General features: G+C 43.7%; 2 protein-coding genes across 2 annotated transcripts in view; both read right to left on the bottom strand.

Moving 5' to 3' along the window:
- The window catches only part of LOC310773537 (semaphorin-5B-like), an 80,504-nt gene extending 79,662 nt beyond the window's left edge, over positions 1-842 (bottom strand). The window contains exon 1 of the mRNA XM_083633435.1: positions 777-842. The gene's annotated coding sequence lies outside the window, so the exon portion shown is untranslated. The remainder of the gene's footprint in view (positions 1-776) is intronic.
- A 19,604-nt stretch (positions 843-20,446) lies between these two features.
- LOC310773538 (protein NLRC3-like) lies at positions 20,447-52,928 on the bottom strand. The gene is made up of 11 exons (XM_083633436.1): positions 52,869-52,928; positions 51,319-51,383; positions 46,748-46,808; positions 42,819-42,879; positions 39,316-39,444; positions 38,702-38,974; positions 36,154-37,951; positions 34,849-35,022; positions 33,190-33,363; positions 28,639-28,685; positions 20,447-23,672 (listed from the first exon to the last, which is right to left on the bottom strand). Exons 5-11 carry the CDS (start codon positions 39,434-39,436, stop codon positions 23,065-23,067), a joined length of 3,195 nt encoding a protein of 1,064 aa, XP_083489562.1. The 5' UTR covers positions 39,437-39,444; positions 42,819-42,879; positions 46,748-46,808; positions 51,319-51,383; positions 52,869-52,928; the 3' UTR covers positions 20,447-23,064.
- Positions 52,929-60,830: the final 7,902 nt, after the last annotated feature.

Genomic DNA, 60,830 nt, shown 5'->3' with positions numbered 1-60,830 from the left:
TCTCCTCATCTCCTCTCCTCTCCTCTCCTCCCCTCTCCTCCTCTCCCTCTCCTCTCCCTGAGTTCAGCTCTCATGCCTTACAGACAGAACAAAGGGAATATCCAGCAAACAATAGAAGGAACCAATAAACACAAATTATGTTGGTCTGCAGGGGAAAGCTGCATGCTGACAGACACATCTGTCCATATGACATCTAATCTGGTGTCAGAGAGAGTCTGTCCATCTGACATCTAGTCTGGTGTCAGAGAGAGAGATAGGAAGAGGGGGGCTAATGACCAGGCAGGCACACAAACATGACAGACAAGGGCAGACACACTGTAGAAATAGAGTGAAGTAGACACTTGAGGATGTCCTCTTGGGCTTTGGGGGAAAAAAGTGAGCGACATTTTCGCCAGCGTGACCTTTTATAGAGCCAACGACTAATGGATTAGTCGAGAAAATAACCGACCGATTAATCGATCGTGAAAATGATCGTTAGTTTTGCAGCCCTAAAAGTAAGGGAGAAAGACGGGACAGAAAAGAATAATAGCCAACCTGCACATGGGATACACACACGCACGCACGCACTCGCAAACGCACATGCACACGCACACGCACACGCACGCACACACACACACACACACACACACACACACACACACACACACACACACACACACACACACACACACACACACACACACACACACACACACACACACACACACACACACACACACACACACTGGTCAGCACTGACCCAACACATATCAATAAAGCAGATGAAGTCAACTTACTAGTTCACCATCACCAGCAGACAAACAGCGATTCCCCGAGACAGAGACGAGCGGCACCGATCCCCTGCACGTCACATGGTAACAGAGAGAGAGAGAGGAATGAGAGCAGGGATAGAAGGAGAGAGAGAGAGAGAGAGAGAGAGAGAGAGAGAGAGGGAGGGAGAGAGAGGGAGAGAGAGAGAGAGAGAGACACCGTGTTACACAGTGGCACACTGGCATGCCGACCAGTGTGTGTGTGTGTGAAGGGAGCGCAGGGGGAGGGGGGGTGGTGGGGTGTGCAGGGAAGGGGGGGGGGGGACATTCCTGTCTGAAGAACAAACGTAACTTTCTGAATGGAGAGGGGAGTGCCTGCTCTGTGTGTGTGTGTGTGTGTGTGTGTGTGTGTGTGTGTGTGTGTTTGAGAGAGATTGTAGCCTACTTCTTTTCTTTTTTTAAACACTGTATTTATTGGGTTTTTACAGGATCTCACCCCTTTGTCTCGCCCGCCCTACAGCTCGCCGAGCTGGCGCTGCAGCTCGCATATGCAGCTCGACCGTTGTGCGGGCTCATTTCCTCTTATGACATTACTGATGATGTCACAACTTTGCATCACTGATGACATCACAATTGCTCTTATGACATCACTGATGATGTCACTACGCCTTTGACATCATCAGTGATATCACAATGCACAATTGCTCAAGTGACATCACTGATTACATCGCTTCCAGTTGAGTGACATCACTTCCGGGACAGGATTGAAACAAATAAACAGTTTGCCCTACAGTAAGCCCCTATATGATTATTTTGACTGATATTGCAATTGGGATACGATTAGTGCTATTAGAGAGAATTAACATTTTTAGATCATTACACAGTAGCCTACCGCAGGGATGTCGTATTTGTGTAGGCCAACACAGAGTTAGCATCATAGTGCGTTCCCTCATCTGGAAGGCAATGAAAATAACTGGATAGTCTAATACTTTGTGTCAAATATGTTCGCCAAAGCTAGGTAGCAGCTAGCCTACCACGTCGTAAAATGTGCCTCAAATGGGCTTGACTTAGATCGGGTAGCACCAGCGACAGTGTGTATGTGCGATTCAAATCGGGTACTGACAGGCTTCATGCTAACTCCAGTAGAGGGCAGTAGAGGAACTATCTCTACCAGGTGCAATGGCTTCGAAAAAACAAGGGCAGTCTCGATCCTGTTAAATACGTTGTCAAATAAAGCAAAAATGCAGAGAACAAAAATGAACATGATCTGATCTGCTGTGATTAATGAGGAAGCCAACACTTTGAATGTCCTCCCTCCATGAGAGGAAGATGCAGCTCAGCTGAGCGCCTTGGGCCTCGGAGGGTCTCATACTAATTAGTTGGAGGACACTCAAGGCACCGATTATTACAGTACTCAACTTGTTTAGATGTGATAGAGAAAAAAAGAAAGCACAACACTGGTGTCTTTCCATTATACTGACAGTGCCCGTTCGCCCCACTGCTGCACAGAGCGCTGTCCACCCCGCACAGACACTGCTGCACAGAGCGCTGTCCACCCCCCACACTGCTGCACAGAGCACTGTCCACCTCGCACACTGCTGCACAGAGCGCTGTCCACCCCGCACACTGCTGCACAGAGCACTGTCCACCCCGCACACTGCTGCACAGAGCACTGTCCACCCCGCAAACTGCTGCACAGAGCGCTGTCCACCTCGCACATTGCTGCACAGAGCGCTGTCCCGCACACTGCTGCACAGAGCGCTGTCCACCCCGCACACTGCTGCACAGAGCACTGTCCACCCCACACACTGCTGCACAGAGCGCTGTCCACCTCACACACTGCTGCACAGAGCGCTGTCCACCCCACACACTGCTGCACAGAGTGCTGTCCACCCCGCACACTGCTGCACAGAGCGCTGTCCACTCCGCACACTGCTGCACAGAGCGCTGTCCATCTCACACACTGCTGCACAGAGCGCTGTCCACCCCGCACACTGCTGCACAGAGCGCTGTCCACCTCGCACACTGCTGCACAGAGCGCTGTCCACCTCACACACTGCTGCACAGAGCGCTGTCCACCTCGCACACTGCTGCACAGAGCGCTGTCCACTCCGCACACTGCTGCACAGAGCGCTGTCCATCTCACACACTGCTGCACAGAGCGCTGTCCACCCCGCACACTGCTGCACAGAGCGCTGTCCACCTCGCACACTGCTGCACAGAGTGCTGTCCACCCCGCACACTGCTGCACAGAGCGCTGTCCACCTCGCACACTGCTGCACAGAGCGCTGTCCACTTCCATAACTGTGTAACTTCCATGATTGGAAATTGGAAACCCTCATTACTGTTTTGCTTACACTTGTGTTTACCCTGCCATTTCCACACAAAATGGAAGGCGTGAAAAGGGCCTATTGGAGAATAGCATGCAACTCAACACTGTACTCCGTTGGGTCCCCAGCAATGCAGCAGCCAAGTTTGAAGTTGATTGGATGAACGGTTTTTGAGATCAATTACTTTTTCTGTTGTCGATGCGATGTTTTTTGTGTTATGACTATGTGTGTGTCCAATTTGCACTCTCTCGGGTTCGGAAAAGCACAGCCCCCAAGTTTGAAGTCGATTGGACAAACAGTTCTCAAGATATGCGAAGGAAAACGTACAGATGGTCCCGGAATTATTAGGTAGATTATATCATAGACTAGAAATATTGCTGTTGGGCAGGAGAACTCACGCTGCCGTACGTCCTGTTGGTGAACCTCCTCGCTGTCAGATGAGGAGGAAGCATGTGCTAGTCTACAACTCTCCGCAGATCGGAGGGGGTTGAGCAACAACCGGGACAGCAGGAGGAGGGAAAAAAGATTCAAAAAAGAAAGAGAAAATACACTCAAGCCTAAACTTGTTTTGTTGAACTATATTGCAAGAAGTAGGCTAGTTCATTTAATTCCATGTAGTGAAATTGATACATTGATACATAGTGTGTGTGTAAGTGTGTGTGTGTGTGTGTGTGTGCTTGCATGCGTGAGTGCGTGCATGTGTGCGTGTGCGTGCGTGCGTGCATGTGCTTGCATGCATGCCAGCCTGCGTGTATGTGTGCGACTGTGCGTACATGCGTTCGTGTGTGTGTGTGTGTGTGTGTGCGTGTGTGTGTGCGTGCGTGCGTGCGTGCATGTGCGTCTGTGTGTGTGCGTGTGCGTGCGTGCGTGCATGTGCGTGTGCGCGTGCGTGCATGTGCTTGCATGCGTGCGAGCCTGCGTGTATGTGTGCGTGCATGCGTTCGCGTGTGTATGTGTGTGTGTTCTGGTTGCTCAGTTATGCCCTCAGACCAAATGAACTTCTAAACTTCCGCCATTTTGGTCATTAATAGCATCTTGTGAAATCCATCATTCAGACGCAGCACACTGATTTAAAAATATGAATTCAAATATTTAGACACATATCCGAAAGCAAACCCTAAACTGACTATATTTGCTCTCTGGAAGGTTAAAAAACAGTCCGAGCCTACTGCCTTTTGAGGCAATGCTCATGTTGTATCATGGATGTTTTTGATATGAGAGGCATTTTTTTACTGCTGCAATGGCTTTCCACAGAATGTATATAAATAGGTGAACTGGAACTTTACGACACCATGTGCGTAATGATTCAGTAGTGTCTATCTTGCTTCTTGGCTACAGATCAGGATTGGATACAGGTTCAAATATTTGAACAGGTTGAGGTGCGCTTGATTTATCTTGCCAGATATTTAAACAAACTCCACTGTTTACAATCCTCAGCCATGCAGACAACCACCATTGGGAAGCAGTTTCATGACATGTTATTAAAGCAATAGTTCACCCAAAAATGAACATTCTCTCATTACACCCATATGTGCTAGTGGAAATGAACTAATGGTACACTGAAAGGGGCACTTAAATGTATGGCTCTTGAGTATTGTTGCTGAAGAATTCTCCCGACTCATCACCCCATCCTCAATAATCAATCAGCCGCTGTCAGTATGACGTCTGTTATGAGGTCGCTGCCGAGCCTATGACGTGGCAGTTCATATAGCCATGGTCAGTGCATCATCATCCAGAGATCTATTGAAATACTTATGACTTAAGTGTGGGAGTAATGGACACTATTATCAACAGAAATGTATATTGTGAAGATAGAGAAAAATAATTCACCTTATTTTGTTTGACATTAGCCTTTGGCAGAAAAGTTAAGAAACACAGTGAGTCAACTTTGACTTATAAAATACTATTTTGGTTATATCCAAATCTGTGTTATTTTTGCAGTCATGCGATTTTGTATGACATAACCTTGCAGATTGTAGATGTGATTATTTGTACAGAGCTGATTGAGCTTTTTTTCTTTTTGTTTATAGGTCATAACTAGATTTCTCTTGAGGGAAGCTTTGCTATAGTTCAACTTCTGCAGTGTGAAGTAGCTGGTAGCTTGTGACAGATGGATGATAACACACTCAATCAACTACTGTAACTAAAACTGGGCACTGTTTGGCTAACTTGATGACTGTGTAAAGGCATCCCCTATTGGCTCAACAGAGTTGCCATCATTAACGTGGGAATGACTCAGGAGACAAAGTCAATAGCAAACGCCATTAGCTCTGACAAACATTAGTTGACCTATCCAAACAAGTCCGGTCTGGCCTCCAGTCCAGACAGAACTTCCTGGTTTCATGGCCAGCAGATGAGACCCTTCACTGGACAGATTGACTGACACTGTGAGCGGCCAACGACAGGAAGCCTAAACACCAGGATTCCCAGTGGTCATGGCTTTAATGGAATTTTGAGATGTATTCAGACAGGAAAACCAGAGAATGTGATAAATCCGCTGGGGACGTCAGGGAATTTGACAAATGGGTCACTTTCCAGGAATATAGCAGGATGTGTTTTCCAACTTGTTTCACACATTCCTCACATTATTTCAGTGTATTTCCTCATTTCCAAAATGGTATCAGTCATGTAGGAAGACTGGCTGATAGGGTTGGACAATATATCAATATTATGATATCATGATATGAGACTACTATTGTCATATAATTCAGATATGGTGATATGGTGATATGGTTATCTTTACCTGGTTTTAAAGGCTGCATTACAGTAAAGTGATGTCATTGTATGAACTTAACAGACTGTTCTAGCTGTTCTATTATTTGCCTTTACCCATTTAGCCATTATATCCACATTCCTGATTATTATCGATAAAAAAAATCTTTGTGTAAATATTTTGTGAAAGCACCAAGTTACAACTGATCATTTCATAGAAAAGACAGATCTATATTGTGTATCGCCATGTTGCTCAACTGACTGCTCACCATTTTTTGCAAAATATCACTTAACAAACCAACAAGGCATTAGTTACAAAGTGATGAGAAAGTCATGGAATTTTACATCAGGGCCAGAGTGGGAACCTTGCCAAATGGAAGACTCCATTTTCATACAAAAATAAATGCGTCCGTTTCCAACGGTGTAACTGTCGCTGCCCACACACTTCCATGCGTCTTTCAAGTCGTTATGTGAACAAGCACTAAATGGGATTGGTCACAACGTGAACAAGCAGTAAATATGATTGGTCCCTGCAGTGTAGATGGAGGCAATTGCTGTGGAATCGGCTGCCAATCCAAAAGGAATTGGGAGAAGGCGAAGGGGTGACCTCCCGCTCAGCGCCATATAATGGCACTTAATGGAGCCATAAATCATATCCAGTGAAAACAGAGGGCGTGGCTTAGCCCTGTGTGCCCAGCGGAGCGTATAGAGACAAATAACAGCACCCTGCCTCCTCCCTAACCCTTACAGCCCGGGACATCCATCTTTCTCAGCCTCTCACCACAGCAGAGCACCAAAGCCCCAGAGAGGATGCAAGGCCCTGGCCTGTACCAGAGCCGTGTAAGAAGAGTCGTGACATCTCCATTCACTCCAATGGACCAGTTTTTTTTACTCTCAAGAGTTCCAGGAAGTAAAGTCCTGGATTAAGCAGCACTGTCGAGTTGCAGCAACATGGACAGTTTGTGTTGTCCTTTGAAAGTTTTTTTTTTGGGACTCAAATTGTACATTATCAGCTTTATTTTAGCATTCAAAAGTAGCGCGAGACCCATTCCTGGCTGTTCATTGGCTAATGAGTCTCACATTTTGGTCCTCCGCTGACGCCACTCTCTCTCTAGAGGACACTAGTAGGACACTACTAGGACCTGTACAAACTCCAGCATGCCCGCCACCCTCGGAGGGGGGAGTATGCTGATAAAACACACAGAAAAGAAAGAAAGAAAGAAAGAAAGAAAGAAAGAAAGAAAGAAAGAAAGAAAGAAAGAAAGAAAGAAAGAAAGAAAGAAAGAAAGAAAGAAAGAACAACTAAAATACAATTTTAAACAATAAAAAAAAAACTGAAACAAGCAAACTCACTCTGGAAGCTATCTGAAACGAACTAACTGAATTGAAATGAAAACTTATTTTTTAAATAAAAATAAAATAAAAACGAACGAAAACAAATGGTGAAAAATACAAAACTATAATAAATCTAGGCCCTTTGACATCCAACCCATCTTACAGCACCATGAGTATAACACATGTTTCCTGAAGGTGGTCCCACAGGGAACCCGCAGCCCTGCCGATGCCCTGCTCTACTCATGGAGCGATGCCTGATCACACAGAGAGCAGACCAGAGGCCGCTGCCAAACCCAAGGTCATCCTGTCAGCGCCTGGCCCCGCCATGAAAGCCTGTTTGCTACAAGACTTAGATTAATGGCCGAATGCGCAGCTTAATGACCGAACTTGATGGCTGCAATGGCTGCAGCAGCCTCCACCGCGGGGATCACCCTGGGCGGAGCGTCCGCAGCAGCCTCCGCCGCGGGGATCACCCTGGGCAGAGCGTGTCCGCAGTCAGCCTGCAGTTGAGGAGCGGTCGAGGGAGCGGCGTGGAGCTCCAGGGAGAGACAAATCATACTTTTGTCAATTTCACAAATCCGATCGCAGCGATTCTTTGTATGTACATTAAACACATATAAGCTGATGTTTTTGTATCTGTTGGTGAGCTATTTCCGACAATTTCTTACGACATTTATCGGTCTCGGGAACATACGGAAATGTCTGTCCCCGCTGCGCTGCCTAGCCTAGCCTGCCAGTGCCAGCACACAGTCCATACAGGTTGGGCGTGCAGAGAACGCAACATTTACACTTGATACACTCCACTACTAGAATAACAGGCAATGTAGGCCTACACCAGATACGTTACGGGTGTGTTGCGGATCCGGCAAAACTGACGGATCGACTCTCGATGGGCGATACATGCGGTACGGAAAAATTACGCACCTGTTCTATTTTTGTCGGATCCCGCATACGTCTGACAGATGACATGAGCGTGGGTCTGTTCGCAGCCGTACCGGAGCAGTACCGCATCTGTTCCGGAGGCGGTGTACATTAGCCGCAAGGATGCACGATGATATCGGCAACGTCATTGGTCATTGGTTTAAAATGAAATATCAGCATCGGCCCGAAACAAACATTTCTGATGCACTCACTTTCACATGAGCCTTGTGGACAGAGACTACATTATTTATTTGGGTAACACTTTATAATAACGTTCAGTCGTAAGTCATTTATAAGCCTTTAGAAGTGTAACTCATCTGTTATAAATAATGTGTAAATCATTTACAAATAATTTACAAGGCTTTCTGCATCCCCTAATCTAAAGTGTATAACATTTATTAATAATCTACAAATGTATATTCATGTTTTGTAAATGGTTAGTTCATCATTAACTAAAGGCTTATAAATGACTTACGACTGAATATTATTATAAAGTGTTACCTTTATTTGTTTTGCAACTTGTGAAACAGGTCAAATTTGCCCTGGATGTGGTGGTTGGATGTTGTCAGGATTGTCACAGGGAGAGCATCATCCAAGCCAATTTAAGGAGCATGAATCTTAATTCCACTACAGGAGAGACTTTGATGTTCTCAGAAATGAGCTGGGGGGGAAAAATGCACGCCTAATATCAGCATCCACAATCGGCCAAGAGAGTTGGAAAATATCGGCATATCGGATATCGGCAACACATTCAATATCGTGCGTCCCCTTTGTGAACAGAGTGTACGACCAAATCCAGGCAAGAGGTGTAGTTACTGAAAAAGAACATGTCACCATCAGCGACATCTTGCTTTTCAGATCTTTTTCGTAGATAACGAGTCACGGCCCTCGTCCATAATCCACAACCGGTTGACCAAGGCTCTGGACTGGTTTAAGTACGGCGCCCCCCGCCCCACACAGTCCTCAATAGAGGCCTTGTCGTCCACATAGCACTCGACTGTGAGGCAGAGGACTGGGCGCTACACAGAAATATTGACTTTTAATACTTTAAACCTTCAGCCTGCTCCGCTTCTGAACAAGCCTGCCTGTGTAGAAAAAAAAAGGAAAAAAAGGCACAGAATGTTTACCTTTCGACTGGAGCAATAAAGTCATGCTTCAGGGGTCTCTCTCTCTCTCTCTCTCTCTCTCTCTCTCCGTGTCACACACACACACACACACACACACACACACACACACACACACAGGTAAAGGGGTGTGCTTGTATACAGAGGGGCGGTGCGGTAGATTTAATTCACAAGAGATGAACACGATTAGAGAATGGAGACGAGTTTTGATCATAGTTTCACTGTTATGTCTGTATACCTCCAACAGCATGCCTGGGCGCCAGAATAAAATGTTGGCATTGTCCGGGGCCCCCCAGCGGTCCTTGAGGGGTTTCCAGGGGGTCCCCAGCCAAAAGGAGGGGTAATTTATTTTTGCTATAATTAATAATAATAAAATTAATCTTGAATGTTGTTTCAAATTTACATAAGATTGTACGTCAATGCTGCCATTTTATTCCGCCGATTGGGTTGACAACTCAGGTATGACAACACCTGGATTTCAAATCATACAAAATCATATCGAACAGTAAAAAATATATTCTCAGATTTGAGTCCTTGATAGTGAAAGTCTACTTTCACAGGTGCTGTTGAGCAAGGCACCTATTTGGTCACCTTGCTCCTATAGAAGACTGTGGTTCTACTGGGCAGCTCCCACTGAGAATGTGTGGAGCTGTGTGGTGAATCAGAGGTTTGCTGGGCGGGGAGGGGGGGGGGGGGGGGTTTGGGGGGCGGCGCACACATGGGGCTCAGTTGACTTTCCCTAGATAAATAAATGGTAAACACACACACACACACACACACATGCTGGACAATGCTGGACTGTGTAAGCCACTCATCTGTCACACACACACACACACACACACACACACACACACACACACACACACACACACACACACACACACACACACACACACACACACACTCTCTCTCTCCATCTCTCCCTCTCTCTTTTCCACTTGGGTCTGAGCTCATGTGAAGCTGTGGAGGGCTGAGGGGGTGCTGGCCGGGTGGAGGGTGTGGTGGGGTGGGTGCTGGAGGAGGTGCTGGGTGGAGGGTGGGGTGGGTGCTGGAGGGGGTGCTGGGTGGAGGGTGTGGTGGGGTGGGGTGGGTGCTGGAGGGGGTGCTGGGTGGATGGTGGGGTGGGGTGGGTGCTGGAGGGGGTGCTGGGTGGAGGGTGTGGTGGGGTGGGGTGGGTGCTGGAGGGGGTGCTGGGTGGAGGGTGGGGTGGGTGCTGGAGGGGGTGCTGGGTGGAGGGGTGGGGTGGCTGCTGGAGGGGGTGCTGGGTGGAGGGTGTGGTGGGGTGGGGTGGGTGCTGGAGGGGGTGCTGGGTGGAGGGGTGGGGTGGGTGCTGGAGGGGGTGCTGGGTGGATGGTGGGGTGGGGTGGGTGCTGGAGGGGGTGCTGGGTGGAGGGTGTGGTGGGGTGGGGTGGGTGCTGGAGGGGGTGCTGGGTGGAGGGTGGGGTGGGTGCTGGAGGGGGTGCTGGGTGGAGGGGTGGGGTGGCTGCTGGAGGGGGTGCTGGGTGGAGGGTGTGGTGGGGTGGGGTGGGTGCTGGAGGGGGTGCTGGGTGGAGGGGTGGGGTGGGTGCTGGAGGGGGTGCTGGGTGGAGGGTGTGGTGGGGTGGGGTGGGTGCTGGAGGGGGTGCTGGGTGGAGGGTGTGGTGGGGTGGGGTGGGTGCTGGAGGGGGTGCTGGGTGGAGGGGTGGGGTGGGTGCTGGAGGGGGTGCTGGGTGGAGGGGTGGGGTGGGTGCTGGAGGGGGTGCTGGGTGGATGGTGGGGTGGGGTGGGTGCTGGAGGGGGTGCTGGGTGGAGGGTGTGGTGGGGTGGGGTGGGTGCTGGAGGGGGTGCTGGGTGGAGGGTGGGGTGGGTGCTGGAGGGGGTGCTGGGTGGAGGGGTGGGGTGGCTGCTGGAGGGGGTGCTGGGTGGAGGGTGTGGTGGGGTGGGGTGGGGTGGGGTGGGTGCTGGAGGGGGTGCTGGGTGGATGGTGGGGTGGGGTGGGTGCTGGAGGGGGTGCTGGGTGGAGGGTGGGGTGGGGTGGGTGCTGGAGGGGGTGCTGGGTGGAGGGAGGGGTGGGGTGGGGTGGAGAGCGGTGTATGAATGACCCCAGTCGCCAGAATAAGATCGGCCTTGGAGGTTGCAATCATACGTACAACATACGTAGAATCTCAATGTAAATTTGAAAGTAAACTTTGGTTCTTTTGAAAACCTTGTTGCCTTTCCAACGTAAAACAAATCAAATTAATTTGACAATTTAGGGAAGTAAAATGGTTTGAGTTAGGCTTAAATAACAACAATCTTAAACATTATTTACGGCTGAGATATTGAATTTGGAAACCCTGGGGATCGAACACAGTGTTGACGCCCTCCATCCACCCTGACCACAACACCCTTACTGGCCACCGCATTACAACTCAGCTCACCTGTGTGCTGCTCCAGAGTTCACTGGCTGATTCAACCTGCGCTCACCTGTGCTGCTCTTTCTATGGTGCTGAACCTGTGTTGAGGCATTTTGGCCCCTAATTAGCCTCTTTTTTTTGCCCATTGAGTCGGCCCATAATTACCTAATTTAAAAAAAAATCTGGCTCCATGCAGTGCACCACTGCATGGAGCCAGATTTTTTCTTGACACTTATTGAATATATATATATATATATATATATATATATATATATATATATATATATATATATATATATATATATATATTACACTTTCTCCCTAAAATGTCCTTAATTTCGCATTACATTTATTATCAATTAAAGATAACAAAGTAGCCAAAGGTTAATAATGTCTTGGACTATTTTCAATAATGAAGACTACTTAGCAGCTAACGCCCAGTTCAGGTCATATCACAGTGCACGCCCCCTTTCTTTGAGGTTGTATAACCCATTCATTGTTAGGCTCGCCCCCTTTCATTGATGCTGTCTCACAATCCATTCACAGTTTCCCACGCTGCTTCCACTCATGTGGCAATAACCAATCAGCCCAAGCTATTCCTTTCCTGCTGATCCAATCACCTAACCAGCGTAGTATATCAGAGTCCATGTTTTACTCTGTTTGCTATGTGCTGCGTATGTGCCATGTGTCATTCTCAGTTGCTGATCATCATCGCTGAAGCAGTTGTTTTCGCCCCACCTCCTCCCCTGACCACCACCACCGTCATGACTCCTGAAGAGTTCCCTATGGGGGATTTCCTATCCTATTCTTCACTGACGACGCCCTCTCATCATCTCAGCAGAGCGTCGTCATATCATGGAGTCATACGCCAAAATTAATTTGTTGTATCATTAAAGCTCGTTAGTCTCTCATTATTGAAATTGATTAACTCCTGGGTTGACTCCAGGGTGGGAATTTCCTTATTTTAGGGGCAAGGCCATCTGGCCTATTGACATCGTGAAGAGTTGTGTTAAAATGAGCCAATGACACATCCTTTGCATAGAGCAGGCTACATTAAACTGAGACCACTGATGCTTTTTTTAAAGCAACTGACAGTAGCAGGCTGGTAGCAGGGCACTGCCAAGGTGGCCTTAGGGATCTCAGGGCATCACGGCCAGAGGGAGGGGCAACACAGGCCTCTGTGTAATTCCCACCCTGGTTGACTGTTATTAAAGGAAAGGCTCCCTGACTTTTACTAAAAGTAATTTTACTAAAAAAATAAAAAATGATTCTTGGATCCCGTTAGCCAATCATTTTGACCTTCAATGGGTGAAATAGTGGATACTAGAAACAGAAAGAGTCACAGAACCGTGAAATGCTAGCCTGTAGGGGCCGGGCATGGCGGGCAGCTCTCTCAGTGCATGACTCAGTGACAGCTCTGGTGACTATGCAGCTTCTTTCTGATGGTGGCTTTCGCCGACTCAGCACAGTGGCCCAAACACTTCATCCTGGTGACAGTCAACACTGCTCCAGGACTGCCCGCCTCACTTGTTCCAGCTAATTGAAAATCCTTTTAATTAGCGGGAGCACAGGATTTGGCCTTCTTAGGTTTTAATATGCAAATCATGAACAATCGATAGGAATCTATTTACATACAGTATAGAAAAGATCATGCTGTGACTTCCGGTGCAGGTCACGTCACAGCAATCGGTTTCTCCCCCACCTGTCAGCGGCCCGGGTTAACGTTAGGCTACACATAGGCTACCCGGACATCGTAAACTATCTCGTTTTTGGAAAGAGTGCATGGCGTGAAGAAACAAGCTGTTTCAGAGGATCACACAGATTGAAAAGAGGACACAGAAAGAGGAAGGAATCACATCTAACGTTACTGCATGCTGTTTAACGAATATGCTACTGATGGCTCTGTCAACTGTCCAACAGGTTTGATATCGTAAGGGCAGGAAAATGTTAACGTACGTTAACGTTACCACAGCTGAAGAAACAGAAACAGAGAAAGGTTGTTTAAAGTCTTTATTATGCTGTTAAAGTTGCTTCAGAATGGAATGCCATCCCTATCAACATCCAACAGCAATTTGAGAGCAATTTGAGAGCATGATTTATGGATTTCGTGTTGAGATTTTCCGAAGTCTTTCTCTCAAACCCCGCCCGTGCACTTAAATGTGCTCAAACTTGGTGCTTGCACACTCAAATATAATAGCTGCTTGGACAGATTTCCTGCCCTCACAGTCAAACTGCATCTGTGCGCTTGTGAAACTTCTGCTCTTGGATTTCTTCTCTGCGCTCAGATTTTTTTGTATAACATTTTGACAGGGTTAATATGGAATGCCATCCCTATCAATATCCAAGAGCAAAGTCTATATATATGAGAGCCATTTGAGAGCACACAAAAATCAGAGCGCAGAGAAGAATTCCAAGAGCGACATTTGACAGCTTTTTGCACGCAAAAATCAGTCACATTTTGCTCTTGAGGTCGCACAGCGGCTGAGCTGCGTCTGCCTCGAGGGCAAACCAACGAGTGAACGAGGCATGGTAGAAATTCGCGCTGCCAGTTCAGTGACCGAGCCAGCGAGGGACGCTAGAGAGCAGTGCACGAAGCGTGCTCAATTTCTAGTTTGAGTTCTTCGCCAGGCTGTCAGAGTTGAAGAGATTGTGCTACAGTAATTCAGTTTTTTGAATGATTGCCGTTGGAAGGGAAGGTTAATTGGGGTGGATTTTGTTGATTTTGTTCTAATTCTAGCCATGGCATATTGCGTTTTTGGGTCTATTTGAATAAATAATAGATTTTACAAGAAGTAGTGAGAAGTAGACTACTAAGCTGTTTCAAGGGGTCTGCATTGAAACAAATAGCACCACAGTTCTCCTGTTTACTTTCCATGCAAAAGAGATAGGCAGAGACTAGAATGGTGAGTTGGACCCAGAGGAGGAGGAGGAGGAGGAGGAGGAGGAGGCTTGGCGTGTTGACAGGAGCTTGGTATTGAGCCAGAATTCCTCAGCTCACCCAACCTGATAAGATATCACTGCCCCTCTCATCGCAGCTTTTCACATCTGTGGAATTCAAACCTGGGTAACAGCAGGTCGTCCTTATAATGAAAACAACAACATTGGTCCATTTTCAAAGGGTTTAAAATGGCCGATGTTTTCGAGTGCGGCGGTCTTTAACACAATGGCAGTCTGTTATTGAAATAGACTGACAAGTATGGGTGAAAGAGCGGGAGTGCTGGACCGGTAACCTTGTCTTTCAAGCGAGAGATCAACCCCAATGTTTTAAGTTTTTAAATGTAACCCAAACCAGAACCTTAACCAAGTTGTTTTAGTTGCCTAAACTTAACCAACTTGTTTCAAATTACCCGACGTGACGTGTTTCAAATTAACTGTGTCCCACATGAGGCATATCACCTCCACACTGCATTTCACTCATATGTCATTTTGGGAGGCAGTGGAAATCCACTTATTCTGTCATTTCCTATGAGGATGTGTTGGTCAAACAACAGCTTCACCTGCCTGCAGTACCAAATGGGTTAGCTTCACCTGCCTGCAGTACCAAATGGGTTAGATTCACCTGCCTGCAGGACCAAATGGGTTAGCTTCATCTGCCTGCAGGACCAAATGGGTTAGCTTCATCTGCCTGCAGTACCAAATGGGTTAGCTTCACCTGCCTGCAGTACCAAATGGGTTAGCTTCACCTGCCTGCAGGACCAAATGGGTTATCTTCACCTGCCTGCAGGACCAAATGGGTTATCTTCACCTGCCTGCAGGACCAAATGGGTTAGCTTCACCTGCCTGCAGTACCAAATGGGTTAGCTTCACCTGCCTGCAGGACCAAATGGGTTATCTTCACCTGCCTGCAGGACCAAATGGGTTATCTTCACCTGCCTGCAGGACCAAATGGGTTAGCTTCACCTGCCTGCAGTACCAAATGGGTTAGCTTCACCTTCCTGCAGTACCAAATGGGTTAGCTTCATCTGCCTGCAGTACCAAATGGGTTAGCTTCACCTGCCTGCAGGACCAAATGGGTTAGCTTCATCTGCCTGCAGTACCAAATGGGTTAGCTTCACCTGCCTGCAGTACCAAATGGGTTAGCTTCACCTGCCTGCAGGACCAAATGGGTTATCTTCACCTGCCTGCAGGACCAAATGGGTTATCTTCACCTGCCTGCAGGACCAAATGGGTTAGCTTCACCTGCCTGCAGGACCAAATGGGTTAGCTTCACCTGCCTGCAGGACCAAATGGGTTAGCTTTACCTGCCTGCAGTACCAAATGGGTTAGCTTCACCTGCCTGCAGGACCAAATGGGTTAGCTTCACCTGGCTGCAGGACCAAATGGGTTAGCTTCATCTGCCTGCAGTACCAAATGGGTTAGCTTCACCTGCATGCATTAGCTTCACCTGCATGCAGTACCAAATGGGTTAGCTTCACCTACCTGCAGTACCAAATGGGTTAGCTTCACCTGCCTGCAGTACCAAATGGGTTAGCTTCACCTGCCTGCAGGACCAAATGGGTTAGCTTCACCTGGCTGCAGGACCAAATGGGTTAGCTTCACCTGCCTGCAGGACCAAATGGGCAGGGCTTTTGAAAGTTAAGTTAAGTGATACCTACTGAAATGTGCTGATTTGGTGAATCAAATTAAAAAGGCTGCAAGTATTCAAGATTCAAGCTTTAGATGAAGCAATGGTTGTGGAAGGTCCAGGCACATTATAGTTCTGTTATTGCATGTATAGACAGACTGCCTAAAATGACTGCTACAGCATTCTTCTAGTAAGCCTACCATTGGAGGAAGAGGGTTGTTTGGTGGTAAGACAGGGAACGGCAACAGAGATTGTGTGTGTGGGCGTGTGCGTGCGCGTGCGTGCGTGCGTGCGTGTGTGTGTGTGTGTGTGTGTGTGTGCGTACGTGCGTGCGTGCGTGTCTTCACCTGCCTGCAGTACCAAATGGGTTAGCTTCACCTGCCTGCAGTACCAAATGGGTTAGCTTCACCTGCCTGCAGGACCAAATGGGTTAGCTTCACCTGCCTGCAAATGGGTTAGCTTCATCTGCCTGCAGTACCAAATGGGTTAGCTTCACCTGCCTGCAGGACCAAATGGGTTATCTTCACCTGCCTGCAGGACCAAATGGGTTATCTTCACCTGCCTGCAGGACCAAATGGGTTAGCTTCACCTGCCTGCAGGACCAAATGGGTTAGCTTTACCTGCCTGCAGTACCAAATGGGTTATCTTCACCTGCCTGCAGGACCAAATGGGTTAGCTTCACCTGGCTGCAGGACCAAATGGGTTAGCTTCACCTGCCTGCAGGACCAAATGGGTTATCTTCACCTGCCTGCAGGACCAAATGGGTTATCTTCACCTGCCTGCAGGACCAAATGGGTTAGCTTCACCTGCCTGCAGGACCAAATGGGTTAGCTTTACCTGCCTGCAGTACCAAATGGGTTAGCTTCACCTGCCTGCAGGACCAAATGGGTTAGCTTCACCTGCCTGCAGGACCAAATGGGTTAGCTTCATCTGCCTGCAGTACCAAATGGGTTAGCTTCACCTGGCTGCAGGACCAAATGGGTTAGCTTCATCTGCCTGCAGTACCAAATGGGTTAGCTTCACCTGCATGCATTAGCTTCACCTGCATGCAGTACCAAATGGGTTAGCTTCACCTACCTGCAGTACCAAATGGGTTAGCTTCACCTGCCTGCAGTACCAAATGGGTTAGCTTCACCTGCCTGCAGGACCAAATGGGTTAGCTTCACTTGCCTGCAGGACCAAATGGGTTAGCTTCACCTGCCTGCAGGACCAAATGGGTTAGCTTCACCTGCCTGCAGGACCAAATGGGCAGGGCTTTTGAAAGTTAAGTTAAGTGATACCTACTGAAATGTGCTGATTTGGTGAATCAAATTAAAAAGGCTGCAAGTATTCAAGATTCAAGCTTTAGATGAAGCAATGGTTGTGGAAGGTCCAGGCACATTATAGTTCTGTTATTGCATGTATAGACAGACTGCCTAAAATGACTGCTACAGCATTCTTCTAGTAAGCCTACCATTGGAGGAAGAGGGTTGTTTGGTGGTAAGACAGGGAACGGCAACAGAGATTGTGTGTGTGGGTGTGTGCGTGCGCGTGCGTGCGTGCGTGCGTGCGTGTGTGTGCGTACGTGCGTGCGTGCGTGTCTTTGTAACTGTAGGTTTAGTCTGGAAGTTAAAATCCAGACAAAAAAAATAACTGTAAAGGAAAAAAAGCAGATGAATGAATGAATGAATGAATGAATGAAATGTTGTTTAGCCACTGGACCAGGAGGAACTGGATGTGAGACTTTGCCACCAGCACATGAACGAGATATCAAACAGACATTGGCTGAGATAACAATCCTGTTGAATTCATTGAAAACAGTTTCCTTGATCAGAGCTTGGCTGCCATCTCCTGGTGGATTGTTCACACTGCACTAATAGGTTGTTGTTGTTGTTGTTGTGAGTTGTGTTCAGAAAGCAGATGCAGAGTATAGGCTACAATAGATGTAATATTACTTCTTCAATTAGAAACACAATATATTTTTGAGAGGGGAAATGTTTGCTTCTAAATAAGGAGTCTTGGAAGGTGGGGTAGCCTGTATAGTAACTGGGATCCATTTTACAATAAGGTGTTTAACCGAAGTCTTGCTGCTATTTTCTCCAAATGGTAACTTAGCTAATCAAGTTTAAATAGAACCCTTTCTCGACATTGATTTGAAGTCAGATGCTATGGCTATAGCGAGGAGACGGTATAATCATCTCTATCAAAAGCAATATTCCTAATAAAATCATCTTATTTGTATCATCTCAGTCAGAGGTTCACAAACATTTTCAATGCAAAGTCAGTCAAATAGACACATTAGACCACACAAACCCAAGGAATCTCATACCAGATGATATTGTTGTTGCATATAGTTATATATACTGTAGGTGGAGTGATAACCAGGGTTCGAGTTATGTGCGGGGCAATGGGGGCTGAGCTCCCAAGGAGGAGTCTGAGACCATGAAAGCATCCACCTGTGGGGGTCACCAACAACCATTATTTTAATACCAAAGAATGCATTTTTCAATGTAATTCATATTATTTATGTTAACGACATAAACAGCATAAAAGAAAAATGTTTTGCTCTTACGGATGTCAGTAGTTTAGTCGGGGATGTTGAAATGATATTCCGCTGTGAAACAACCAATTCAATCCAGTATTTCGACAGCCAGATGCTGAATTTACAACAGAGTGTGTTTGATATTTACTATCACGGTGCACTGCTTGCACGGGGCGAGCATACAACATTGCAGTCACAGTCACACGGATACGGCGGCGCAGTGAATTATAAATCCAGTGCACCTGAGAAGCAAAACATGTTATGAAATACTCAAACTCCCAAGGTTCCTGTTGGCACTGGGCCGCCTCTCCTCTCCTATTCATTAAACTGCCTGCGCTTCCAGATGCTTCACTTCACCTCGCTTATGCATCCGGTGTGTTTGCACCGTTAGCTGCCAGCGACGTAAACATGAGAAAGTTGTTAGACTCTATGATGACAACGTGTATAACGTTAATATTCACATAGACAGGTGATATGCAACATATTTTGGTTCAGAAAGTTTTCATGTATTTCTACATATCTGTGGTGGGCTGGATTTAAAAGATATTGAATAAATCTAGCTAAAGCTTCAACAACAAAAAATATTGGTAGCTATATTTAGAAACCTATATCGATGGAACAGCAAAAATTGCGCCATCCAAGTTTGCACCATGCCCGGGGTGCTTTCAATCTGAAAATAGTCTACACCAGTGATACTCAACTTGCGGCCCGGGGGCCAGATGTGGGCCGCGACAGGGTGCAGAGTGGCCCCCTGACCATTTTCTAATAATTTCACGTTAGTTTTCATTGTGAACTAGAATCTAATTCACAATCAAAACTAACGTGAAATAAAGTTTGACTGAGCTCCAGCTAAATTGTCAAATACCGCCGTCTGCTCGCTAGGCACTTGATGTATGTACTTACCCTAACTAACTTAACCTAACTAACTATCCGGTGTGCACAACATTGTCAGACTAAACTCCGGCTGACACGCCAAAAACCTACATTCCGCTACAGAAAATGTTATATTGTTTGTTTATTAACTGGCCCCGAAAGTGGCGCCCGGGCAAAGCAAGTTGAGTATCCCTGGTCTACACCGTATACAGTTCCCAGGTTGAATGTCATGTTTCCTACAAACGATGTGAACGGGCTTTGAGGTACGTTGTCTCTCATTTGGTGAATGTGACAGAGGTGTTACCCAATCAGTAATCTCTCGAGACAGACTTTAGACTTGGATTAAACATTTGTCGGCAAGCTACATGAAAAGCTGAATAACAGAGCTTGTAGGGGGCAGGCTCGCATGCTGTGCTTTACCCAATCAGAATGGAGTCATCGGGTGTGTAGTAAAACTTGTCATTTTCAGCGTGTAGCTACGAGCCTACGTTGTTGTTTCACAGAGGCGGAGGCATTTGAGATCGACAGATTCTACATGCAGGGAGCGGAAAGGAAATCCATAAATGGTCAGAGCCGGTCAGTCGGAGCCAATGGCAGAGCTTGCAGGGAGCGGAAAGGGATTTTCTTTCGCTGCCAACGGAGCGGAAATCTCTGGCGGAGCCCCTTGAGTTCTGGTTATTCAGCCATTCAAACGAGCCTGCCCCCAGAGGTTAGTGAAAACAAATTTTTACTTTTTTATTACGTTTTTTTTTGTATTTTATTTTTTAAACATAAAAACGTTTTTTTGTAAACGTTGGGTTCCCAGATTGCCCAATCAGCAGTGATGTGTATATAAACCCCATCGTATTAGAAAGGCAATGGATCCAACAGATAGTTTTAACGCTTGCGTAACACAACAGGGTGTTGAACGCACCGCAATTTCCATTTTAATAAACGTGTTGTCGGGGCTGAACACGCCCCATGATCATATCAAAGTTGTTGATACTTCCCATTTGACAGACTGTTGACAAATATGTAAATCAATATGGCTAACATCATTTGAGGCTAACACAATTTAAATCTACAAATACATTTTTTGGACAGAAATCTACAAACAGGGGACATCTTTACACATGTTCCAGTATTTAAATTCGGGCTGAAATGAAAAATGACCCCCCATTTTAGATCACATCCCTGGATATTCAGTGCACCTATTTAATAATGTATGCAAACAAATCACAACAATCAAATCAAATTTATTTATATTTTCAAAAAAATTCACATCAAAAGTTAATTTTTCAGGATTTCATTCGTAACTGTAATCTACAGTATGCTGACATCATTCAGTAATATCAAATTTCTACCCCATTTCAACCAATCATATCACCACATGACAGCTGTCAATCAATCAAGATTTCTTCTTGTTTTCATCTGAATCAGCTCAACTAAAGAAAAGCAGAACAGAGGAACATGAGAGCAGTCAGTATGTTGGACAGTTAAAGGCTTTAGCACCATTTTAATCCTTTTTGGGCTGGAAAATTAAGCCTATGCCACACATGAGAGCCAATTAAACAATTTAATCAATGATGTCATACATCACATTTTCTTTGATTTTGAGATTAAACGACTCACAACTTATAAAACAACAGAGAAGTTATTTTAGGGCAATTATTACATGATGTCATTTAGCAGATGCTTCTGTCCAAAGCAACGTACAATTATGTACATTTTGTCAACAATAAGTATTGTTCATCATTTAGAGAAAACTTTAATTCTGAGAATCAATTATAGAAAACTAGATAAAATGCAAAATAAAACAAAGTTGTAAAAGAAAGATATTTTAACTTCAACAAGCAGTGGCGGAGGGTACACCAGGGCAGAGGGTGCGCCCGCCCCGGGCCCACTCATAGTGGGCCCCCATCAATTTTTTTTTTTTTTCAGGCCAGGCCACCGGGCATCGGCCCGACGTGCCCGATTATGCAGTCCGCGCCTGTCTGTGTGTGTGAGAGAGAGGGAGATAGGGGCAGACAGGGTGCTGTCTGTGACAGCCTGTCGCTGTCCATCTGCGGTGGTGCTGAACCGAGGGCTGTACCACGGTGCTGAAACATCTGAAGAGGCCTGGCTGGCAACCTGTGTTTTTCTTTTTCTTCTTCAGAACAAGCTTGTCTGTAAAGTGGCTTTCTCTGACATAATATTACTTGGCTCAATGAGTGACAAATTGTTTTTGGATTTAGGAACTATCAGCTATTTTACAGTTGTGACTTAAAATGACTTTATTTAATAGTCAGTGGTGTGAGTGTGAGAGGAATTCAATGAATAAACAATAACATTGGTGTGTTTAAAATGAGATATTCCACTAAATATGGCTAAAACAGATAAGAAACATGCAAAAAAGGCACATTTTTAGCTTTGCCCCCTCTGGGCTGATAGGGTCGCTCCGCCCCTGTCAACAAGACTTAGACTAACAAGTCTGGTTTAATATCTCATTAATTTTCTCAATGAAATGTTGTCTATTGCCCAGGAATATTAAGATAGGACCATATGACCTCAACTTTAATGCTGTACTCTAGCCAACTGTATCTGTTGTACCATTTAGCTGAAAAACACCTACTTTTTCCAAAGAGTGTTCTAGTCGGGAAAGAAGGCAAGTTTGGTTGGCATGCAGGTTTGTCTACTGCAGAGAGATCTGTAGCGTTAGTGTCCTCTGGCTCTGCTGCTGCACAAACCACCGGTGTGTTTTTGGCTGCGTTCCCCGCTGTTAATGTCATTGTTTCGGCTGCATCATCTTAATAATCGTCTGTCTCTCCACTGTCCACCACCAATACAGGTGCAGGAACGGGTGCACTACAAGCCGCACTTGTTGAGGGGGAGGGCGACGAGTCATCTTCTTCCTTGTCAATGCGACGTTTCTTGCCTTTGTCAAAAAAGCATAAAAGCGAGTTCTGCTTCATGTCTTCTTGATTTGGCGCTGCATTTGTTTACTTTACTAGACAGCTTAGCTAGTTTCCCACGATGGTCTGGGGCACAGAGTCATAGGTCAGCGGACAGTCGGACACTTACGCATGACAGGCTGTGCATGACAGCTGATTTGTTTTGCAGACAAAAAAATAAAAAACGTTATTTTTCCACCCTTTTTTTTGGTTGTGCCAGCTGCCTGTGTGGGTGTCACTAGCACACCCAGGCACACCTGTAGCTACACTGTTGCTACACTCTATTTACACTGACTGTTGGATCATGTTTGTTGTATAAAATGAGTAAATACACATGAAAATACAAACATTACTTTCTCATAATGGGGTGTGTTTGTGTGTGTGATGGGCTGTTCCATTTAAACTGGGAAACAGTTTTAACACATAGTGAGTCAACGGCCCTGATTTGTATTTTATCAGTTATAAAAGTTACGGCTTTTATTTTGAAGGTAAAAACGTTTAGCTTCCTCTATTCTGTCTATTTATAAAGGGCCTTGATTTAGCTTTGTAGGATTCAACTTTTAATGAATTTCCCACGCGATAGAGTGACACAGAAGTCACGAATGGTAATAAACTGCTGCAGCTGTGTTTAGTCACCAGTGTGAGTGTTTCTCACTCCTTGATCTGACACAGAGACACTGAGGAACCAAACTCAATCCCCAACTTAAAGGTAAAGTCAAAATCCAACTCGCTCATAAACCCAAACCCAGGCCTAGCCACGTTCCCAAGCTCAAAACCAGGATAGAGTGGTTCAGTGAATGTGGAGTGGAAGGTGTGGAGGTGGGTCAGTGTGTCAGAGGAAACTGTGTAGAAGGACAGAGAGCCAGCAGGCCAGTCTAGATACACTGCTACTCTGTTAGAGCGGGAGGAGGGGAGAGGTATGTCTGTCCCTTTGTTATTGTGCCAGGCAATGTAACCATCATCATCGCAGTGCAGACACCAGGACTTTTCATTCATTCCAAGCTGACAGTTAGCACCCCGTCCTCTCCTGCCGATTCCTCTGTAAGTCACTGCTATATCAGCCTTTCCTTTCCACTCGACCTCCCAGTAACAGCGACCAGTCAGACCATCTCTACACAGCAGCTGATCCCAGTAGTCAAATCTCTCTGGGTGACGAGGATATGGCTGCTCCTCTCTCCTCCATGTCACCTTTCTGTTGTCTTCAGACAGGAGGAGGCGTGTGTATGCTGTGTTTGGGTCCAGTGTGAGTCCACAGGCATCTGATGGAGAGAACAAGGCACAATTAGCTCAAGTTTGACTGACCTGTCAACTATCTATTGTCACAGCTCACAGCTCTATATATCTATCTATCTATCTATCTATCTATCTATCTATCTATCTACTGTATCTATCTATCTATCTATCTATCTATCTATCTATCTATCTATCTATCTATCTATCTATCATCTGTCTATCTATCTATCTATCTATAAATTTGGCAATGTGGGGACCTATCTTGGTACAGCCCCTATTTGCGCTTGCACACCTGTTTGCGCATGCCTTAAGGCAGGGAAGATAGCCATCCGCCTTGCGCTAGTGTCCAGGTGTTATGCCGAGTTTTGCACCCCCACCTGGCAGCAGCTAAACGCATCCCCACCTCACAGGAGCATAAGTAGTATATTGCGCAGGCGCAAGTTAGAGCCGTGCCAAATCATCTGCGCCCCCAAAATGCCGTGGCAAGGCTGTGCGTAATGATACTGTATATCCAAAAGGAATTTTACACTGCACTGCGCTGCGCAGCACAGAGATTATGGTGCGCTCACGCGCAGCGGGGTATTTAGCGCGTAAGAGGTGCTTTTAAAAGCTCTTATCGCAAAGTAATTGCACGCTGCTGACGGTAGGAGAATGCCATCTATCCCCACACGCCTAGTTTGGCATGTGGCACGCCTATGTCCAGTACAATTATAACAGGCATGCGCTTGTGCACGCCCCCAATTTGCATTGCGCGCTCGTTAAACGGGCACAAGCGATAAATTACCGCTTTTGCGAAGATAGGGCCCGTGGACTCTATGCCTATGCTATGCCGTTTTACGTGTTTCAGTTTTTTTAATTAGGTGATTGCCCTAATTACCGATGTCATCAGTGATGTCATAAATCACCGATGATGTCATAAGTGATGTCATCAGTGATGTCACTTGAGCAATTGAAGCTGATGATGCCATCAGTGATGTCATACATAGGCACTGTGACATCATTGTGACATCACTGATGATGTCATCAGTGACACACACACGAGAGAGACTGAGGGGCACTTTACACGAGGACGGTTTCCTATGGAAACGGGGAATTATTTTATCGTTAGTGCCTCCCTTTTAGACGGCGACGGCGAATTCGCGCTTAGGAAACGACACATTTTAAAACCACCCTCCAGAGTGGAATTGTTTGATACGCTTCCCGCTGAGCGGGGCTGATCGCTCCATGTAATCACTTTGGAACGGCACATTTCAGAAACTCTGACGTGCCTGCACACGCGACACACGCGATTACGCCATAGCCGTGAGCGAGTTGACAACCAAATAAAACGTCAGTATGAATGAAGTTTGGCAACATTCAGAATTAAGCTACACTGCGGCCAACTTCAGTTACATGTTCATAACGTTACTGCTGCGAGGAGCCGATGGCTGTACCCGGTCGGCATTTAACATTATAGTTACAAAGCACGTCGACAGTGTTTTCTCACTGCCAGTAGCAGTAGGGTGACAGATCACAGTCAGCGCTCCCGGTCCTCGCTGCTCGTTAAAGATTTCCAATAGGCGTTATTCTGATAAACTGGTCACATATATGTTACATTCTCACCCGACAAATATTAAAACTTTAACAGTTTGGTTTTTTTTTTAGCTTGAACAAAGCTTTTTGGCAAGTCTAAATGACTGCAGAACGTGTACTCTACTTCCGCGTTTAAAGCGAAATAACGTCATGCAGTAAGCGTCCTTGTATGGGCAAAGAATAAGGTGATCACACTGCCACCTAGCGACCTGGCATGTACATTACGGCGTTCATGTAAACAGGGAGAAGGTGTGAAGGAAAAGGTGTGAAGGAAACGCTATTGTGTCGTTTCTTTCAGAAACTGTCCTCGTGTAAAGGGCCCCTGAGGGAGAGGGAGAGAGATGAGTGGGAGGGGGAGAAAGACTGAGGGAGAGGGAGAGAGAGGAGAGGGAGAGAGACTGAGGGATAGGGAGAGGGAGAGAGAGGGGGGAGAGATTAAGGGAGACAGAGAGTGTGAGAGAGACTGAGGGAGAGAGAGAGGGAGACATTGCACGCGCGGCAATAGGGCAGGCGAGGCCATGCAGCATTCGAGCTGCGGGCGAGGCCGGGCAGCGGGCGAGCTGCCTAGGCGAGCTGCAGGGCAGAATCGAGCGTGCGCGCGTGTGTGTGTAGGTGTGTGCTCTGCATAGCACCACCTACTGGCAAGTGGCAACACAAAAAGTGGTCTATCTCGAGAACCATTTGTTGGATCAACTTCAAACTTGGGGAGTGTGGGGGAACCTGATGAAATTCAGTGCCACATTTCATGCTATTCGGGACAGCGCCACCTACTGGCAAACAAAAAGCTGTTTATCTTGAGAACCGTCTGTCTGATCGAGTTCAAACTTGGGGAGTGCGCTTAGGGGGACCCGATGGAGAGTGTTGCTGAATTTCATGCAATTTGACATAGTGCCACCTACTGGCAAAAAAAGAAGGTTTATCTCAAGAACCATTCGTCGGATCAACTTCAAACTCGGGAAGTGCGCTTAGGGGGACCTGACCGAGTTCAGTGCCAAATTTCGGGATAGTGCCACCTACTGGTAAATACAAAAAGCACTTTTTCACAAGAACCGTTTGTCCGCTTTCAATTTGGCATAAGTCTGCCTTATTTCAATTGGTTTTTAGCCCTAGTTGCACTTCTGTTGCACTTTTTTGTTCATTTGAGGTTTATAACAGTGCATGAAGGCATTGTGTATTAAATGAATGCGCTATTTTTTGTGCAATAAATTTGAGTGGTTGTACCCTGCTAACCCGCTAACCCTTAACCGTCTGCTGGTCCATGTACATGGACCTTGATATTAATTCTTATTTTTGATAGTCTTAATTAATTATTTTTTTTATTTTTTATTGATTCTTATCCATTGGTAACTTCATCTCTCATACCTCATATCAACATTTCATGCTTACTGAATTTTAACCCCTCAAATGCCAGTTTACTGTATTTACTGTACAATAAAATTTTCAGTAGAAAACACAAAATATTATTTTTTTCCCTTCCCATGAATGCCACCTGGTGGCGCTGTGGTGGGATTATCATAGCTATGGATTGGTCACATTTTTCACGGAAGAATTACTTTATTCCAGCTTCCATCTTTTGAGAATTGCAAATTTGCATTTTTTTAACTTTCATGGATCTTGATATTAGTACTTGTTTTTTATATTTATAAGTAAGTATTTTCTTATTTTTTATCGATCCATATCCGTTCCTGATTCCATTCCTCCCACCTCATATGCGTAGTTGAACATCCGGCTCAAAACACACGCTTGAACGACACCATTTAGGCCATGAGCGAGGGAGCACAGAACTGGCCTCCATGGATGACGCTCTGACCGCCTCCGCCGTCCAAGGCGCTCCTTCGTGGGCATCGGATGTTACTGTGGCCCGCTGCGCCTCGCCGCTTTTGCGTGTCTCAACGCGGAAGTCATTGAAACCTCTTAGAACGGCATGGATCGCGACAAGATTACACATCTAGAGTCACTTTTTGACGCCGATTCCAGAAATGCTCGTCACGAGTCTCTACAACGAACGGGCGCGGAGATACGATGTAGTTTCAACTAAGGTAAGTTTTACAAAAAAAAACATGAAACTGCCCATTTTCGACTTCCAGCTAGTTTTCACAAGAAACACAAATGAGCTTCATCCTATGGAATCAAATAAGGGCCAAGCTTCAAATCATTAGTTTGCACCGGAAAATCCGCGTTCCCAGGTCATATGACCATGTTTCCATGATTGATAACTGCAGGGTATATTTCATGTAAATCTCCATGTAATTGGTTGCTGTGCTGTGCTGTGTGATGTGCTGGGGAAATAGGGGGGGGGGGGGCAAACACAATAGAAACTACAAATTTGATGTCTTGAGTCGAACTGAGAGGTGTAAGATCAGAAAAATAATTATTTTTGGGGAAAGTGGCTGGGAGTCGATTTTTTTTTTTTTTTTTTTTGCAAAATTAACATTGAAGTCAATGGGAAAACTATGCAATGGATTTTGAAGCCTTGTAACTCAACCAAATGTTCAATCAACCCCAAGGTTAGATATTAAGGTCAAATTTCAAGGTATTTGGTACAGGATGCCCGCTGAAAAAAATGAAATACATTAATTTTGTAAGAATTTCCTGGAGGTCTCAAAAAGGCGGTTTTAATGAAATCAATGACCGTGTAGCCGGTCCTTAGCAGACAATTAAGTATTATTTGAGTTTCTGGGTGCCAGGACGATGTTTTTCTAGTTCTGGCAACGTGAATTACCATAATAAACCATAAAAAAAACCTGTGCTTAATCTCACACCTTTCGCTCCAGGATTTTCCAAAAAAAATGTACGCGATTATTGCTTCGAACCGGCTAGCCGGACCAGCAGGGTATAAGGGTTATAAACAAATCTGAAATTTGGGTCGCGACTTCATGACAAGGAAAATAGTGGGTCCTGAGGCTACACCAGTTGAGAACCACTGTTCTAGTCAACTCTAGTCGAGTCTTCTAGTTTTTGATGTTTGTGTCTGTGATGTTCCGAGATGTCTCAGTGCTCAAATAAAGACTATTGTTTAGGCTAAAATGATGGGGACATGCACGTCACTTACACTTTGATGAGCCCATGTGATCTCTTTATTTGTCAGACAGACTCACTACTGGGCTTGAATAAAAGCTAAGAAGCTCCCTTTAACATCTATCTCAATCTATCTATCATCATCAGTATATAAATGGGAGCTAGGGCTCTGTCTGTCTGTCTGTTTGTTTCTCTGTCTGTCCCACATCAGTGATGTCATACAGTAAATGACATCATCAGTGAATTACTCACACACACAATGCTATAGTTCGTATAGTTTTGAGAGAACTCGGCCACTGATTTCATGACATTGCAAGGTGAAATACGTTCAAAAGAGACACTACTCTGACCTTGAAAGGCTGACCTTAAGGTTTTAATGAATCAAATTAAATACACACTTACACTTCCTCAGACCTGGTTTCAACATCTGCACTCCACCATTGTCCACCCTGTGGGAAGGGGGTTAAACATTTACATAAAGTCAGATCAACATAATCTATTTGATAAACATCCAATAATCCCATGAGCTTCATGTGCACACATGTGCCTCAGGCAAACGAGGAAGTAACTTTGGTTAGAGAGGGAACGCTCTTTGTTAGTTCTCGCTATGGATTTACTTAAAAAATTACCGTTTCCCATAATTAGTGGCCGGGCCAGCGAAGCGGCAGGGCCACTTATTGTATTTGCCTGTATTATTCTTCTTCTCCCAGGAAGTCAGACTTCCCATGCATGAATATAAACCACACTTTGCACAAAGGTCCAGTCCCATGCCAAACTAAGTTGACGTGAATTTGGCGCCAATAGTCCTGATGGTGGCGCTACAGCGACCGTCTAAAGTTTCAAACTTTGAAAATTCATAACAAATCAGGCATATGGGCTACGGCTTTGGCACTTTCACCGAAATGTGCGCCCAAATGAGGAGAAACTTTTGTACGCTGCAACCTATGGCCAATTATGAAGTCTAAAGACCGCAAAACTGCAAAAACTGTAAAACTAATTAAACCCTACTCCTCCCACATTTTTTCTTCAAATGACACCAAACTCCAGCATCTGCATTGGTAGACTGTCCTCCACAAAAGGATCAAACAGATTTTTGATAGATCAAAAATTGACCCCACAGTGCATCAAAATGTTTTACTGTAAATGGTACTTTAAACAGCTACTGCAAATTCTTGCTAAATAAAGCTAGAATCTCCACGAAAAAAATTGACAAGATTTTGTTGTCAGAGTAGTTGAAGTGTGCAAAATCTAAGAATTGTATGTCAAAAACTGCTTTTTTTGACAGTATTTTGAATGTATAGCCTAAAGAGCATCGTAACTGCCCTAATTATCTCATGATGTGATGTCACTTGAGCAATGACATCATCAGTGATGATGTCATCAATGATGTCATCAGTGATTATGTCATGACATGCCAAAATATAAATAAGCAATTTTTCAGTCTATCTCTCTCTGCCACCACTGTCCCTACTCTCTCCGCTTCTATGTTCAACTGCCATGTACTTAACCTGCTGCCTTCTGCCCCAGCCCTGTCATGAACGGCAGTGTTCTAATCTAAGCAGATTGGATTGCATGCAGCAGATGACAGAAAACTCATCCATAAGAGACTTGAGACTTGACTTGGACTTGTGACTAAAGACTTGAGACGCGACTTGGACTATAGCTAAAAGACTTGAGACTTGCCCGGCCACGACCCATTGCTGCGCAGCAGCTATAATTTTGGATTATTATTTCATCGCCTGAATGGGGGTAGGCAGCAGTCCCATAGACTGCCATTGTAGTGCTAAGCTATTAGCAGTGAGGGGTGAAAGGCACTTTCTAATGCACTCACAGTGAATATACAGGCCTCCACATTCTACTATTGGCAATATGGCAAATAGATGAATCTCCAAAAATGTTGGCATAACCCTTTAACCATTATGAAAGACTTGATATCAACAGGAAGGAGAAACAGGCCTAATCTAGCCTACTGTTAACCATTATGAAAGAGTTGGATATCCTGCACGGAGTAACGTTAGGCTATAAGAGCTCCAAACATTTTCTCGTCAGGATTTCATGTCTGTCATTTCCGTGTGACAGTCCATATGTCTGGCATAATTCATGTTTAATTAGGCTACCGGTATGATTACAGTATGAATAAATGTTTCACTGTGAGAAAATGTAGCCTACTTGAATAAGTGTGTGAGACGTATGTGAGAAGTGTCAAACGACTACGGTAAAGTGGGAAATATATTGACAGATTCGCACTTCCCGGATCAATAGCTCGCGAAGCATTTGTAATGCACTAGTCTCGCTTGCCAGCCTCCCCTCCCTTCCGTGAGAGGAGTCTGGCAACGCTGGTCTGCATTCTGGAATTGTGAGGCGAAAAAAGGTCTGTTTGGTTTAACCAAACACACTTGTTGTTTCAAAGGTTTCGCATCAACACCAGGCCATCCGGCCCCCAGAGCAGATTCCGGGCTTCTGGGTCCAGCTAGGTCCCTGGAAGCTGTTTCTGGATGCCACTTCGGTGATGACATCATCACTGCGTCGATGACCTCACAATGCTGCCTGTCACATCATGTGAGATTTGATGTTCTTGCCGATAATGTCAAGTATGACATCATCACCGATGCCATCACAATGGGAATGTCACCATCTCCAATGACATCACAATAGGACCTGTGACATCATCGGCAGTGTGCGAGCAAGGGCTAAGTAGCACACGCTCCAGGACCACCAGAGTGTTGTTCTGGCCTATGGCTTCAATATCCAGGATTAAGGACGGGGACAACCAGGACGAATGGAACAGCAATTCAAGGCGGGTTTCAGCCCAAGACATAGGAGGTGCTGGTCAACACCCAGTTGGCCAGCGGGTTATGGGAGCGAGGGGCCTCCTTCATACTCTTAGAAGTATGCCCGCGAGCTTCAAAATCTGAGCCAGGTTCATGCCTACAAGAGACCCACATGAGTAGGCTGAACTCAAGATCTGAGCCAGATTCATGCCTACAAGAGACCCACATGAGTAGGCTGAACTCAGGTGAATTCGAACGAGAGTCTGGGTCTTTCAAACCCGTAATGAACTCTACTTATACTCGTCTTGGGCGGCGCTTAGCGGCAGTGCCCTTGGAAAATAGTTTCCAACAATCCAAATCTTCATCAAAACTAGCCATTTTCAGCATGTAGCAATGAGCTAGCATGTAGGTGGTTTCTGCTGTTAGCTTGCTAGCTAGTTAGCGTTGTTGTTTTCACTCCGGCGCCCGGGGACATTTACAACGACACACAGGGAGGAGGGAGTGGAAGCTGCTCTGATTGACATGGTCGGAGCCAATGACCGAGCTTGTAAGCAGGGAGCATAAATCCGGCAGCGACTGAAACGGTCGCCTCCAATGGGAGAGCAGTTGTAGGGCAGGGGAGGGCTTATGCCAGCAGCCTGTTTCCATGCAGCCAGACTCCTCTCACGGAAGGGAGGGGAGGCTGGCAAGCGAGACTAGTAATGCACACAAATGACACCTCCTTCCCATCTTAGTAAGGTAGACCACGAGCTACAAACTCATTTTCACCTCAACAAGCCATCCTCCGAGCTGGACAAATGACATTCGTCTCTATGTGCTGCGGGCTGTGAAGTGAGTGCTTAGGGACTGTCTACAAAGTGCAACACAGACTACAAAAATATTCAATAAATTCACTGTCGTACAGTGTAGCTTCAACAAAATCATCTCACACACCTGCTGGGTTATATTACACCACTAAGTTTGGAAAAATATAATTTTGCATAATTTTTTATGAATCTTTATTTGGAAAATGATTCAATAACTTCACTCTCATACAATGTAGTCTCACCAAAAATCATGTTGCACATAAATGGCCTGCTAGTTATACTACAGCATGAAAAATATGATTTTGCAAAATTTGAAGAATTTCGATTGTGAGAAATAATCAATTGTCACTCTTAAGAGTCTAGTACCACCAGGGGCCTCCTGTATAAGTAATAAGTAATCTAAGTATTACAAGTAATAAGTTCACAAGTATTCTTTCACCTCAGCCTTAGTGAGACTTCTGTCTTTATCCAGGTCTATTTCCTTGAAGGCCTCCATGCTGCGTGGGCCCCTCGACATGGAGTACAGTTCCACCTCAAAGTGTGTGACATGATTTTAGTTATTGAATGATTTTCCTAATAAAAAATTATCAAAATTATGCAAAATCATATTTTTCCAAACTTAGTGATGTAGTATAACCAGCAGAAGGCCATTTATGTGTGACATGATTTTGGTGACACTACGTTATGAGAGTGCAGTTATTGAATGATTTTCCCAATAGAAAATTATCAGAATTATGCAAAACCATATTTTTTCCAAACTTAGTGGTGTAGTATAACCAGCAGGAGGCCATTGATATGTGACATGATTTTGGTGACACTACATTGTATGAGAGTGAAATATTGAAAAAGCTTCCCAATAAATAAATAAAACACTAAAATTATGCAAAATCATATTTTTCCAAACTTAGTGGTGTAGTATAACCAGTAGGATGCCATTGATGTCTGACATGACTTTGGTGAAACTACACTGTATGACAGTGAATTTATTGAATATTTTTATAACAGTGTTGCACTTTATATACGGTCCTCGCTTCCCAGCCTGCAGCACATTTGACTATTTGTCCAGCTCGGAGGATGGCTGGTTTAGGTGAAAATTAGGTTGTAGATCGTTGTCTACCTTACTAAAATGGGAAAGAGGCATCGCGTCTGCATTGCAAATGCTTCGTTTATGAGCTATTGATCTGGGAATTGTGAATCTGTCAATATATTTCCAACTTTACAGAACTCTTGTCATGCTCAATGTGAGAGTTGGCAGACCTGTCAAGTTGTATTCATCACTTTATGCGCATGTTGCACAGCTGTTCAATTATAGTGGTGCATGCTCTGGGCGCATGTAAACACCAGATCGTATTAATCGTGACGTTCCCTCTCCATACCTGAGAGAGTCCAGTCTCCAGTGTGGATCCTCCAGTACAGCAGAGAGAAGCTTCACTCCGGAGGCTCCTGGATGATTGTAGCTCAGGTCCAGCTCTCTCAGATGGGAGGGGTTGGAGCTCAGAGCTGAGGCCAAAGAAGCACAGCCTTCCTCTGAGAGCATACAGGCTGACAACCTACACACACACACACACACACACACACACACACACACACACACACACACACACACACACACACACACAGAGCAAGCTATAGACCAATTTTCACAGGGTTACAGTGGTTGCAGAAAACCTACATTGATAGGAACATAAGCTAATAGGTTGTTCCATCGGCGCACAGCAAATCCGCCATTTTGGCCTGAAAGAGACACCTCTGATTGGCTGTCATGGTTCTATGCTGTTGTCCCATTGGCCATTGAGGCTTTAAATTTCAGGCCAAAATGGCGGCAGGGCTGTTGTCAAACACATATCAACTCTTGCCTTCAATACTCTCTGCAAGTAGGAAACAAGCTGTAGAGATTCCCGGAATAAAGGGGGGGGGGGAATCTTGTGCGCGGCTCCGCCGTATTCACCTTATGTAGCCACGCCCATTTGACCCGCTTGTGTGGCCGTATCAAAACTTCCAGCTAAAAATAAAATAAAATAAAATGGCTGGCTTCTTCAATATCATCTAACTCTGAATTAACTAATAATTTAGCCAATTGTATGTAACATACCAAATAAAAGCAAACGGCAATGTCTAAGAATGCAACGCCATGTAACTGGCTCGTTAAGTCTCGCATTCCAGGGAATTACGTTAATGTCTGCGGGTCGACGTTAGTGGCTCGAGCGCAACTCGGAGGAGGGAAAACTATCTGAAGATTTCTTTGTTGGAGTCCAGGTATGTTTTACAAGAAAGTGCTCGTCATTGTCGACGATAACGTTATCTGACCTGGCTAACAGTGGATACTCGCTTGCTTGCTGTGTACCGGCTCAAAGTAGTAGGCTATGTTTTTTATTTTACCCCCTGCACTGTCCGCTCCAAAAACAACTCTCTTATTTTGCGTCGTGACCACCGGAAGTGTTAAAAGGACCCGGAAGAATTTGGCCCACTGTAAGGTCTGAACATAAGGTGAATAGACACTGAGCTTTCCCACTGGCCTCATTGGCCATTTATTTGGATCCTAAACCATCCCCACAGTGAGTACGGTTCACTTTCTGCAACCAGTTCGGCTCCGCCAACGAAAATATACGTAAAAAATTGTCTATAGCCTATGTTAGGTATTGTATGTACACAGCTGTAAAATAGTTGCAAATGCAGTCAAATTCTAGCAACAGCATCTGTCTAAATGCAAGTTGACCCAATGATCAGCTCTGTGGCTTCAGCTGGTTCAGTTTGAGATTCTTCCAATCAGTTTCTGACCAAATCTTATAAGTAATTTCTGGTATTTTATGTTTCACCAACTGATGATGCAAGGAGAGGAAATAGTGTAATATCATCAAGGAAAGTAATTCACAGGAGCTCCAAAACAGTGTGACATGTTGACATCAAAACTGGTTTAAAAATTATGTAAGCAGAGAAAATCCAACACAGATCAGGGCAGCACTGACCTTAGTTTGGGGAAAATGTGTAAATTCAATTGAAAAAAGTGGAAAAAGGAACAAATTTATGGATCTTACTTGAGAGTCTCCAGTCTGCAGTGTGGACTCTCCAGTCCAGCACATAGCAGCTTCACACCTGCATCTTGGACGTCATTGTTACTCAGGTCCAGCTCTCTCAGACTAGAGGACTGGCAGCTGAGAACTGAGGCCAGAGCTTCACAGCTTCTCTCTGTCAGATTACAGTCACTTAGCCTGAAGGAGAACAAGACCAGGCAATCCTAGTTAAGCCGGACCCAGACTGCTGTCCACTGTTGTGCAAGTTCACATCAAAGCTAGCCCAAAGTTCAGTTCAAACAGCTTTAAATGAAATAGTTCACAATTTTGCAATTTGAACTAAAGGGCAGGATAAATCTGGGTGGGGAAATTGAGAAGCAGTGCTTGCCCCTCCCTCAGTACCACCACTGAGGTGCCCTTGAGCAAGCAGATCAGACTGTGGTTGTACTGGTGAGCTTCCAGGTGTGAATGTGTGTGTGAGCAGAGTGCTCCTGAATGAGCACAAACCTTTTAAACCACAACACTTTTTTCCACCTCGACCCCCGTCCCCAGGGGCGGACTGGGTAAATAATTCAGGCCGGGCATTAGATACCTAGCAGGCCAGGCCGATACGGACCGACGCGCGTGCCGGCGTCCAAAGGGCGGCGACGAAAAATTTGGGCCGTTTGAAGCCCAATTTGGGCCGTTTGAAGCCAGATTTTGGCCGCTTGAAGCCCAATTTGGGTCGTTTGAAGCATGATTTGGGCCATTTGAAGCCCAATTTGGGCCGTTTGAAGCCAGATTTGGGCCGTTTGAAACCCAATTTGGCCCGTTTGAAGCCCAATTTGATGAGATGCACAATGAGACATACAATGAGATGCACCCACTTTAACCCTGAACAAAGTAATAAAACCACTAGTAAACCAGTAGGCGGCGCCTGGCCTGCTGTTCAGTGAGTGGCCTGACTACGGGCACCAAAAAATTTTTTTTTTTTTTTTTCTTTTTTTTTGCAGGCCAGGCCAGGCCAGGCCACCGGGCATTTGCCCGACGTGCCCGATTATGCAGTCCGCGCCTGCCCATCCCCCAAACACCACACATATGCCCCTAGTCACTAACCCCTCAAATCCTGACTCTCTGGCACGTTCCTAGCCCGATGGCCAACACCCACGCCTGCATGTTTCAACAATGGGGAGTCAGTGAGTGAGTGAGTAAGCCTCTGAGGCGCTTCTAGGCCAGCCCTCCTGGGTCCGGCAATTAGTGATATAGACAAACAAAAGCATTGCTTTTTTCCCATATTCTTTATGAACGAGGTGTAACATATTGAATCTATCCAGTTTTCTAAGCACTTACACAGATTTATTGGAGGCTTTGACCACTGGCAGCAGTCTCAGAAGAGCATCCTGTGACGCAGAATATTTCTTCAGGTCAAACACAACCAGGTCTTCTTCTGATGACAGTAAGATGAAGACCAGAGCCGACCAATGAGCAGGGGAGAGTTTGTATGTGGAGAGACTTCCTGATCTCAGGTACTGTTGGATCTCCTCCACTAGAGAATGGTCATTCAGCTCATTCAGACAATGGAACAGATTGATGCTTCTCTCTGGCGACAGATTCTTCTTTATCTTCTCCTTGATGTACTGGACTGTTTTCTGATTGCTCTGTGAGCTATGTCCCGTCTGTGTCAGCAGGCCTCGTAGGAGAGTCTGATTGGTCTGCAGTGAAAGACCCAGGAGGAAGCGCAGGAACAAGTCCAGGTGTCCATTTGTACTTTGTAAGGCCTTGTCCACAGCACTCTGGTAGAAGACATTTAGTTTAGATTTGACTCCTACCTTCAGAGACAATGGAGATTTTGATTGTGGTTCTGACAGCAGATTGACACCAGAGTTGATGAATGAGATGATGACATAAACAGCAGCCAGAAACTCCTGAAGGCTCAGATGGACAAAGCAGAACACCCTGTCCCCCCACCCACCACACTCCTCTTTAAAGATCTGTGTGAACACTCCTGAGTACATTGAGGCTGCTGTGATATCAAAGCCACACTCTGTCAGGTCGGTTTCATAGAAGATCAGGTTGCCTTTCTTCAGCTGCTCAAAAGCCAGTTTTCCCAGAGAGAGAATCATCTCCTTACTCTCTGTAGTCCAGTGTTGATCTGTCTCAGCCCTCCCATGAAACTTGACGTTCTGCAGTTTGGTCTGAACCACCAGGAAGTGGATGTACATCTCAGTCAGGGTCTTGGGCAGGTCTTCTCTCTTACAGGTTTTCAACAAAGACTCCAGAACATTAGCAGTGATCCAGCAGAAGAGTGGGATGTGGCACATGATGTGGAGGGTTTGTGAAGTCTTGATGTGGCAGATGATACTGTTGGCCTGCTTCTCATCTCTGAATCTTTTCTTGAAGTAGTCTTGCTTTTGTAGGTCAGTGAAGCCTCTCAGCTCCGTCACCACGTCAACGTACTCAGGAGGGATGTGATTGGCTGCTGCAGGTCGGGTGGTCATCCATATGCGAGCTTTGGGAAGCAGTTTCGCCCTGATGAGGTTTGTCAGCAGCACGTCCACTGAGGCTGGCTCTGTAACATCAGTCAGGATCTCGTTGCTCTGGAAGTCTAGGCGAAGTCGACACTCATCCAGACCGTCAAAGATGAACACAACCTTCAACTTGTCAAACCTGTGGATTCCTGCTTCTTTGGTTTCAGGAAAGAAGCGGTGAATAAGTTCCACCAAGCTGTACGTTTTATCTTTCTGCAGGTTAAGTTCTCGGAAAGTGAATGGAAATGTGAACTCTATATCCTGGTTGGCTTTGTCTTCAGCCCAGTCCAGAGTAAATTTCCTTGTTAAGAGTGTTTTGCCAATGCCAGCCACTCCCTGTGTCATCACTGTTCTGGTTGGTTTATCTCTTCCAGGTAAGAGTTTAAAGATGTCATGACATTTGATTGGTGTTTCTGGTTTCTGGCTTCTGAATGCTGCTTCAATCTGTCTGATCTCATGTTCATTATTGACGTCTCCACTCTCTCCCTCTATCATGTCAAGCTCTGTGTAGTTCTGATTCGCAAGTGTTGGGTTTCCTGCTTTAGCAATCCCCGGAAACAAATACTGAAACTTCTCCTTCAGATTAGATTTGAGTTGATGTTGACACTCTGCAGACGTTTCTAAATGAATAAACAGATTAAATATATTAGAGGCAAGTAAAGAATAATGCAAACATTTCCTGATGATTTAGACATTCCCAACACAATAGACAGCTATTCAACTCATTACTGCTGGTTGGACAAGCAGGTCCTGGCTGGTGTAAGGTATAAGTTAGCTGTTGTTGAGTCCCTTATTATTGCTCAACTAGGACTTTCATGCAACCAATCAGATTCCACACTGTGCTGATTCCCATAAAGCTCTGGTTACACTAAAAACATATATGTTACCAATTACCAAGCAGCTAGCTGCACTTCTCATTCGCTGCTGATTGTTATGTTCATGTAGGCTATGTAAACTACTTGGGGAGGGGGGTGTCTTTCAGACAATACACACATTGCTAATGACTGTATAAAAGCCCTGATAGCCCTGAGCACCGTCTTTACTGGCATTATGGATAAAGTGACGATGTAACATGTAAGGCAACCAAAGTGAGAATTCACCCACTGTCTATTAAAATCCATAGAAATTACATAAACACAAATACAACAATACAATGAACATATACTCTCACAAGGCTGCCTGCCTCTCTTCACATCTATTGATGATCTGGTTCAAATTCAGTTTTTAATGCAACTATTCAAGCCAATTCAAATTCAAATATAAATAATTCAATTTCACTTTCTAGTGACATCTATTTCTGCCTATATCTTCCACCCATTTAAGTGCCCCTTGCTATTCGATTTTCTTCTGTTAATCACTGTCCAACTTACCATTTTCTTGATTCTTCCATTTCTCAAGGTCCTCTGCAAGTAACTTCTCCTCTTTCTTAAGGATATCACGGAAGATATCTTTGCCTATATCTCCACTAGCATTCAGTGACTTATACAGTTCCCTCATCTGCTCCTGAGTGGTAAGTTTAGATCTGACGTTATTGTAGCCTTCTTGGGTGATAACGTTCTTCTCCAAGAGTCTATCCAAGATTGGTGCAACCATGGTCACTCTCTGGATCAGCTCATACCGATGTTCATCCACAAAGTGTTCCTCTGAGGAGAAAGGCAATGAAAAATGAGCTGATTTGAGTGAGCATCAAGCTAAAAACGGCTTAGGCTACTTGGCTTCTGAAGGATTATTGTCTGATGTACAAGGTGATCAAAGTGAGAATTCACCAACTGTCTATTCAAATCCATTGAAATTACATAAACACAATTAGAATACAATGAACACATACTCTCAATGCTGCCTGTCTCTCTTCACATCTATTGTCTGCATGTAGGTCAACAAAAGTAGATATACAATGACAGCCTGCACTAATTGTTGGCATGGTTTTACATAAGTTCTATCTTTTTTCAAATGTCCCCTTTTTTTAATCTTCTCATGACTTAACTGTGCACTAGATCCTTCCTGTTGATCTTCAATAAAAAGTTCTCGGACACCACCAACTTCTCGAACGCTTCCACTTTCAAATCCTCCGCCGTTTCCAAGAGCTTCTCTTTATCCGTTGCCATCGTTGCTCCTTGGTAAAATCACAGGAAATATTACCCCACCCCAGTCAACAACAGAAATCAGGGAAAAGAGGATGAATATATATATATATATATATATATATATATATATATATATATATATATATATATATATAGTAAGAAATTCTGTAATGTGAAAGCTGATCAGCGGGGGAGAGGGGGTAATCGTGCCTGGACGCGGAAAGAAATGGAACAAAATAAATCATTCTCAGTGAGAAAGCACCCGTAGTAATTATTCTGGCCTGGTGCGCTGTGAGAGGGGCCCTTTATGCATCCAGGCCCAGGAGCCCATCATCTCATAATCCGCCTATGTAAGTTTAGTGATTCTCTCCTTTGACAGATGAAGTATAGCTGCTAGCAGCAGCAATATCACAATGAGATACATCCATTTAGCTGTGGATTCAAGATACAAGCTATTTATCGTATATTTATTTTTGTCTTAAGCTAGGGAACTCCATTACAAGACAGTGCATATGGCAAATAAGGCAAACAGTAAATAAGTCAAATAAAGCAAACAGTGGGGGGGGGGGGGGGGGGGCTAATTAAAAGTCTATCAGCAGGGGAAATTCAATCTGGAACGGGAGGAATGGGAAATGATAACTGAAAGACAGTGGAAGACCACAAACTCTCTGTCATGGAGGGAGTTCCAATGGAAAAACCTAGTTAGATACTTTTTCAATCAAGGGGACGTCAAACCCCGTTGGAGGGGGTGTGGAGAAGAAAGAGCGGATCATTACCATATATTTTGGAGTTGCCCTGTGATAAATATGTTTTGGGGGGAAATAAGAAAGAGTATGAAGAAGGTGCTAAAGATTGAGATTCATCACAGTTTTGAGATTTTGTATTTGGGAAGGGTGCCCGAAATGATCAAAGGTATTGAAGATATGTAGATGTTTAAACTGATGCTAGTTGCCAGCAAAAAGGCTATAACGAAGAGATGGTTGAATAAAAGCCCACCGGCTCTGTCACACTGGCTGAATGTAATGCATAGCATATGTAATGGAAAAGTTAACATTTGCTCTGAGACTCAAGACTGATGCTTTCGAAATGTACTGGGAGGGATGGGGTGATTTTGTCAAACCGTTGAGAACAGATTTTTGTTGAAATAAGAGACTGAAGGGAGGTTGATGTATGCTACTGTACATGTGTCCATTTTGTACTTTGTTTCTGGTTTTTTGGTTTTTGTATATGTTTTTGTTTTGTGTGTGTAGCCTATGTCTTGTGTGTTGCAAAAAATTAAAAAAATTAAAAAGTCTATCAGCAGTGTAAAATGAAACTGATATTTATGAACTAATGTGATGATGGGGATCATTACATTTCGACCGTCTGCACCGTCTAAATTCATTTGGCGCAGACAACCAGTTCGGGGGCCAGTTCGTTGAGCAATGTGACACATTGCTCAAATTGCCAACAACCTTTCGGAAAAAGGCCCAAAGGGTACATTCTGTGGAAACTTTTAACATGCACTAGCCCAGAACCTAAATGTATTTGTTTCCAGTAGAATCACCAAATGATGCCAATGTGCATGCGTCTGGACTCTGGTCCCAGACAACTAGCTGATTCTCATCAAACTTTGTCTTTTAAAACAATAAGAGCTCCCTTTTTGGAGCAACTAAGATTCCGATATAATAAGGTTGCACCATGCGACCGTATATACCTGTGCCTTCAAAGTTCAGAAATAAGGTGAGTTTAATGCCCGACACAGAGAAAGAATTCTAAAAATTCCTAAAGAATTTTGACTGGAGGGAAAGAGGGCTCTTTCATTAGTGAACGATAGAAAGAGCCTGAGGGTAACCACCTACTGTAACTTGAGTTTTTCAGGCTTCTACTAAAAACTAAAAATCACAAATAAAACAAGTTTCTTTAAGGCACAAAGACAACAAGTGTTGGATATTATGACACTATGAACACCATCTGCAAATAGGTTTCTGATTTGAAAGACTAGCTCGTCTTGCAAAAGTCAACATTACAGCCATAAAATACAGATTGTGTATTACAATATTGTTTTCCTTTATTTAAGCCGGAAGATCCTTTTTCAAGTACAGATATAAAAATAGTAAAATTACCACCACTCATCCGGTATCAGACTTTGGTGAGGTGCTGGAGCTTAAAAGTATCAAGATGAATGAGAAAGGGAGCGTCCGCACACTGAAATCTGTGCAAATATCTCATTTATTGCAAGCTTTCGGTCATCAGGCGCGGACTGCATAATCGGGCACGTTGGGCAAATGCCCGGTGGCCTGGCCTGCAATTTTTTTTTTTTTTTTTTTTTTTTATGCCCGCAGTCAGGCCACTCACTGAACAGCAGGCCAGGCGCCGCCTACTGGTTTACTAGTGGTTTTATTACTTTATTAGTTAGTCTGAAGTAATAATTACACTTCAGGGTTAAAGTGGGTGCATCTCATTGTAAAATTGGACTCGGCCCAAATTGGGCTTCAAACGACCCAAATTGGACTTCAAACAGCCCAAATTTTGCTCCAAACGGCCCAAATTGGGCTTCAAACAGCCCAAATCTGGCTTCAAACGACCCAAATTGGGCTTGAAATGGCCCAAATTGGGCTTCAAACGGCCCAAATCTGGCTTCAAACGACCCAAATTGGGCTTCAGACGACCCAAATTGGGCTTCAAACGACCCAAATTTTGCTTCAAACGGCCCAAATTGGGCTTCAAACGGCCAAATTTTTCGACGCCGACCTTTGGTGCCGGCACGCGCGTCGGCCCGTATCGGCCTGGCCTGCTTGCTATCTAATGTCCGGCCTGAATTATGATCTCAGTCCGCCCCTGTCGGTCATAGACCTTCTTCAGGCATAAGACAGGTAACAAGTGAATACAGCCTATAAAGGTTCAGGCAATCAATTCATTGTCTGAACAATAGAGGTTGTAACCTCTGGGTCTAAATGAGGATTTTGACATGAGTGTTAATTGTGCTCTGAATAAATTACAATAGATTGTATGTTTTATGATGGTTACTGCCTGATGTTTACATATTGTAACATTCTCGATTGTTTTTTGTTCTGTTGTATATATTGTACATTATATTTGATGTACTTTACAGTGTTTCTTGTCTCAATGGACACTTGTGTCTTTGGGGTGTAGTCCTGAAAATCTATAGGACTACAATTCCCTTGATGTTTTTAGGACTACAATTCCCTTGATGTTTTAGCCCCTAGGAAGTGTTTTTTTTGACACAGGTGTTGTACATTGGCTAATCAAGTGATTGTAAATAAGATATTTGCACAGATTTGAGTGTGCGGATGCTCCTTTTCTCATTCATCAAGTACAGATATAAAAAGACGGAAGTTTGTTCACACGTTGCCAGACAACAAACAATAGGGAAAAACAAAGACAATGTAGTCAGCATTACCTTAGAAGATGTTCTCCTGGTGAATCCACAGCATCAAGTCACAGATACCTTCTGCCTTCATCTGTAGTGACAGAGAGAGAGACAGACGCTGCTTACTCTCTTTGTCAGTCCTGGGTCTCTCTGTGTTCCTTTGATGTGAGGGTTCAACCTCAGAACTTCAGGGTAAACAAGTCTAGTCTGGTCTGACACCAAAGCTGTCTAACCTGACGGCAGGAGGTGGAGCATGTGACAGGAATTCCATTCCTTCTATTTTATTACAAGATATTTTACTGTCTTGTCATGACATTGTTTTACTTTGCACTTTATTTGGTCTTTGTTGTATTTTAATGTATTGCTTCATCAGTTGCTTGTAACTTCCCCAGGTTTTAGGCCTAGTTGAGAACAGGAAGTGAACATTGCTTAAATAAGGATTTTGCCATCACCAAGTTGAGCCATCGCAGAACAGTTGCTGCAACAACTGCTCTTTTCAAAATGCACACTACCAAGTGCCCGCCGGCAGACCTGAAAGCGCTGCTACCCCCCGCTCATCTCCATGGTCGAACCACCCGGAGGCTCCCACCCAACCATGCCCTGTCACTGCCCAGGGCAAACACCAATGCCTGGACAGGAGCTTTCTCCACTCTGCCATAGCAACATGGAACAGCCTTTCCCCGGCGGTTGTTGGAGACATTACATCAAGCAGTGTTGATGCCTTCAAGAAGAGACTGAACAAACACCTCCTCAGCACCAGACCCTAAAACTCAAGGACTTCTATTCATCATACTTAATCAGTCTCACATATATGTATGAGTAGCTGCAGATCAATGCTAGGCTCTCTGAATGTTGTTCATGAAGCCTGTATCTGTAATAGCATAATAAAAAAAAAAAAAAAAAAAGTAAATAATACATTAAATAGCCTATAAATACAGTCTGTCACATTACTTCCGGTAACGTGTGTGTGCGTGGCCGTGGGGGAAAACGAGAGGATTTCTCTTCACGCTGACCCATTGACCACGCGTCTATGACCAGACACCGCCTGAATCTAATATACATCTATATATATTACAAGAGGTGGAAAGTACTCAAGTAAAAGTACTCAAGTACATGTACTTGAGTAGTTTTTTTGAGGATTTGTAGATGTGGGTTTTAATTTTAAAATTGAAAAAGGCAGAATCTTCAGCAAATTAAACTGTGAACACTTTGAAAGGCTGATTGATGATACTTCATGCTGTGTATAAGCAACCAGATCCAGATTTAGCCTATCAAATTGTCTGATCTCTATTCAACTCTGCTTTTTTATCAATATATTTATTGAATTCTTGGCATAAAGACATATACAGTAAGCATAGACAATTACAAATACAAACATCAACCCTCCCCCCACCACAGTCAACAACAGAAATCAGGGCAGAGGATGAATATATATATATATATATATATATATATATATATATATATATATATATATATATATATATATATATATATAGTTAGTAAGAAATTATAGTAAGAAATTCTGTAATGTGAAAGCTGATCCACGGGGGAGGGGGGAGAGGGGAGAGGGGGGAGGGGAGAGGGGAGAGGGGGGGGGGGCAATCGTGCCTGGACGCGGAAAGGAATGGAACGAAAGAAATCATTCAGTGAGAAAGCACCCTTAGGGGACATTCAGACCAAAAGCGTTTTTGGAGCTGCCAGCATCTTTCTGCAATTCATACCTATGAAAGGACGCGCTAGACGTGCTCCTCTTTTAATGAACGCACCTGGCGTTTAAACGCTGGTGGCATCTCGTCTTTTTGGCGGAGCGCTCTGGGCGTTTTAAAGCTGAAAAAGTTGAACATTAGAGGAAAAGCGCGCTGCTCGTCTTTTCCATTCCTCCTACATTTTCTCCTCCCAGAGGGATCCTAAACCTCGCTGCTGCCAGAATTAGCAATAATCTGGCTTTCATGTTGACAGTGAACAACATCAAACAGACAAAACCAGCTGGCTACCGTCCCGTCCGTGTGGTCGTTGTGCTGCTATCTGACTGAAAAAAACGCTTTAGGTGTGAATATCCCCTTAGTAATTATTCTGGCCTGGTGCGCTGTGAGAGGGGGCCTTTATGCATCCAGGCCCAGGGGCCCATCATCTCATAATCCGCCTATGTAAGTTTAGTGATTCTCTCCTTTGCCAGATGAAGTATAGCTGCTAGCAGCAGCAATATCACAATGAAATACATCCATTTAGCTGTGGATTCAAGATACAAGCTATTTATCGTATATTTATTTTTTATCTTAAGCTAGGGAACTCCATTACAAGACAGTGCAAGTACAGTAGGTACACAACAGTAATATTATGTATGTAAATATGGCAAATAAGGCAAACAGTAAATAAGTCAAATAAGGCAAACAGTGGGTGGTGCTATAGAATAGCAGTCAAATAGAATAAATAACTAAAAGTCTATCAGCAGTGTAAAATGAAACTGATATTTATGAACTAATGTGATGATGGGGATCATTGCAATTCGACCGTCTACACCGTCTAAATTCATTTGGCGCAGGCAACCAGATCGGGGGCCAGTTCGTTGAGCAATGTGACACATTGCTCAAATTGCCAACAACCTTTCGGAAAAAGGCCCAAAGGGTACAATCTGTGGAAACTTTTAACATGCACTAGCCCAGAACCTAAATGTATTTGTTTCCAGTAGAATCACCAAATGATGCCAATGTGCATGCGTCTGGACTCTGGTCCCTGACAACTAGCTGTTTCTCATCAAACTTTGTCTTTTAAAACAATAAGCGCTCCCTTTTTGGAGCAACTAAGATTCCGATATAATAAGGTTGCACCATGCGACCGTATACCTGTGCCTTCAAAGTTCAGAAATAAGGTGAGTTTAATGCCCGACACAGAGAAAGAATTCTAAAAATTCCTTTTTGGCTCGAGGGAAAGAGAGATCTTTCATTAGTGAAGTCTTGAGACGAACGATAGAAAGAGCCTGAGGGTAACCACCTACTAACTTGTGTTTTTCAGGCTTCTACTAAAAACTAAAAATCACAAATAAAACAAGTTTCTTTAAGGCACAAAGACAACAAGTGTTGGATATTATGACACTATAACACCATCTGCAAATAGTAGGTCCATGATTTGAAAGACTAGCAGTTCATCTTGCAAAAGTCAACATTACAGCCATAACATACAGATTGTGTATTACAATATTGTTTTCCTTTATTTAAGCCGGAAGATCATTTTTCAAGTACAGATATAAAAATAGTAAAATTACCACCACTCATCCGGTATCAGACTTTGCTGAGGTGCTGGAGCTTAAAAGTATCAAGATGAATGAGAAAAGGAGCGTCCGCACACTCAAATCTGTGCAAATATCTTGTTTATTGCAAGCTTTCGGTCATAGACCTTCTTCAGGCATAAGACAGGTAACAAGTGAATACAGCCTATAGAGGCTCAGGCAATCACTTGATTGTCTGAACAATAGAGGTTGTAACCTCTGGGTCTAAATGAGGATGTTGACATGAGTGTTGTGCTTTGAATAAATTACAATAGATTGTATGTTTTATGATGGTTACTGCCTGATGTTTACATATTGTAACATTCTCGATTGTTTTTTGTTCTGTTGTATATATTGTACATTATATTTGATGTACTTTACAGTGTTTCTTGTCTCAATGGACACTTGTGTCTGTGGGGTGTAGTCCTGAAAATCTATAGGACTACAATTCCCTTGATGTTTTTAGGACTGCAATTCCCTTGATGTTTTAGCCCCTAGGAAGTGTTTTTTTGACACAGGTGTTGTACATTGGCTAATCAAGTGATTGTAAATAAGATATTTGCACAGATTTGAGTGTGCGGACGCTCCTTTTCTCATTCATCAAGTACGGATATAAAAAGACAGAAGTTTGTTCACACGTTGCCAGACAACAAACAATCAGGAAAAACAAAGACAATGTAGTCAGCATTACCTTAGAAGATGCTCTCCTGGTGAATTTACAGCATCAAGTCACAGATACTTTCTGCCTTCATCTGTAGTGACAGAGAGAGAGACAAACGCTGCTTACTCTCTTTCTCAGTCCTGGGTCTCTGTTAGCCTATAGGTAAACCCAGCCCCCACGTGACCTGCTCTCTCAGTTCCCAGTCACTAGCGTACCTCACACCTTGTGACTGTAAGCAGGGTGAGCCTGAGAGCAGGTCACTGGGGGCTGGGTTTACCCAGGCTAGGTCTCTGTGTTCCTTTGATGTGAGGGTTTGACCTCATAACTTCAGGGTAAACAAGTCTAGTCTGGTCTGGTCTGACACCAAAGCTGTCTAACCTGAGGCCAGAAACCAGGAGGTGGAGCATGTGACAGGAATTCCATTCCTTCTATTTTATTACAAGATATTTTACTGTCTTGTTATGACATTGTTTTACTTTGCACTTTATTTTGTCTTTGTTGTGTGTGTGTTTTGCTTCATAATGTTGTTGCTTGTAACTTCCCCAGGTTTTAGGCCTAGTTGAGAACAGGAAGTGAAAATTGCTTAAATAAGTAAATACCGTAATACATTAAATAGCCTATAAATACAGGCTGTCACATTACTTCCGGTAACGTGTGTGTGCGTGGCCGTGGGGGAAAACGAGAGGATTTCCCTCATGCTGACTCATTGAATTGAATTGAATTTTTTATTTGTCTCGAACAGAAATTAAAAACACATTCATTTACTATTTGTGACAGTATATCAAGTACTTCATTCCAAAATTCCATGATTCTTGGGCATTCCCATATACAATGAAATAGTGTACCTTTCTCCACATTACACTTTACACATTGGTCTGGAATATTGGCATCAAAATGATTAAGTAGAGCCGGAGTAATATATGTTCGCATAATCCAATTGTACTGTAATAATCTGAACCTTGTATTGACCGTCTGAACCTGCGCCTTATAACAAACGTCTTTCCATTCATCATCGTCTATCTCTATATTCAGATCATTACTCCAAGCCAATCTTTTACTTTCTGAGGACTCCTGAGACATCTCAACAAATGTGCTATATATCAGAGATACCTGCCCACGACCTTTAGAGTAATCTATCATCATCTTTTCCAAATCAGAAAGAGGTGGCAGTTCGACTGAGTTGTTCTGTGTCTTTGATATAAAGCTTCTAATCTGCAAATATTTAAAGAAATGTCTTGGCGGTAAATCAAATTTTTTACAAAGATCAGCAAAGGTCAAAAGTGTCTCTTCATCATCATACAAATTAACATTAATTATTAACGGTACAGCGATCATAAAGGCAGTATGGATTAACGTTATACCGGAAATGTATTGATAAGCCTTGCTTGTTCTATAACACTGTATTGTCTGCTTAAAGTTAGTAATGTTAGTTTGCTAACAGTCTAGAAGTGCTAACAGCTGGCTAGTGAGCTATCATCCACTTTTTCTCTGCGTTTCTTCCACACCAAAATGACACTGACAAACGCTATGTGGACACACAGCCCCAGCACTACACCTTCTAAATCTTCCTCTGTGTGTCACCCCTTGACGTGTTTGGGAATATACCTCCACTTCCTTGCAGCAAGCGTAGCATTAAGGAAGTTGCGCGCTATAGAAAAAAAAGAACATGAAGCAATTCAGCCGACGAGGCAGTCAGAGCAGGAAACCAGAGAACCACAAAGCTTCAGCCTGAATGTGAAGAGCAGCGTCAACATCTGCCTCACACACATCATCACAAAGGTGGAAAACCCAACCTGGCCTAAAGGGCAGTATGACTGTTTACATGCTTACATTGATTTTAAACTAACTTTCAAACGATGACATTCACAGTCAAGCTGTGAGCTCCAATGAAAGATTAAGATAATATTGTCACTGTTTAGCCACATAGCCACAGCAAAAACTGTTCCATCTTCACATGTTATTACTCCAGACAGTGGTGTGTCTTTAAAAAAGTGTTTTTATTAGAAACAAGTGTGGGGGATCTGCAATAGTTTCACTTGTTTCCACTGACATCAAGTTTCATTTTCTTCTAAGTGAACTTAATCTGCCTTGTTGCAAAAGTCAGCACATATACTTCCTTTGAAAAACATACAACTGCACTGAAAGCAGAATGATTTATCTGGTGATACTGTGTGTGTAACCTGCATACAGTGAACATTGCTGATTTCTCTGGTGATACTGTGTGTCTAACCTGCATACAGTGATCATTGCTGATTTCTCTGGTCATACTGTGTGTGTAACCTGCATACAGTGATCATTGCTGATTTCTCTGGTCATACTGTGTGTGTAACCTGCATACAGTGCTCATTGCTGATTTATGTGGTCATACTGTGTGTGTAACCTGTATACAGTGATCATTGCTGATTTCTCTGGTCATACTGTGTGTCTAACCTGCATACAGTGATCATTGCTGATTTCTCTGGTCATACTGTGTGTGTAACCTGCATACAGTGATCATTGCTGATTTCTCTGGTCATACTGTGTGTGTAACCTGCATACAGTGATCATTGCTGATTTCTCTGGTCATACTGTGTGTGTAACCTGCATACAGTGCTCATTGCTGATTTATGTGGTCATACTGTGTGTGTAACCTGTATACAGTGATCATTGCTGATTTCTCTGGTCATACTGTGTGTCTAACCTGCATACAGTGATCATTGCTGATTTCTCTGGTCATACTGTGTGTGTAACCTGCATACAGTGATCATTGCTGATTTCTCTGGTCATACTGTGTGTGTAACCTGCATACAGTGAACATTGCTGATTTCTCTGGTGATACTGTGTGTGTAACCTGCATACAGTGAACATTGCTGATTTCTCTGGTCATACTGTGTGTGTAACCTGCATACAGTGAACATTGCTGATTTCTCTGGTCATACTGTGTGTCTAACCTGCATACAGTGAACATTGCTGATTTCTCTGTGTGTGTAACCTGTATCCAACCCCTACTGCTGCTGACGTCTTTCAAGCAAGGGACTTTCTGAAGACTCAAACATAAAGTGCATGTGTGTGTTAATATGGACTTTAACCCATAGACAGGGGAGAGAGAGCTATCGAACACGTAGCCTATGAGTCAGAGACACTTTGTGTGAGCTTGGTTCTATCTGATTTTTGTGTCAAAATTGAGTTATGCACATATTCATGATCTTGTAAGTAATTGTATGCGTGTGTAGTGGATCACCCCCCCCCCCCCCCCCCCCCACCCCCCACGCAATGAAGGCCAATATGTAAACCAAAACAGAAAATACATAACAGTTTGGCCAAAAAAAAAAAAACACATTCATTTACAAAACAACATATTATGTGTCCGAGAAGGGACAGAAAGAAGAGTGGAGAGACGAGTGGAAATTAGCAGCGCTACTGTCGGTCGGCAGTGTACTGGAGCAATGTCAACACAGGGAAGGGTGGGGGCTAGGGCGTGCGCGTGCAGCGCGCCGGCCGGTGTTATGCCGAGAAATGCCCCCCCGGCGAGAATGCCCCCCCTGCTCTATAACGAGTGAGAGCGAGCGGAGGGGGGGGGGGGGGGGGGGGGGGGGGGTTTGAGTTGTGAGACACAGCTCCCAACGTAGGTCAACATTAGGCTACATAGGCTATAAGTACAGGGTACCAGATTTGGTACCCTGCACAACAACACAACACTTGCCCTGTAACCTAAGTACAGATTTGGTACAAGTAGGCTTCTTACAGGGTAAATTCACATCATACCCTCTACTTAGCCTGTAAGTACAGAGAAATGACATGTTTTTGGAGTGTGTAACCCTCTGAAATTCTCAATGTCACTCACAAACAGCCATAAATATCAGCTGGTGACATTGAGAAGAAACGAGGCTTCATAGATTTACTCAACCCCCTTCCCCCCCGCTCGCTCTCACTCGTTATAGAGCAGGGGGGGCATTCTCGCAGGGGGGGCATTTCTCGGCATAACACCGGCCGCAACACTTTGTTGCCAGGGTAACAAGTCCTGCCTTACGTCACCAAAACTATGGTTCTCGCACAAAATCGGCATAAATCCATGTCATCTCGTCTACGAGAGTTCATGGGCGGGAGGGGGGGGGGGTTCATGGGGGTAACATTAAAACACTTTCAAATATTTATTTGAAGCTTAGCCCATGTTTAATATGACCATCCAAGATTGTAACAACATATATATGATACAAAATTAAGAAATGCATAATAGGGCCCCTTTAAAATTAGCCGCAGAATCATTTTGGCTGATGCCCCGGGGCACTCACCAATCCGGGCTTGCCACACTGAGACAAGCACAGCTGCACAGTGAAATTTTAAACTGGCAACTGTTTTAACTTGTGCATACCTTTTTTGTGTGTGAGTAGAATACATTGAGAGCAATTGCAAACCAGAGTCAAATTCCTTGTATGTGTACATGCTTGGCCAATAAAGCTGATTCTGATTCTGAAAATGTCAAATATACACTGCACTGAACTTTCTGACCTGGCTTTAACTGTTTTAAAACATTACACATTTTACTCTTTAAGTTTACAGACACCAGCCAACCTGTTTATGGTTTGCAGCTTTGTTCCATCGGAAATAAAAATGTGTTTTACCTTGGAAGATGTTTGCCTTGTGATTTCACAGCATCTATCAGGTCACAGAGACTTTCTGCCTTCACCTGTATAATATGATAGAGAGAGCGAGAGAGAGAGAGAGCGTGAGGGGGGAGAAACCGAGAGAAAGACAGAGAGAGGGAGAGAGAAAGACAGCTGCTATTCTCCTTTGTCAGTTGTTGGTGTCATTTTGCCTCATAACTTCACTATCAAAGCCATAATCATCTTTCTGACAAACTGGTCTAACCTGTGGCCAGAAACCAGGTCTGAGCAAGTATACCGCCTGAGGCAGAGATCAGCTGATGTAGTTCTGCTGTGGTGTAGTTTTTTGTTCACAGTATTTCAACACAAACACAACATGTTGGGGACTGAACTCTAGTGTGAACTACATGTAGTTGAACTACGTCGTTTAACTACATTTTGCAGTAGCTTGCTGGTAGTTCAACTACATTCATATTTGCGTAGTGAGTCAAGTAGTTAAACAACTTTTTGGTTTGTAGTTTAACTACTCAAACTACAAACTACAATTTTCAGCAATAAAATTATATATATTATTTTACCATTACTGTTGAACCAGAACCCCCTTTTGACAGGACTGCCCATTTTTCTTTCATCCTGATCACTTTGAAGGCAGCATAAACCGTGAAGGCAGCCAGGATCTTACTGTAGGCTTACTTCTTGACAAGACACACAGCCTACTGTACGCTGCCTCTGATTGGCTTGTCCTGATTTTTTTTAGCCTAACCTTAACCAATCATAGTCAAGTCTTTACTGTTGATTTGTCTGATAAAACAGAACACAGATTTGTTGTTTACAACAAAAATATAACATTTAATGTATTGGGTGTCAGCTATTGTAATAAACTCAATTGAGAAACATATTTGTGCTGGCATTATGCTTTTTTGTAGGCTATTATATTTTATTAAACATGTATAGCCTACATTGGCTTTTTTTTTTTTTTTTTTTTTTTTTTTTTTACAAATTGTAGTTTGAACTACTTTTTCTGCATAGCTTGTAGTTTCCTAAACTACATTTCTCCCAGGGTAGCTTTGCTGTAGTTTCAACTACTTCCATGGTGAAGTAGTTAGTTAATAGTTTCCTAAGCTATGCTTTCAAAGTAGCTTCCCCAACACTGCCTGTATCTGATCTTACAGACTAGTTCTGACACGTCCTGCATATTTCATCAAAGCAGAGAACAGATTACCACATACTGTAACTAGAGTTTATCATCAGGCTTCGACTAAAAGTCATAAATAAAACAATGTTCTTTATGGCCACACAGACAACAAGTGTTGGATATTATGACACTATCAACACCATCTGCAAATAGCAGGTTCATGATTTGAAAGACTTTAGCAGCTCATCTTGCAAAAGTCGACATTACAGTCATAACATACAATACATGTGTATTCATCAAACAATATTGTTTTCCTGTATTTAAGCAGAAATATTCTTTTTCAAGAGAGACCTCCTAACAATATAAAAAGACAGAAGTTTGTTCACATGTCAACAAACAATCAATAAACAAAGACAAATGTAGTCAACATTACCTCGGAAGATTGCATTCATTTGGAGACAGAGAGACAGAGAACGAGAGAGAGAGTGTGAGACAGACAGACTGACAGACAGACAGACAGACAGACAGACAGACAGACAGACAGACAGACAGACAGACAGACAGACAGACAGACAGATAGACAGACGCTTACTTTCCTTTGTCATGTCTTTGTATGTGTTCATTTGATGTGAGGGTGCAGCCTCATAACTTCAGGGTAAACAAGTCTAGTCTCCTCTAACGAAAGCGGTCTAACCTGAGGCCAGAAACCAGGTCTGAGGGAGAGACTCCGATCAGGTGATGTAGTTCTACTCTGTGTCCATTAGATGGCAACATTAACCACATCATCTACAGTCAACTAAACAGCAGACGTCACAAACAGTTGTAATATCAAAACTCTTACTGAGGTGGATCAGGTGACAGGAATTCCATTCCTTCCATTTTATTACAGCAGGAGATTTTACCGTCTTGTGATTACATTGTTTTACTTTGTAGGCTACTTTATTTTGTCATTTGTTGTATTTTGATGTATTGCCTCATCATGTTGTTGTTGTAACTTGGTTCCTCAGGCCTAGTTGAAAACAAGAAGTGAAACCTTCTTAAATAAGTAAATAATACATTAAATACCCTAAGTACATCACATATTACATTAAAATGCAAAATAATAATAATAATAATAATAATAATAATAATAATAATAATAATAATAATAATAATAATAATAATAGTAATAATAATAATAATAATAATAATGTCACATATCTGGGGGGGGTAAGTCCCCCTTTAAATAAGTAAATTCATGAATGCTTGTACATGAGATGAATTGAACCTACGGTTTCCCCCTCAAACCTGCAGGCAGCAACACATTACGAATCATTTTAGACGATCTTATGAACACCACACTAAAACACAAACGTGTTGGAATAGAGTATCGAGTTATTTTGAATCTAAACTTCAGACAAACCTTTAACAGTCAACATTTCCTCTTTTTAGTCTAAATAAGATAATGGTATGTGGTAACACAGTCACATCAAAGAGTCAGTATAGTAAAGTACACAGACAGTAAACTGATTTTACAATACCTTTAGGAGAAAATAATCTGCACCACTACTAACCAGCAAACAAGGAAATGAACCCAGAGGGCAGAGAGAGGGAGAGGGAGAGAGAGAGAGAGAGAGAGAGAGAGAGAGAGAGAGAGAGAGAGAGAGAGAGAGAGACACAGAGAGAGACGGGCGGGCTCTCAGACTGGTTTGAATCAGGAAACATCTGTCCACTTTTTTTTGTTTTACAACTTTATTGCAGCAAGTACAGTATACATACAATACTGACTATGTTTACAAAGCTTTGTGTATACAATGTATGTATTGCAAGTTTTCTGAAATGTTATGTTTAAATATGCAAATTTACATAAAACTACCCCATTAGGCCAGTCAAATATGAGGGGGAGGGGGTGGGGGGGGAGCACCTAACCCTGAACAAATTGAGACCATGTTTTGAAATGGATTCTGGTACTATTGGGTAAGTTAAAGAACATACCAAAAATCTAGGAAAATCTCACTTCTGGAAAGGGGTCGTTCTCCAAATGGTTTAATAGTATATTGAGATATCTAGCATTTATCTAGGGGGGGGGGGGGTAATGTTGGGAGGGGTCACTCAAAAGTGTAAACCAATGGTGTCTGTGTGTGAGTCAGCAGAATTGTGTTCAGCCACAGCTATGCCACATGTGATCGCGCTGAATCTTTCAGGAAGTGTAAAGAGCACCCCTGTAGGTGACCTAACAGAGCCAGCTTTTTGAATTAGGTAATTAGGGCCGACTAATGGACAGAATTAGCAAATTAGTCGCCTCAAGAAAGGTTCAGCACCATGGAGAGCTCCAGAGTGGACGAGCACACAGATGGGCACAGTTTGAATCAGCCAGTGAACTCTGGAGTAGCCCACAGGTGAGCGGAGTTGTAATCAGCCACTGAAGAGGACTATGAAAACCATCTGGGGAGAGAGAGGATGCCAACTCTGTGAGCGAGGCCTGACTAAATGGCCAGTCACCCAGAGACAGGTATTCCACGAGTATTTTTTTAAGGGAGGGGCCAGATTGTATGTTGTCATATAGGTGTATTTGGAATGAGCTAAAATGAATATGTTGTTCAGGTTAGTGTCAACAACAAAAACCACAACAATTTGATGCATGTTGGCTCTGAGTTCTGGTGTTAAAATGGCAGTGATGGGAATAATACTTCAAATACTTTTTACAGACGTCATTCTCTTGCTGAGGGGGAGTGTTTTGAAGAGCTCATTGCCAGGGTGGGTGGGGTTGGCCATGATCTTACGAGATCGCTTCAGTGTTCTAGCTGCATGCAGGTCCTGAAGGGATGGCAGGTTGCATCTGATCACCTTCTCAGCACAGCTGAAAAGGAGCTCACATATAGCTCACGAATAGCCTAAATGTGACTAAGTGTGACTCCCAGAGTCAGAAACAAATAAATGCCTTCAGACAGAGTGACAGACATTTTTATGTATTCTGAAGTCAAGCATATCAGGCTATCTTGGCTCAGTTATTGGGTGTCTATGGGATCAAATAACATAGGCATCTAGGAATTGAGCATAACTAAGCAAGTAAACTGGGTTCCAGGCTTTGTCTGAGGGCCGAGGGGAGGCCTGCCATGTCAGATTTTGAAAACCCCTGAGTTAGAGAAAGAGAAAGGTTTCTTTTAAGGGAGGGGCCAGATTGTCATAATTTGTCATATAAGTGTATTTGGAATGAGCTCAAATGAATATGTTTTTCAGGTTACTTTCACTTAAAAAAACAATTTGATGCATGTTGGCTCTGCGTTCTGGTGTTAAAATGGCAGTGATGGGAATAATACTTAAATCGCTCAGTAAAAATGAGGTGGCTTATTATTATACCAATGTATACCTTTGATACACTGCTGTAAATATCAAAGTGGTCAAAGGTTAGCTGTGGAGTGGAATACGGCCTCTTTGACAGACCGCTATATGAATAATGGATATAAAAGATGAGAAGCACTCTCTCACAGCCAACCACTCGCTCTAAGATACAACATACAGATCATGCAGTATACAAACTATTCTATCTATTATTATCTATCTATATCTATTCTATCATATTAAAGAGATCAAACATACAGATCACACAGTATACATGTGGAGCATGGGCTGGTCACCATGTACAACAACACTGACGAAACACTCAACCAAACAACCTCGATCTATGTAGCAGGAAAAGGAGATCTTTCGTATGTTAAATATTATTGAAACACTATTCAGCTTGATAGGCTCTGTGATTGTTTGAGAACCAAAAAAGTGAATATTGTTCTGCATAAATCCTCAAAATGAGAATCACATTCATGTATTATAGTCCATTCTGCCAAATTATATCTAATTAAATGTAAACTACTCAGATATGATCAGCACAAAACAATCACTAATCTAGAATAATTTATACCTTTTCACAAATACATGTAGCCTATTGTATGTTTTAATATATTTGTGATGACATGATTTATTAATATACGCAGTAGGAATGAATAGCCCATATATGAATTGATATAACAATTTCGTCAAGAGTTGGAGCGATGTGGGTTTATGAAGGCAAGCTGCAGACGATATTTTCTGCTGATATTAAATATCTTTATTGGATTTGACCGTTTTCATAAATAACAAAAATTACTTCTATAAAAAAGTATGCAGTGTTTCAGTTTCAGGAAATTCTCTTTATCATTAGACTCTAACTCCCACTAAATCCATTAGCCTGCTGATTACATTATTTTAGGCTTAGACTTTAAGGCTGAATGACTTACAAAATAACTTAAAATGTGTGTTCAATTACTGGAGTTTTATGAAGCTTTTGGGTGTTCCAATGAATTAAAAATATGTTTATTTACAATAATAGTTTGATTTATTGAATTTTGAAACCTCTAGGGCTAGGCAGTGTGCTTGGCCCTTTAAGAGGGCTGCAGAAACATGAATGAAACGCAGCCATTCATTAAAAAAAAGGGGGGGTGGGCGAGCTAATGGAATTCTTGACGGGGATTGGCCAACACTTTGAATGGCATTGTGGAACAACCAATGACAAAAGACAAGGATGTGTTTGCGCTTGGGGGGAAGTGGACCTTTCCATTGACAAAACGCACAGACAGACAGTGGTGTTTATCTGGGATGTGACAACAACGTGAGGAGAGAAGCTGTTTGATCACTGCCAAGAAACTCCACTCGCCAACGTGAGTCCTGCACTAGTATTTCCGCCTCTATAACACAGCCTAGAGGCGTGTGCTGCTTGGGTCTGTTTTGCTGTGATTAATCACGGAATCAACACTGATTGCAGCGTTGTGATTTGTTACTCGCAGTGAGGGGGAGTTATGGGCAAATGCGCCATTTTATGAGAATGATAGCGTACAGTAGAGTCTTCTGCCGTCCATTTTCCTGCCTGAATCTGTCACTTTTCATAACACTCGTGTTGTTTGCAGCAGGTCTGTGTATCGCCTCAACGCGAGTCTCGCTTTGAGGCTAGTCTGTGTAGCGCGATTCTTTCTCTCTGTGGTCTCTCTCTGGCAAATTTGTGAATGGTTTGCTGAAGCCCCCCATCCGCTCCCCCCTCCTCCTCCAACGAGGATCAAATTTCACTTCATTGAGAAAAACAAGGTGGTCATATAGTCTGGATACATGCAGTTCTCTCTTGTGGAGACCGTAATCTTGCCAAACTATTGAACATCTGTCATAGATGTTACCTTACTTTACGACAGGCGTAGACATAGAACAGTACTTACAGGACAGTGCTACAGTTTTGTTAGCGCATATAGGCTGTGCTATTATTATTCTTTGGCTGTGATAACTAGATAAATATGTAGGCTATCACTCACACGGGTGCTAATGCAGATTAAGAACATTATTGGCTATTATTGCTACATAAACGTCAATGCTGATAGTTTAATGAATAATAATGATTCATATTGTATATTTGTTATACAGTAGGCTATTTGTGAGTAAAATCTGTGACGCTCTGCCCAGAGTGCTCTCATCTGAGAAATGTTCAGATTGAATTTATGAACACACCCATAACTTTTTCTATTCTTAAAAAGAACCGATTAGGCTACCGCTAAAGTAGGCCTACCAGGTTGATAAGCAGTATCAGTAATTAGTAGTAGGCTGTTAAAATCTTATAGCCATATTCATTTTTACATTTACTAGGACCTGTGCTACCACCTAATACAGTAAGCGTACAGCCCTGCTTAAACTAAGACAGTTCACTCTTACCTGGCTGTTAGTGCTGTTTAGATGGTTTTGGTGTGAGTTGCAGAGTTTTGGAGATATCGGCTGTAGGCTATAGAGATATCTGCCTTCTCTCCAATACAATGGAACTGGATGGCACTCGGCTTGTGGTGCTCAAAGCGCCAAAAACACATTTGAAAAACTCAATGTCTCTTTCAGAAATCATGACCCGGTTACTCAAGATAATCCATAGACCTTGTGACCAGTTTTTAGATATTTTGACCGAACTACGTTCCGGCAACCGTTGGAGACATTGCTGTTGAGTTTTTCCAATGTATTTGTTGGGGTGCTTTGAGCACCACAAGCCGAGTGCCATCTAGTAGTAACTACAGCTGTCAGGCTAAATGCGGAGTAAAAAGTGCAATATCTCCCTCTGAAATAAGTAATTTGTATAAAGTCTTGCAAGGCTACTTGCGTAAATGTATTCTCCACTTCGGACTATGGCGTATGAATTATATAACTAAATTAAATAACTAATTTGGATTGATATCGGGCCTAAAAAGGTTGTAAACAGGAAACTATAGAGTTCAGCTGCACTGAATCCCTGGTAAAGCTACAGCAGATTAATCTGCTGTCTGCTACAGACTAGACCAAATCCATTCCTTCACACAGCCAGTTTAACAAGATCAAGTGTTGATTTGAATCAAGCTGGTGAAGACGTCTTGAAGAACTCCTTGCCCTGGCTGTGTTCCTGTCAGAGCTGACTACAGGCCGTGAGAAGCCTCCAGAGGAACATGGGGGTTAGAGGAACACATGAAAGGAAGGCTGTTCAGATGGATGGAGATGACAAGCGGTGTTGATGCCCAGTAGCCTATATAGGGCCGTATGAAATCTGTGTTTTTCTCCCCAAATTCCATTTTCCCAAATTCATTTTTTTTCCTATTTTAATTTTAATTTAGGGGTTAGTATATAGGCTAATATATGCATGTATGTGTATATAATTTTCTGATGACTCTGGTCTATCAGACAGCCTCTTCATGAAAACCAAGTTGTGAGCTCCCACCAGTCGAAAACAGAATCATTTCTCTAGGCCTATTTAACAATTATGAAATCGTTTAGGTTACAGGTCTACTTTTGATTTTGATCATTTGGCCTACTTTGATCAATTTCGGCCAAATTATGGGAGATTCTGCAATATTCCATGTTTTACAGTTGATTCATTTTTTTTTTATCACCAAATGCCATACCAGTACAACCACAGTGTGATCTGCTGGCCACTGATCAGCTCCACTGGAGCAGTTGGGTCAAGGGCGCTTCGGTGGTGGTAATGAGGGAGGGGCAAGTGCTGCCTTTTCACTTTCCCCACCCAGATTTATCCTGCCGGTCCCGGGGATTGAACAGACGACCTCCTGGTCACAAGTTCGCTTCTATAACCGTTGGGCCACCACTGACCCCTACCGATATTCAATATGAGACAAACCTCAGAACAATCACCTTAGAGTACCTCAGGGATGACATATATTTATAGGTTTAACCAGAAATCGCTGCCATTTGGATTCATCAGTGGAAAAGTCTATTGGGTTTTAGTATGGGGATTTCACTTAAATGCATACAATAAGGTCTCTGGTTACCAAACGCGAATTTGGGATCGCGAATTTCGGTTCAGCAGGTTCATCTTCACAAACATTAATCACCTTTATGCCTTTTGAAGCATTTTCTAAAAATCACATAAAAAACGCATTTACGTTCCAAAAGTCATAAAAGTTAATCATGTTTGTGAAGATTATCCTGCTGGACCCAAATCCACGTTCCCATAAACTTGTGTTAACCACAGACCTTATTTTACGCATTTAAGTGAAATCCCCATTCTAAAACCCCATTCACTTTTCCCCTGACGAACCTGGAAGTATACTTCCGGACTCATCCCTGTGGTAGTGAACGTCACTTCCTGCTTTTCTCCCTGTACCAGCGTGTGAAAAATATGAATGATGGTGAACGGAGAGATACCTTACTTTGTTGATCCCATTTGAATTGTGCACACGGGGTACACATGTTAAATTTTGTCAATTTAAAAGGTAACTCTGCATGTCAAGAAAGTCGCAGTTTGTCCTGAAACTGAAACGTAAGGTTTAGTTTTGTCAATCAACTACATCTCGTGTCGCACATTATACGTCACACCATCAACAACAATGGACTGGCGGGAGAGACGTCAGTTACGCGACTGGTTGTGCGTAGTCTTTCTGATTTATAACTTATAGTGCCACAGTTTTACCACGGTACGGTGGCGCAGTCGGTAGCGCTGTCGCCTCACAGCTAGAAGGTCCTGAGTTCGATTCTCGCCTGGGACGCTGTGGGCGCTGGGGTTGTGTTCCCCCCCATATCTTCAGTGCCTACTGCCCAGGTGGGTTATCTCGTCGAAAGGGCCTTTCTCTCTGTGTGGAGTTTGCATGTTCTCCCCGTGCTCCCCCAGGGGGTTCCTCCGTACATAACCCCCCCACTAAAAACATGCAGAAGATCGTCATCGTCATCCGACCAGTGACGACAACATCCGAAGTTGGTCCCCGGGGCGCTGGAAAGAAAAAGCGACCACTGCTCCTGGCCTGCCCCCCGGAGGAAAGGACAAAGCCTGGATGGGTTAAATGCAGAGGACAAATTTCACCGGCCACCGTCAGCATGAGTGTGTGTTTGTGGCCTCATGCATGTGTTGGGTGTGTTCGTGTGACAATAAAAGACG

The sequence above is a fragment of the Poromitra crassiceps genome (assembly GCF_964638095.1).
Source record: "Poromitra crassiceps genome assembly, chromosome: 3".
NCBI classification, from domain to species: Eukaryota; Metazoa; Chordata; class Actinopteri; order Beryciformes; family Melamphaidae; genus Poromitra; species Poromitra crassiceps.
Note: the sequence above shows the minus strand (reverse complement) of the source record. Positions and strands in the feature narration are given on the sequence as shown.

Excerpts from the sequence above, each read along its gene's own strand:
- LOC310773538 (XM_083633436.1), bottom strand. The coding sequence starts at position 39,436 with ATGGCAACGGATAAAGAGAAGCTCTTGGAAACGGCGGAGGATTTGAAA. Across the intron at positions 33,364-34,848 it reads TGCAGACTGGAGACTCTCAA|GTTGTCAGCCTGTATGCTCT; the intron begins GTAAGATCCATA and ends GTGTGTGTGTAG. Across the intron at positions 23,673-28,638 it reads GAAACCAGGTCTGAGGAAGT|ATGCCTGTGGACTCACACTG; the intron begins GTAAGTGTGTAT and ends TCTCTCCATCAG.